General features: G+C 34.5%; 2 protein-coding genes across 2 annotated transcripts; one reads left to right on the forward strand and one right to left on the reverse strand.

Annotated features, from left to right (window-relative positions):
- Positions 1 to 15,035: 15,035 nt before the first annotated feature.
- Positions 15,036 to 23,104, reverse strand: LOC150038408 (magnesium transporter MRS2-4-like). Its single transcript, XM_090307382.1, has 5 exons — positions 22,824 to 23,104; positions 22,004 to 22,586; positions 20,999 to 21,420; positions 16,588 to 16,869; positions 15,036 to 15,506 (listed from the first exon to the last, which is right to left on the reverse strand). The coding sequence occupies exons 2-5, from the start codon at positions 22,347 to 22,349 to the stop codon at positions 15,228 to 15,230; spliced, it is 1,329 nt and encodes a 442-aa protein (XP_090163508.1). The 5' UTR covers positions 22,350 to 22,586; positions 22,824 to 23,104; the 3' UTR covers positions 15,036 to 15,227.
- A 20,695-nt stretch (positions 23,105 to 43,799) lies between these two features.
- Positions 43,800 to 46,997, forward strand: LOC150038409 (uncharacterized). The gene is made up of 2 exons (XM_090316470.1): positions 43,800 to 43,970; positions 44,622 to 46,997. The coding sequence occupies exon 2, from the start codon at positions 44,700 to 44,702 to the stop codon at positions 46,656 to 46,658; it is 1,959 nt and encodes a 652-aa protein (XP_090172596.1). The 5' UTR covers positions 43,800 to 43,970; positions 44,622 to 44,699; the 3' UTR covers positions 46,659 to 46,997.
- Positions 46,998 to 72,089: the final 25,092 nt, after the last annotated feature.

Below are 72,089 nucleotides of genomic sequence, written 5' to 3' on the forward strand. Positions count from 1 at the left end.
ATGATCCCACACAGATGAAGTTGGTTTATTTGGTCTCTTTCGATTGGACTTCGGAGGTAAGGGTGGTATATTTTTAAGAGTTTGGCTAACATTAGGAGGGGGAGGAGGAGGAGGAGGAGGCATTTCATTATTACCGGTTCCTCTTGCATTACCACTACTACTGTCTATTTATAAAATAAATGAAACTAGTAAACAACTAATTACACCTACCTATACAATTAAAAAAAAAACAATAGCTTCTAAATTAACTCAGAATAACTCATGTATAAAGATCAATCACACATAAATAGTATATGTACACAATAAAAATTAAATTATTTTACTCACGGTGAAGTTTGAAAATGGTGATTCGGTCGTGTCTGATTCCGTGTACGTTGTGACGACTTTGAAGAATCTAACTATTCTCGAGACATTGCGAGGTTGAATAAAAATTAATTTATTAATCAGTCTACGTTTGAATGGAATAACGATTTGTTCGATTAAGGCAAACTGCTAAAAGGCTAACACGTGCGAAATGTTAGTTCCTTAGCAAAAGCATGTTTAAACAAATTTCATAACACCTCAATAAAAAAAACTTGGACAACAAAACAAATATGTACAAACGTCGGTACAACACAATAATTTGGACAGCACAATAACACCTTAATAAAAAAACTTGGACAACAAAACAAACTTAGACAGCACAATAATATGTACAAATGTCTAAGAAAACAAAAGTTTTAACTTCCTTTTTCCAGAATTACCATTTTCTTTACAAAGCAAAGGAATATAAAGACACAAGATCTAACAAAGCAGAAGATTGTTGGACAAAATAAATTTCTGGCCCCTCAGATTATAGAGAAGCAAAAGTACCCAAAAAATGGCAGATTACAGAGGGAAAAAGGGGACTAAGGGGCCAGAAATTTTTTATTATGTAACGGAAGCGACGAGGGTTTAGGCGAAGAAAGAACTAAGTCGGAGACCGTTTCAACGAGGGATCAACGAGGGGACTAAGGTGGAGACAAGACTGGCGATGGTTTAGGCATCACCGGCAACTATGAGGGTTGGAAGGAACCGGAACGAGCGCGATGGAGGGGAGGGTTCGGCGATGGAGGCGAGGGTGAGCAACTGATTGCGAGGGTTTCGTTTTGCTACTTTGTTTTTTTTAATATATATATATATATATATATATACACATACATATATGTATATATATACACATACATATATGTATATATATACACATATGTATGTATATATATACACATATGTATGTATATATATATACACATATGTATGTATATATATATACACATATGTATATATATATATGTGTGTATGTATATATGGGTCGTGTCGAGTCGGGTCAGGTCAATTCGACCCTAAACGTGAGTAACCTGAGACCCGACCCAAAATTTAAAATTTTCAAATTTTTGAACCCAACCCAACCCAACCCTTACGATTTGGGTTGGGTAGTCTGGGTTGGTCAGATTATCGAATTTTTTGAACACCCCTACATTATCCAACCTAATGAGAGAGACCGTGGGATATGTTGTCATACGTCCCGCTCCCATTTACTATGAACATTCTCTCCATTCACCTTGGTATTGACCTACCCAAACACCATCCTTTAAGGGGACACTCCCAGGGTACCTTGAGGCCAATGATAGATCTCACGGTGTGAACATAACGTGAGAAACGTGAAAAGGATTAAATGAAGTATCATATACCCCAAATACCTCCCATTGAATGTTCTACCTAGGGGTTCATTAACTTGGACCATCCAGCTACTGATTTTATCTAAGTGTGTTTAATTTTCTCAAAACAACTCTTGTCTTCGAAATTAAATAAGTTCAAGTCAAGTCCCATTAAACTCTTTAGCGGACTATCCTCAAATTTGCATGCATGAATCAAATCTATCTAATTTACCTTTCTAGGTAAGTTCCCAGGTAGGGGTGTTCTATTTTTGTCACTTAAGTACCCCAGCCTAGATAGAACCCGTCTTAGACAAAAGGTCTTTTATAGATAGATTTGCTACATATTTAATCTTTTATTAGTCAATTTAATTCTATTAAATTGATTAAAAGATTAAACCTTAGGTTTCTAACCTCATTAGAACCATGATCTTAGGTCTATCTCCATCAAGTTTTAAAAATCTTTTAAAACCATGATTCAAACCTAAGTTCGCATGCATGTCTTTCTTATTGATTTTAGTTCTAATTTTCCTTATAACACTTATAAAATAAACAACCAAAATCGCTCACATTGCTATGCATAACTAGGTATTTATAACTCTTATAAATTTAACCTATGTGTCATGCTTCATGCAATGTCTATTCATTACTATATATAACTCTTAGATACTTGGTAATGAATTAAGCATACATGCTTCTATATACCCTTATATTATAACACTTATAATATAAAGATGATGCATGAATATAACTCTTATATTATATGATGCATGAGCATGCTCTTGAAGTAATTTAAATCATGCAAGCTACTATATCATATCTCTTACAATATAGAGATGATGTATGACCAATGCATAACCTAAGGTGGGATTTCAGCTATATGGCATGCCATATGATATATAATAAAACATACATCTTATGTACATTCACCAAAGACTAATGGACCAGGATTATTAGCCTAAAAAAAGGATTAAATTCTATCCATTACATAAAACCATCGAGCAAACCGGTTCACAAGCGAACCGGGTTTTTGAATTGCCCAGACGAAGTCTTCCCTAATCATTTAGTAAATTGGGCGAGTAACCACGATCACTTAGCTACAAGCGAGTACCATTTACAATGCGATGAAGCATGAGGCCACTCAATCGTTTAGCGCACTAATTTAAAACAACGCATGTCTAAATGATCGTATAGACGACAATGATGTTGTGAAGCATGATCATTTAGACGATCGAAGAGCAAGCGATAAGCAACTTTTACTACACGATCGTGTAGTCAGTGACTAAACGATGAAGCTTGCTGAGCTACATGATCGTTTAGTGCACGCATGTCAACATAGCTGCCAAGTATCCCATACTCAACGATCGCTTACCCCCATCATTTACACAATTTGACCAATGTTTGGTCTTCCTCGAACTAATGTGCAACTCCTTTCTTTGAAGCTTCATCACGAGCGACTCACACTGACTCAAACACTTTGAATTACATACTCGATAGCAAGTTAATATGCCCAAAAACACAGGGGCCTTTAAAATTAAATTTCAAATGTAAAAGAATTCAAGAACCAGAGGCAACCATCCCAGAAACTCCATTAATCCGCATCCACGAACATATTTAACACTTAAACAGAATACAGACATGCTTACACCTACCAAGAATGTAAATGCTATTCTATACATCAATGGATTTTGAATATCAGAACCTAGCTTTGATACAATTTGAAGGAACTCTTATAAAAAACAATCCATGAGCGGAAACACGATCGATCCAAATTCATTGTGATAGAAATACAGGCATTCACAAACATACAAACAAGTTATGCATCTTCTAACAAATTACGGCATGCTTTATAAATTAAATACAAAAGGAGTGAGAGACTTACCTTTGAAAAACTCTTCTTTCACAAGTCTCTCGCTCTCGTGAAGACTCGAACCAGCAACTTCTCGCTGTCTCTACGATCATCTATCCAATCGTCTAGTCAATCACAAACAATCAACCTCTCGGACACCACCACTCAGTAACCTTGGTATTCTCGGAGTAAGATCCCAGGAGGTGTGAGCTTTGTTATGAATTTGGTAGAGGGTTGGAGAAAACAACAATCGAACTCAACGACCAAGCAAGTGGGAGAATATAATGTCTATCGTATAGAATTTGTTCTTGATCATTTAGTAATACTTAGCAGGTACACGATCGTTTAGGAAAAACAGGCTTGACATTTACACGATCGTTTAGAGAAACTCGCTTGCCACGCGATCGTTAAGTAAAAAGCTATACGGCTGTTTAGAGAATGACACATGTACACGATCGTTTAGACAAACACTTGAAGACTGTCGTGTAGTCTCTCATGAACTAAACGATTGGCAGTGTACTTAATGAAGTGATCCTTACCAAAATGAAAATATTTTTTATTTTATCCTTCAGCTATGAAAACTGAATACAACCTCCCACTTTCATGCACAGTTAAAGAAGAAACCACCCACAATTATCTCATAATTGTTTTAATTATAAATAAATATAATAATTAACTTATCATATTATATTTATAACCTATAGTTTTAAAATCACATCATATGTAACATTTAAACCATAGTCTTTTTCTCCTTTACTTGATATAGATCATATTTATATCAATTTCCTCCAATTCTTGTATCTCATACATAATCATATCATATATAACTGAACCAGTTTAATCATATCATATATAATCAAACTCCCTCTTGTCAATTTGAACACTTGAAACTGACCCAAAAACTGATTTTCAACTTGAATCCATTGAGCTACCAAGGGGACCTTATGGACCTGTAGCTTGAAGATCCAATGGTATGTGAATAGCTGACTAAACTCTTTAGTCATGAGATCTACCATTTGTTAACTGTCGGACACTCCACTAAAGACCGACAGCTGCACTCTTCTCACTACGAATATATTTCTGTGTCCATCGGATATAACCAGTCAACAGTACGATAATCCTTCACAGATACTTGTAAGTATAATTGGGCCAATTTACCATTTTACCCCTGTAGTTACATCTAACTCCTTAAGTACCACTGATCCCTCTAATGAACATTACATCATAGTCCCACTATAAGTGGACATCTCTCGGGCCATGAGAAGGTGTGTGATGCCACATCGTTCAAGTCTCGGAATCAGCCCTTAAGAGAGCAATCTATCTACTTACCCCTGCTTCGGGGAATGAGTGAATTCCATCTTGTATACCTGAGTTCCTAGCTCCCCAATCAAACGAATCCCCAAAGTGGTAGGTTTGAGTCGGCAATCTAGCCACTCCTACCCATGCAAATCAAAGGACCGCCCTCAAAGGTAGGAGTTCCTGACTCACTCAGGATTAAGGTCATGTTACCTATTGTCATCCTAGTGAAGTGAAGTCTCTATCATGAACGACATTATATAACGATCCTAAACACTTCGTGGTCTGGTCTTATACAAACTCCTTTGTATAGGACACCCCCATTCGCATGCCTCTACATGAATGATCAAGATCAGACCATCTGTAGCACATCACAACATTTGTAACTATCTACAAAGCGCTGTATTCGTAGTGCCACCAGGATAAGGTTTCCCTCCTATATTCATATACTACAGACCATTTAGGTTATCACTTAAGACATGATCCACTTGTATGTCTCCACATACATGCTTAAGTTGCACGACAACCAGGGATCTTAGTTTATTGGTTTGTGGTTAATGCAACTAAAATATCACAATTTGAAAGACAATGAATAAAATATCAAATATTTTATTAAATACAAAATGAGTTTTTTCATACAATTTTATATATAACTAAGAGATTTAGGGTATCAACCCCAAGAATATCAATAGACAACTTCCTTTTCATACGTGAAGGAACATGACTATGAAACCTCTTGTTGTTGTTTTCTTCATGAAGTGGTCTTTCCCTCAAGGTTTTCATCTTTCTTTTATGTTGATCGCTTGTCATTTTGAGACGATCAAAAGCAGATGTTGAAGGCCAATCTTTCTTTGACATGGAGATACTTAACCTTTTGAATGATGAAGTTCGAGTGGAAGTAGACATTGCATTGATTTTCTTCTTCTACCATAGTCATACTCAATCTTTGGAAGACCGAGGATCGAGTAGTTGAAAGCTTGATATGATCAAAGACAGAAACTCTTTTCTCCATTTCTTTTGAGTTGTCAACTTCTTTAGCAGTTATATGATTATTGCTTATTTTCGCTATGCTGACAGCGTGACATGCAATAACTTCTGATACTTCCTCTAGATGATTATCGAGGAAGCTTCTTAGGAGAAATTCTGCCAAAGTTATTGACCGTCAAAGTTGAGGGAAGTCCTTGTCTTCTTCCTTAGAAGGCTTAGGCTTCCATGCCATCTTTTTGCCTTTCTTTTTATGAATCATGTTCCTTCTTTTATAGCTTCAATAAGAGCGTAACTCTTTTTGGGTGGAATTTGGCTATCTTCTCTTTTCGACGAGTCACGAGGATCCGCCCTTTGTCATTATTTACAACAGACTCATCTTTCTTTTGGGAGTCTGTCATTTGAATATCTTGTTGGAACCGAACAATTATAGGCTCAAAGGTTCCAAATTGGATCATGCTTTCTCTTTGATCATAAGACGCAAATGGTGTTAGAACACTTGAAATCGTACACTACTGTGGCATGATTTGTTTGAGGTACTTCAGAAGATCCAGCTCAATCTTCTTTTCACGAGCTAACTTTAGAATCAATTCCTTTAGCATGAAGCACTTTTACACTGGGTGGCTAACGACCCGGTGATACCTATAGTAGTTAGGATCGTCTATTTTTCATGCTTGTTCCAGCTGCTTGCATTCCGAAAGTTTAATAAGTTGTCTTTCTAATAATTGTTCCAACATGTCGACAACATCAGAGTCAAGGAATGGATAAACTTTTTTCTGCCTTTCTTTAAAAGTTGGGGTACACTTTTCACCACCATCATGCTTTTTTTCAAATCTTGTTTCTTTTTCTTTGGAGGAAAAATTTAGCGAGGTCGTATTGACGATCATAGATTTTGTTATGGCACTATTCCCAATCTTTTCGGTACCTTTGATTTCTTTTTATCCTTTCTCCCTTCAGGGACTAGGAAATATTTAATTTTCCTATTGGCGATGCTCAACTCCATGTCATGATTGCATGTTGCCAACTCCTCAAACGTTTGAGGTTTAATTCCTTGTAGGATGTAGAGAAGCTCTCAGTGCATGCTTTGAGTGCACATCTCCACTATAGACAACTCTGTGAGCCTATCTTTGCAATCCAGACTTAGAGCTCTCCATCGATTGATGTAGTCGATGACTGGCTCTTCCTTTCGTTGTTTGGTACTTGTCAACTCCATCATGCTGGCGATACATCTTGTGCTATAAAAGCGGTTGGGGAACTCTCTTTCCAACTATTCCCAACTATCAATTGCTTTCGACTCTAGATTGGTATACCAATCAGAAGCATTTCCTTTTAAGATACGGACAAACTACTTGACTAGCCAGTCTTCTCTAGTTCTTGCATTTTCGGAAGTTTCGATAAAGTGAGCAACAAGTTATTTTGGATTGCCCTTTCCATCAAACTATTGAAACTTTGGAGGTTGGTATCCAACAGGCATTCTCAGATTGTTAATTCTCTTGGTGTGTGGCTTAGAATACATAAAAGAAGATTGTGACGACCCTCCATACTGAACCCTTATTGAGTTTGTAATCATATCTTGTAGTTGTTGAACTGATAGGGAGGCGACAAAGGTAGACTGTTGCGGTTAGTTTTCCTACAAGATAGTCTTTCCTTTGTCATTAGCTTTTATAGTTGGAGCTTGACTTGACTAAAAAAATTCTCGAGCTTACATTTGATCTTTTAAAGCAGCGATTACATGATCTCGTTCCTCAACGACTTTCATTAAGAGATCTTTCTTTCTTTCCATCTTTGTCAGGCCGACTTAGCCATCATGACAGATACTACACCAAGGTATGATTCTTCGTTTGATTGGTTCAGAAGCAAAGGTAGAGTTTTCAAACAAGGGATTTTCTCTAATGAAAATCTAGCTTTTAGGAGATTTCATCAGCTATCCCCAGATTTTCTCTGCGATGAAAGAACCTTCTTCTTGCTTTTGCATGATCTCCTTTGAACGACTATAGGTGACAAATCCTGTGTAGGTGTTGCTTGCAACAATTGCTTTGAATGCAGCTTTTTTTGGTGCCAATAGTTTGCTTGAATGTTGAGAGAGAAATGAGAGGTAAAAAGGTCCAACCAAGCATGCCAATTTTTTGTCACGAGGTTTCCAGAGAAACTTGCTTCGTGAAGTTGAACTTGAGTTGATGTTGGTGTTGATGTTGATTTGATGTGATGTTCTAATTCTCTCTCAGTTGAATGCGTACGATTGTCTTGAAGAAGTGGAGCGCGTGATGTTCTTGAAATTAAAGTCTTGGAAGAGTCTTTGTATCTTCAGGAGACTTGTGTCTTCAAGGAATGTACAACTTCAGGAGTCTATGAGTCTTTTGATTGTTGGAAGAATTTTCTCTAGGCTCTCTGGAATATAGAATCAGTTGACCCCCACAAATGAACAGAGCTCCTCTATTTATAGAGTTCTCTGGTGGGCCTCGTGGGCTTAAGCTTGGTTGGTCTATGGGCTTGGCCCTTGGGCCCAATTAGCTGGACTTGGGCCTACTTTGGCATTTGCGCCAAAATAAGCCCATTTTTGTACTTAACTGGACTATAGCCCAAATTATAATATCAAATCAAGCCAAATTAATTTTACTCAATCCGACGCTTGTGATGAGAACATGTGGCGTCATGGGAATTTGTCTTCAACTTCAATTTGGGACATATGTCAACTTCTAATTGATCCTAAATTTGATGATTTGGATTTTCATCATTAATTTAGTAAATGATGTAGTAATTTATGATTGGCCCAAAATTTCTTATTCAATAGACACTATTTCCTAAAGTGAATATTGTTAATAATAATCGTTGTTGAGGTCGTGGTGATGGTCGAGATCATGATCGTGGGAAAGGAAGAAATAATTCTTATTTTTGTAGTGGTCGTTATAATCATTCAAATTTCAAAAGAACCATACAAAATGATGATCACAAAGAAAATGCTCCACAAGATAATAGTTTAAAAAGTGTTGAAAATAAATGCGTTCGATACGGAATGACAAGACATTAGTCACGTACCTGTCGTACGTCAAAACACTTAGTTGATCTTTATCAAGCATCCTTAAAGGAAAAAGAGAAAAATGTGGAAGAAAATTTTGCATACTAGGATAATGACATATTTAACCCATCCCATATGAAAAATTTGGATGTAGCGGACTTCTTTGAATCTCCTGAAGAGAAAATCGACAGAATTGATGTAACATCAAGTGTTTTCTTTGACTTTAAAAATATCTAGATTTAATGTTGTTTTTTTTTCATCTTTTATTTCCTCTTAGTAAATATTAACCTATGTATATTCCAAATGTTATTTTTCTTATTGTAATTATTTTCTTTTAATGAAGAAATCTGGATAATTTTCATATGTTGGGTGACTGAAAAATAAGTAAAGAAGATATATGTCTAGCAGACAACGCAACTACACATACAATACTTACAAGTAAAAAATATTTTTCTAAACTGACAACACTAGAAGCAAAAGTCAATACAAACCTAATTGAAGGGTTTGGAAAAGCAAATATTATTTTGCCTAAAGGAACAAAATTCACAATTGACAGTGCATTGTTCTCTAGTCAATCAAAGAGAAATCTACTTAGTTTTAAAGATATACATTGCAATAGTTATCATATTGTGACTGATAAAAAGAATAATATGGTGTATCTTTATATCATATCTACTATCTTATATGAAAAACGTATACTTGATGAGTTGCCTACTTTACCTTCTAGATTATATTATACTCATATACGAGTAATTGAAACGTATGCAACAATGAACCTGAAGTTCATGAATCCAGACATATTTACAATTTGGCATGACCGATTGGGTCATCCAGGGTCTATAATGATGAGAAGAATTATTGAGAATTAAAACGAACACATTGAAGAGCCAGGAGATTCTTCAATCTAATGAATTATCATGTGATGCTTGTTCTCAAGGCAAAATAATTATTAAACCAACACCAGTCAAAGTGGAGACTGAATCACCTGCATTTTTAGAATGAATTCATGGTGATATATGTGGACTTATTAACCCACCAAGTGGAAAGGACCATCTAGAAATTTTATGGTATTAACAGACGCATCCAGTAGATGGTCACACATGTGCTTATTATCAAGTTGAAATCTTACATTTGCAAGATTACTTGCTCAAATAATTATGTTAAGAGCACAATTTCCTGATTGTACAATTAAGGCCATTTGTTTTGATAATGCTGGTGAATTTATATCCCAAACTTTTGGTAATTATTATATGTCAATTATGATAAGTGTTGAACATCTTGTAGCTCATGTTCATACTCAAAATGGTTTAGCAAAATCATTCATAAAATGTTTGCAGTTAATTGCTAGACCATTACTTATGAGAGCTAAGCTTCCTACATCTGGGGGACATGCTATTTTGCATGCAGTGTCACTTGTATGCATTAGGCCAGTATCTTATCATAAGTACTCGCCATTACAATTAGCTTATGACCATGAGCCAAATATTTCCCATTTGAGAATTTTTTTTATGTGCAATATATGTTCCAATTGCTCCACCACAACGTACTAGATGGGTCCTCAAAAGAGGTTAGGAACATATATTGGATATGATTCCCCATCAATTATCAAATATCTTGAACCCTTGACAGGTGATGTGTTTACTGCATGATTTGCTGATTGTCATTTTAATGAGATAAATTTTCCAACATTAGGGAGAGGAATTAAGAAGTTGAAAAAAGAAATTACATGGAATTCATCGTTATTGTCTCATTTAAATCCACATGCAGATCCATATGAACTTGAAGTTCAGAAGATAATTCATTTACAAAATATAGCAAATCAGTTACCAGATGCATTTATAGATGCAAAGTAAATAACTAAGTCACATATACCAACTGCAAATGTCCCATTGAAAATTAATATCACAACACAGCAAGTTGTCACTAATGAGTCTGGAACACGTCAGAAACGTGGTAGATCAATGGATTCCAAAGATAAAAATCCTCGAAAAAGAAAATTAATTAATAGTCAAGAAGACTTGGTTGAGGATGTAAATACCCATGAAGAAATTCATGACATGACTAATGACGAAGGTGGAATATATAAAGATAATAATGAGATTTCAATAACCTATGTCATGACAGGAAAAAGATGAAACCAAACTCATGTAATTATTGACAACATTTTTGTGTATAATTTGCTCTTGATATTATACCTAAAAATGAGGATCCTGAACCAAAATCTATTGAAGAATATCGACATAGAAAATATTGGCTTCAGTGAAAAGAAGCAATCGAGGCATAACTAAACTCACTTTCAAAACTTCAGGTTTTTAGATCAATAGTTCAAACACCATAAGATGTCAAACCTGTGGGATACAAATGTGTATCTGTGAGGAAAGAAAATGAAAATAATGAGGTCACAAGATATAAAGAAAGTTCACAAAGACTTGGTATTGATTATGAGGAGACGTATTCTCCGTGGTAAATCCAATTACACTAAGATATTTAATTGGTCTGACTGTGGATGAAAGTTTGGATATGAATATTATGGATGTAAGCACAACATATTTATATGGATCTCTTGATAATGATATTTATATGAGAATCACAAAAGGATTTAAGGTACTTGAAACACATAAATCAAATTCCCGGGAATTGTATTCAATAAAATTACAGAGATGGCTATGTGGATTGAAACAATTAGGATGAATGTGGTACCATCGCCTGAGTGGATATTTGTTGAAAGAAGGATATCAAATTAATCCAATATGTCCATGTGTTTTTATAAAGAAATCACAGTCAAGATTTGTTATTATAACTGTATATGTTGATGATTTAAATATAAATGGAACTCCTGAAGAGTTTTCAAAGGTAATAGAATATTTTAAGAAAGAATTTGAGATGAAAGATCTCAAAAAAATAAAATTTTGCCTTGGTTTACAAATTGAGCATTTAACAGATGGGATATTTGTTCATTAGTCAACTTATACAAGAAAAAATTTGAGAATTTTCTATATGGACAAAGCACATCCATCGAACATTCCAATGGAAGTTCGTTCATTAGATGTGAAGAAAGATGTATTTTGATCTTGAGATGATAATGACGAACCTCTTGGTTTTGAAGTACCATACCATAGTGCAATTGGTGCACTTATGTATCTTGCTAATAATACAAGACCAGACATTGCATTTTCAATCAATTTATTAGCAAGATATAGTTCTTCTCCAAAAAAAAAGACATTGGAACGGAATTAAGCATATACTTCGTTATCTCCGAGGAACGGTCCACATGGGTTTGTTTTATTCAAATAAATCAAATTTTGATCTAGTTGGTTATGTAAATTTTGGATATTAATCTGATCCACACAAAGTTAGATCTCAATCAGGTTATATATTCACATGTGGAGGAACTGTTGTATCGTGGCGGTTAGTGAAACATACCATAACAACTACTTCCTTAAATCATGCTAAATTTTTGCAATTCACAAGGCTAGTTGAGAATGTATATGGCTAAGATCAATGACTCAACACATTTGTGAAACATGTAGTTTGTCATCTAATAAAAATCTTCCAACAATATTATACAAAGACAACACAACATGAATATCCCAAATCAACGGGGATATATTAAAGGATATAGAATAAAACATATTTCATCAGAACTTTTCTACACTCATGATCTTAAAGAAAATGGTAACATCACTGTACAACAAATTTGTTTGAAAGATAACCTGGTAGACTTATTTACAAAGGCATTACCTACTGTAAACTTTGAAAAACTGGTGCACAACATTAGAATGCGACGACTCAGAGAAATTTTTTTCCTAGTAAGGTTTTAACGAGATATATTTCATATATATAATGAGCATCTAAGGGGGAGTATTATAAATATTATGATAATAGATGTCCATTAGATGCTCATACTTAGTGTCCATTGACCATGTGTTATGCCCTCATTTCTCAAATGTTGTCCATGTGTCTCGACATTACCTATTATTAGTGTCTATGTAGTCCAACTCCTACTTGCCAAAGCTTATAAATAGTGGCATTTGGTAAGTTTTGGAAGATACACATTGGGCAAATTCCATAAAAATTGGGGAAAATGGAGAATTATTTCTTATTTTATATTTTGTTAATTTATTTTATTTTTATTTATATATTAGGTTTAATTTATTTTAATATCTATTTATTTTATTATTATGTTATATTATATTTATTTTAATATTATATTTTATCGGTATCTCTCCTTTAGGGTATAAATTTACATATTTATTAAATTAAAATATGTATTATAGAATATTGGGTCATTTTCAATATAGAAAAATGAATCAAAATATTTACAAATATTGCAAAATTTCACTGTCAATCTGCAATAGACGGCAAACCGCGATAGACTACTATTTGTGTCTATTTGCTAGACATAGATAGTAGTCTATCGCGGCCTATCTTGATCTATTCGAAATAGACTGTGATATTTTGTTATTATTTATAACTATTTTCAGCAGTTTTATTATTTAAAATAATTTTCCTATAATAAATTATAAATTTTATGATATTACAAAATAATAGTTATACATATTTTTTAATATTAAAAAATTCAGAAACTAATTAATAATAATATATATCCAATCAAATATTTATTAGATAACTTCAACTAGTTTTATGATTTGTAAATATATTATCAACACGGTTTGAACAACTATTTAAATTGTTTTTTTAAAAAAAAATTGTTTAAATTGGAATCCAAGATATACTAATAAGCACATGTCTAAAAACATAGAATACTGCTATTTTTTTATTTATTATTTTTTTTTTCCAAAGGGTATAATTTCGTTTCTATTGAATCTCTTATTTCTAAATTTTTTTTTTCAGATTGTCTTCGAAACAAGGTATTTTCTTTCCACATCTCAAAATCACTAGACTATGTCATTATCGTGTTTGTCCACGTACTCTTCCTTTAACATGGAGGGAAAAAAACATCAAAATGATCAATAAAATCATTGAATGAATTTAATTTAGCTGTTTCAATTCATTTCACACAATACCACATGAAGTTATTATTACTATTTTTTTTATACTAGTACTAATTAGAAAAATGCGACTAAAGATTCATATCAAATAGTACAACACAAAAGGATGAAAGGAAAGTTTTTTAGAGTTAAAAGAAAGCTAAGTGACTAAAATTTAAGGACAAATATGCAATATGGAAGTGAGTGTCCTTTAAAGATTGTCTCATAAGTCTCCTTCCTTTCATGAAAGTACATTAGATGAAAAAAAAAAATATTACAATAAAAATTACGGAGACGAGAGACCAAATTTCTGACTTTTTTTTCAAAAAAAGAAAAAAAAGAGTACATGTCGTCTACCATTGAGTTAAGCTCGCTTTAACAAAAGAAGGAAACTTTTCTTCTTTCCCAAAAGATGGTGGCTTTGAAATATGAGACTAATGCCAACCCTCGTTATGAGAGGTTCTAGTTTTAGGGTTTTCCAAGACTTTAGTTGTGTTCTCTTTTTAGTTGGAAAGTCTTAAATCACCGATTGACTCAAAAAGTTAAGTCGATGGATCTGAAAAATTTAATATCATATCATTTAACATAAAGTTTTGGATGAATTCTCATGTTTTTTTCCCTTCTTTCAAGTTTTGTGCTATTATCTTCTGTAGTTGAGTAGGTGTTCTTTTGATTCCTTGTTTGATTGTTTTTAGCTCCTTTCAAGTTTTGTGCTATTATCTTTTGTAGTTGAGTAGGTGTTCTTTTGATTCCTTATTTGATTGTTTTTAGCTCCTTTCAAGTTTTGTGTTATTATCTTTTGTAGTTGAGTAGGTGTTCTTTTGATTCCTTGTTAGATTGTTTTTAGCTTGTGTATTCTTTGATGTCTTATTGTTTTTCTATTTTTCTTTTCCTTCAATACTTCATTGGATAAAACATCATTTTGATCATATAATTTAAAATTTATTTAATTTTAATCTCTGAATTTTCAGTTATCCATTTTAATCTTATACTTTCAATAAATCTTAAATTCAATCCTCACTATTGATTTATTGTTGATTAAACTTTTTGCAATAAATTTTGAAAACAAATTCACACATCGTATTTTCTTACATGAAAATTATTGTTGTTTAACCAATTTCGGTAAAAAATAACTCTGATCGACTAAATTTAGGACTACGAAGTATGGAAACCAAAATGGTATTGTAACCTACACTTCAAATATATTGTACTGCAGAAGTAGAGCATTAAATAGAAACCAAATGGTGTAATATTTCCATATCATTGCAGTTATGTTAATATAACTTTTACATGGGACATTTGTAACTTAAAACCTATCAGAACTTGAAAATATCACCTTCTGGCATTCTGTGATGACAGGTATTTATTTTCTTTATATAAAATAAAGTAAGAACTCAAACATGCTGAATGAGGTGAAATCATGAACCAAGAAGCTTCTTCCATTTTGCATACCCGAAAATAAGCAGGAAAAGTAACAAACATCCTGCTGAAGTACCTCCGACAAAGTACCCGAACACCCCGTCCGTCTCGTACAATGTACAATGGATGTTCATACCAAACAACCCGGCAATTAAGGTTTCAACAGCTATGGCAAATGAAGCAATGGTCAGTGTTAACTGAAACTGAATGAGTTCGTTTCTTTGGTTGTCAAGTTGAATATTGACATAGTCCTCGGTGTCATCGATGTATTCCCTAACCTGCACGTGCAAAAATGAGATTAATTTAAGCCTTAAACTCGACCCTGATCTGCCTGTGGCGGCTTTTGCTCAAACAAGTGCTTTTAATAAAAACTAATTACAGTCAGTTATTTTTAAAGCTCAAAACGCAATAAAGCAGAATAGTCTTCTGGGTCTTGAGCGCAAGACAAAAAAAACTGCAAGGTCTTCTTTTTTTTTAGCACACCATATATAAAAGAAACATAGTTAAAATGAAGGGAAAAAATTTGCATTTAGACTTGAATTTGATTTTTTTTTTTATTTAATAAAGAAGAAAAAATCCTAATTATTACGGTTTTTAAAAGTAATTAAAAAAATCTAAGGATCAGGACTTTAAGCTTTGGAGCTTCACATAAGACAACATGCACCTAAGCAAGACGCTAGACCTATACCAAGGACCTACGCATGCGCCTGAGAGGATTTTTTAAAACACTGGTAAATAGTGTTTTATTGATAAATTACTTTGACACTTAACTTTACAATCTTGAAAGTGTTTCTGAACTGCTTCCCAGTTTCAAACACTAGGGACAGAAGTATTCTATTAATGCTTTCTACAAAGCACTTCAAATACTGTTGACTTTTATTAAAAGCATCTTTATATTCTTCTCAAACATTATAATTTTGGATGAGAATACTTTTGACCCAGCCAAAATCACTCCCAAAATACATATTAATATAACCTAGAAAATGACCAAAAGGCTGGAGGAACTAGTTACTTCCTTGACCTTATGTTTATCTTTAGCCACGAGGCCCACAACTACAAACAGTGTAATTTGCATTTAGATTTATGTTCACATCAGCCATTAGCTTATAAGGGAACAAATTAATTATCAAGGCCATCTGAAGCTTCATTCACTCGAATGGGGGCCCTGATCGGGATTTAGATTATGACTAAACTATAAAGATAAAGAATGGGTAGTTAGTGATTTATATTCTGATCACGAGAACCTACCCCACCCCTGTACTCGAACAAAATATAATCAAAGAGAGAAAGAGACTGTTCCTGTTGTTGCCTGATTATGGAATTTAATCAACGATATGATAAAAGAAACTTAGTTCTCACCGATAATATCCTGTTACGAGTCCCATCCAACTGCATAAAGTATGCCTCAAGCAGCATCTCCAGGTCCTCTACATCATTATCATCCAAAAGATTGCTGGTCACCAAACTGCCGCTCCTGGTGGAACTAAGTCGACGAAGATGAGGAACAATAGCAGTTGTGCTGTTGGAAGCCACACCTCCCATCAAAGCATCGAATTGTTGATTCTGCATCCATTTCCTTGTCAAATATAGTTGTGCCATATCTTCATTATCGTCTAATAGATGTTCTATCTCGTCCCGCACCTGCCATCATAAAAGCTGAGTCTTTTTTTTCCGTCGGTTTTCTTTTTGGATAAGATTTACTACATTTAGTTAAATCAACAAAATATGCAAAAGAGTGATATTTTGATGATATATGCTAACTGGAATCCCTTTTTTTCCCCTCTAAATCTCATTTGTCTTCTAGGGGATTCCTCATATTACAACTTGTTCAATTTGCTTGATGGATAAAAGTTCCATCTTCTCATAATAAGAAGAATAAATAAGAGGGAGAAAAGCCTAAATGCTGGGATAAAAGAAGTAGAAAATTCTTCCAATAAGCTCATATATCAAAATTATACAACTACAAAAAGAACTGCCCATTTTGCACCCAGAGAAAACCAAAAAATAAAAAGAAAATAAAGGAAGACCTTAAAAAAACGAGAGTACTTCCTTTTCTAAATTGAAAAAAGTACATAGGTTCCTTCAATTCCAAGCGATTAAAAAACACACACACACAAACACACAAACAAACAAACACAAAAGGGTCTGATAGGACTGGGCATGTTTAGCCTTTTGCTTAAAAGGGCAGTAAGCCACGAGAGAATCGAGGGTCGACTTTATATCTCTGCTTAATGTGTAAACCATTAATCGACCTAAAAACTTGAGCTAATGAATTGCGGTAAATTTAAATATATCGATAGTTTAACATTGTCCTTCACTTGCAGACTATAGAATTTGTAGAAAGCCCAACAAATAAAAATCAAAATTAATTAAGGAGCAAATAATATTAAAAACTTCAAACAAAATACCTCATACTATAATTCCATATTAAATCACCAATCAATCCAAATATTGAAGCTAAAGGGTTACGTTAATTGTAATTGTATCACTACTTTGGTTTTAACCTAACGGACTAAGGCCACCTGAAAATGTAATCTCCACACTCCTGGTCAGAGTTACCAAGCGTGGACCAGCACCAGCTTGAGGGTACAGCGACAACAGGGTTTTTACTTCAAAGTTTATTTTCAGTGTAGATACTTCATGATAGCTTCCCAACTAAAAACTTAATGTCTTTCCCATCTGCATATGACAAAATCCAATAATGCAAAGCAGAAAAACCAAAATGTACGCATGACAATATAACATCCACCAAAAGATTTCACAAAGTAGATGACCCACCAAAGAAAAGGAGTGGGCGTGTGGGTTATACGAAGACCTTTTTTTCTTGGGATAAAAAATTGTGCTTGTATTGAGGACAAATGAATACAAATGAAAGAATACAGAAGAAAAAAAAACATCCCCTCACTTGTAGGATTAGAAATTTGTAGAAGATCCAACAAGTAAAAATTAATACTAATTGGAAAGAACATGACGTTAAAAAGGTTTGACCTTCTGCTATGATACCTTGTGAAATCACTATTTAACCTAAATGGGTTACCGTAAACTTAACCTTTTGTTAAATTACAAGTTTAGCCCCTAAACTTACAATTTTGTATATATTTGGTCCAAATGTGTCCGCTAGGTCTCTATACTTCAAATTTTGTGTTCAATAGGCTCTCAAATTTTCAGAAGTGTGTAATAAGTCATCAAACATTCAATTTTGTGCCCAATGGATCCCTAGATTTTCAATTTTGTGTCTAGCAAGTCCTATTCAACATTTTTCTAAAATTCAGACCTAGTGACACAAAATTAAAAGTTTATGGTTACATTACATATAAACTTCATCAGTTAATTAAAAAAATTGAATGTGTTCCATAGATTCGGAATTCTCCCAAGTAGAGTCAATGTAGTATAAAGATACAAAATCAGGTTCTCTCCCTCCCAAGCAAACCCTTGCCTCGACACTAACTCCAATGTAACGTAACACAACAGAATCACAAGTAAAGAACCACAAGGCCCTAGCCCCATGTTACTTATATTGCCAGAACAAATCCAAACCTGCTCCCTTTTCAATCCATCTGGCCCCACTAGCTATCTTTCACCTACCACAAGTAATGTGAACAGGTAGCAGTTTCAAAATCCTATCATCTTCAACCTACTGCTCCTCTCACTGGATTAGCTCTTCAAGTCTCCGTTTCCCTGAATCTGCTATCAAATATGCTCCCCAAACTGCCAGAGGATGCAACTGCAGTTCTTAACCCCAGCGTAAGTTGAGAGGATAATGACAGACTTTAGAATTGTTCCTTTGGTAGGGCGTAATTGGGAGACATGGAATCCCGGATCAAAAATTGTTGAATGGGTACTCAATAGGTTGTATGCTATCTACCCACCCTCTACATTACTTAATAAAAGCCATTATATCATGAATCAAAATTCTCGTTCCTCTTAGTGGCCAAGGTCCTTTGTCAATATAGTTGCAACTCAATAAACAATTTGTCCCATTTATTTGTTTAAATGTATATATACACAGTGAAGCCAAGATTGTCGTGAATGTGTGCTAAGTGAATGGAAATAAGGACGTGAGCATCCTTTGTGAGGCGATCCACCAACATCACTAACGCTTACACAACCTTCATCCCCTTTCACTTTAGTAATTCCTCAATAATTATCAAAAAGTTTGTCCCATAACATTACGAGAATGGAGAAAGGTTATAACAGCCTAGTAGGTGACATCCACTCGTCTTTTACTGAGAAATGGAGGGCGGTCCACTTTCCTTGATAGTCTACTTAAGTTGTACTCCAAAGAGGTGGTCCACATGATTACATCCACCTACTTGTTAATGTTTAAAACATGGTATTCCCGAATAATACAAAAATAGAAGGCAAGTTTGCCTCTAATGAATAACATAAAAGATCGTGTATTGCCTTATTTACCTTATCAATCTAGCCTGGCCAATATTGGATCTCAAGGTCATACCTCAAAAGTTTGGTTAGCCAAAATGTTCCATACACACAAGTCTCTAATATTAGAGAGAAACTTCAAACTTTTCTAATCAATTCAGGTGAAAAATCCCTTACAGCCCTATCCAACTGATAAAAGCGTGGTCTACAACCACTATGGTCATTTTCTCTTTCTCATAAATGAATTTTTGTCAAAATTAATTTTAGAAAGCAATAGGGCTTCGATCTTGCATTAATACTCCCAGTACCCAACACCCTGAAGTGTCTGTGCACGCTACAAGCTCTTTATTGAAATCAAGGTGAGCGAACATCAATGCTAAAGTCATGGCAATCTCTATATCTTTCACAGGCTGCCTCAACATGCATATTCCATCCAAACTGGCCCTTTGGCTGTTCAGTCAGGCCACACTTTACAGCTGACACAAATTTTAGGTAGTTCAGTTCAAGAAACCCTCACTCTCAGATATTCTTAGAGACAGACCAGGACCACATGTCTTGAATCTTGCGAGGGTCTGCTTCTCCATAGTCAAGACACTGCATGTCCTAGAACAATTTTTATCCATTAATACATAGCCAGTGTTGTTGCAGGACCTCCAATCCAACACATTTATGTCGAGATGGTTTAGGGCATCGCTTGGATCTCATAGTGTGTAAGACAATCCTGGGAACTTCCTCAAGACAATCTTGTGTACATCCTAAGGGAATAACCAAATTGGATGATGGATGATAACCCAACTTGTGATCCAGCTTACTAAGCACTGTTGCCCCAAAGCTCGTCTAATAGCTCATTAATCACTAGAATTGGAAATTTATCCGAGGATTTAAAGCTCTATGTTATACACGTAGGTATCAGAATTTTACACAATGAGGTTCCTTTAATTTCACCAGACATTGAAATGCTAATATGCATGGGATTTAGGAATGCTACCAATTGCACCTATGAGTTTTGAAGATATAAAGTATCAACGTATGATCCTAAGTAGCATATTTTACAACTTGCATATAAATTGGCAAGCACAAGTCCTCAAACATTTGTACATATAAACATTTCACCAGGTGTAAATGCATCTACATTTAGGATCATGATCAAGAACTTTAGAGGGGAAAAAAACATTTTTCAATATGCTACTGTAAATTAACGATCAGTCATCACAATTCTTAACATGGCTAGATAACATTTCTGCCCCCCACCCCCACACACAGTGCAAAGAAACATCTCAAGCTGAATATATCTATTAATTAAAAAGGAGGAAAATATCACAATGGAAAACAAAAACATCTAACATTTTAAGGAGTTTGTAGAACTAGAAAGAATAGGAATTGAGCACACCTTCTGAACACGTGCAAGAATCCTGGTAAGATTACTTTTCAAACTCCTCACACGTTCTAGATTCTTGGTGCTGACATTCCTAGCCAGTTCATCCAAAACCGGATAAGCATCTCTCTCAAGGTCTGCCACGCTGGAATCTAAGTACATGCACACAACCTCCAAAGCATTTTCCAGAACCTGAAACTCAAAGGGGAGCTCATACTGCTCACCTTCAGCAGCTTCTGAAACTGGCAACCATTTTTCTCCTCTCGAAACATTCCCATCATTTTCTAGTTGAGATGAAACCGTCTTAGAGAGTAGCTTCCTTAGCTGATCTACAAATGGAATAACCTCTTGTCGAAGAGGGTCAAGTAATAGGACTTCTTCAGCAGTAACTATAGCTTTTATGAACTCTAAATTAACAACCATGGCCTTTTCCCTGGCTGCAAGAATACCAAAGAGAACTCAGTAGAGAATTCTAGACTTCACCTGACGATGAACACATGAATTGTCAAATCAAAACTGACTTTGTGGTTCCCAAATTTAGACTCGGAAAAAAAAAAAGCCAAAAAGAGGTGGAAAACAAGAGCAATCAAATCAAGAAAATATGTGCACGCATGATAAAGAAACAAATTAGAAAATTATTCGTCGTTGATGGTTTTAAACAATGAATGAAGAACATGAACAGACTACTTAAAGATGGAATGCCAAAACAATGACACACGACCTTACCTCTTCAAATTCTAGCTTTTCTCCCCAGGTTTCTCTCTCAATTGAAGAAGACAAAACCAACTAAAAATTCTTCACTTTCGTTTTTCATAGAAAAAAACGAGCTACTTAGCATCCTACAACTCTCCCTCTCTATAATTTCCAGAATCGGTTACAAGAGACAAAGGTAGGCAACAAAAAGCACTTCTAAAAAGTAAATATATATCATACACTTGTAACATGAAGTTTCTTGTTCAAAAAAAAAAAAAAAGTAAATATATAGTTCAAAACTTGTTGCAGCGTAAAATCAAAATTTACCGAGTATGTTAGAGGAGTGTGAGAAAACAGGACCAAGAATCCTCAAATCCCTAGCCGGAATTGCAGCACGTCGGATTATAGCGTTCTTGTCCCACTCTGACAGCTCCGATTGCCCCCACCTGTCGAGACGCATCCACAGCCTAGCACCTCCAGCCTTCTTCTTCACTTTTCCCACAGCCCCACCACCCCCACCACCAACCAAGCCATTCCCATTATTGTTAATGGGAGGAGAATTGGTGCTAATCTGCGGAGGTGGCTGTGGCGACGAGGACGGTGACGACTGGACCGCCTTCTTAGGGCGGCGACGACTACTACTCCGGCGAAAAGAAAATGGTCCTTTGCCCATTTTCTCTCGCTCACCACCCTTTCCTTTTGTCTTTGCTAAACACCCTTAGAATTCCAAGTTTCTCTGATTCCACTTGTTCGAACTTTGAGGAAACGATCGCCAAATTTGTCAACTCTGTGACCTTAAAAGTCTTATTGCCGCGATGACCTCCACCGCTTCCACCAATTGGCAAATTCCATCTCTCTGTCAGTTCCTTCTATTTTCAAAATACGTTTTCCACTACATTAAATCATCAACCTGTACTTCATAATTTTTTTGCAAAGAATGAGAACGCCATTGAATACGAATAAGACGGAGAAAGTCCATCAAACAAATATTGAAATCTGACGTAGACCAACATACGATGATTGAAACCAACGACCAGTTTCAGAGACGATTGAAAATCAGAAAACAACTCATAGCAAATTTCATAGAACACAAAAGGAACGTAGTAATTGATCAGTACAATATGAAAAGAAAAGGAAATAGGCAAACCTTAACAGGAGAATGAAAAACGCACAGAGAGCGAGTGAGAGAAACCTTGGGGGCGATCGAAAATTTAAAGAATCAAATCTTTGAAGCGTAAATCGAATTGAGAATACGATCAAAACGAAAAACTTTTCGTTAGTTTCAGCCCAATCGTTCCAGACGAGTGGCTCCTCTCTCTTCCCCACTGAAATTCTTGTGAAGATGATTAGACTGAAAATTAAATTGCAAATTACAAATAACGATTTTATTTATAATTAGGGGTCTTTTCAAATCTAATAAAAATGCCCAAATTATTCAAAATTGAAAAAGAAACCAAAATAGATGGAACAATGTCCAGCCCAACACGTGAAATACCAAAAATATCCCAACCCACATAAAAAATCGTGATCTGCCCAACGATTAATCGGATTATTCAAAACCCATGCTCACGCCCGATACCCGTGTCTTCCACGTCTTCTTCTTCCAACGGTAACGAATCCTTAAATACTACACAATAACCAATAACCATCTAACTTTCTATCTCGTCAGCTTTTCCTTCTTTCGCTACTTCATTATCTTCTCCCGCCGTTGTTACTTCATTTTTTGTCTCTCCTTCTTCTTCTTTTGTCCTGCTACTTCATCTTCTTCTCCCGTTGCTACTTTTGATTCTTCAAGGCTACAGTCTATCATCAAATCCTTCAAGATTATAATCATTCTCTTTTCTTTCATTTCATTTATTCTTCTATTTAATCATACTCATTAAACATTATTGAACCTAATTTTGTTTAACTAGATGATAAGCAAAAAAAATGATCAAAGTTGAATCATCAACCAGTAAAGGAAGCAAAGGAAAAGGTTTTTTCATTTTTCTGATTTTTACGATTAGATGGATTATACCGATTTGCACAAATACCTCGGCGATTCCCGCTCGTTAATACATAGAGTCCAATAAGCATATCTTGAAAGCTAAATCATCAATAAGCATAGCACAAACAAATCTGAAGAGGAGAAGAAGGTAAAACTAAAGTAGTTGATAACTTCAAATTCTCTATATATCAATAGAACTTTAACATCAAGACATACTTGTTGTGCATCATGCTTATTTAGTAATGTACTTGTATGTAAACTATCTATCTTAGGAACTTCAGCAAAAGCTTTTACTTCAATCCATCTATTAATGATATAGACAGTGATAGAGTTCTATATTTGTCTATCTGATATAGACAATGATAGAGTTCTATCTCTGTCTATCTCAAATAAACAGTGATATACTTCAATGATAAACACTAATATCCATTTCTATAGTTCTTATATGGTTTGCACTCTATATTTATTTAGTTGAATAGATTTATTATATGATAACTTTGAATTGAGATAAATAGTACTATCTCTGTCTATTTAAGATTGACAGTGATAGAGTTCAATGGTAAACACTAATATATGTTTCTATAATTTCTATATCATTAGCACTCTATATTTGTTTAGTTGAGTGGATTTATTATCAATAACTTTGAATTGAGATAGATAGCATTATCTCTGTTTGTCAAAGATAGATAGTGATAAAGTTTTATCTCATAGATATTGTTAAATATTATTGATAGTTATCTTAATAATTGTTGGTATTATTCAAATTTTACTTTCTACATATTATTAAATATATTTTTTCAACAGGTGGAACATGAATTGATCATAGAAAATGAGAACAAAAACTTAAGCATTACAGTCTACTTTAGTGTAAAGGTCTTAAATTTGATTAGAACAGAGTTAGATGAAACAATTTTTTCAATAGTTTAAATGGCTCATTTGGATACTTTCTTAACATTAAAATAGCCAAAATACCTAACCAATTCTTCAACTACTTAGTAAGAAGACAATGCTATACAAAGAAACTAAATGTTCTTGCATTTAACTTAATTATCCACAAATTCCACAAACTTGAATTTTGTTTAGTAACTGGATTGAAATGCCACAAATTCCTTCAATTAGATTTAAGACAAAGAAAAGTGTTTGAACTTAGGAATATTTTTTTTTCTTCATGACGATCATATAACTAAGAGAGATATAGAGAGAACTTTCAAAGCACTACGTAATGAAGAGGAAAGGTCATTGAAAGTTAAATTAGTCAATCTCTACATCCTAGAAGCTCTTTTAATCCCCAAGCAACATGATAACCATGTCAATTTCAAATATCTAGACATTTTGGATGATGAATAAGTCTTCAAACATTATCCTTGGGGAAATTTGTCTTACAACCTAACCTATCAGTTCTTTAAGAGAGCATCATATACTGAGAAGAATGTTGTCTACCTTCAAAGATTCCTATTAGCATTGGTTTATTGGGCTTTTGAAACAATCCCAAAACTTTCCAATTAGAAGTTGGATTTGGAAGGAAACTTGGAATCAAAGGTCCAAGAATCATCACATGAGAATGCTTGAAGTCAGATGAATGGATGACTATAAATGAGAACAATTTCGAAACAGAAGATGTAAATAATTTCTTAATTGAGGACATTTTCATTGTCTATAACTTTAAAGATAGACAGTGATAGACTATTATCACTGTCTTAACTAATAGTGCTAGTTTTTTTTCTCATATAATTTAACATTTGTTCAGTTGTAGTTTTGTATGACACCACTGCATCCAATAGAAGAAGAATCTCAATCAACTTTCAAATATTTCATAGAAGTTGAGGCAAAGGAGGAGAAAGAGAGGGAAAAAGAGAAGGAGAAAGATAGGCAAAGGAACAAAGAAAAGAATGAACAAATTCAAGAAGAATGAGCAAATAGAAGTAATGAAAGAAATTAGTGAATTAAATAAAGGCCAACAAAAAATATTAGACCAAAATCTTTTGAAGCAAGACCAAGAAGGAATCAAAACAATCTTGAGATCAATTATAGAAAGTCTGAATTATAGACTTTCATTAGAAAATCTTCCACAACAATAAGAGCACGAAGAAGACGTAGAAAAAAATAAACCACCTTCTCTTAACCTTCGTATTTTAGAAGAAAACCATGATTTTGATACAATCGTTGACTATGCAACAACATATTTATCTGGGGTAAGTATTTGGTTTGTCATATACTATTTTTTTTTCATATTTATTTATACTAAAATTGCTTTTCCTTGTAGATCCAAGTTGAAAATAAGAGTCAAAGGGAAATGGAGGTTTGTATGTATGATAGACAGTGATAGTCCTCTATCACTGTCTATCTTAATATCATGTTTTTTTAAGTTTCTTACTTTCTTAGATAGAAAACAATAACAAACTGTTTTATTGTAGGAAACTGAGATGCAAACACAATAACTAAAAACAAAAGATTATTTGGATCTGATTCCAACTACAGATTTGGAAATACCCAAAACACAATTGTTGCCGAGGTTTGATTCTTTTCTTAATCTACTTTTTGTTCAAACACAAAAGATAGATAGTGATAGTCATTTATCATTTTGTAACTCAGATAGACAGTGATAGACTACTATTAGTGTAAATCTCACATAGACTCTAATAGAGGTCTATCATTGTCTATCTAAGATAGACATGATAGTCCACTATCACTCTCTATCTAATATAGACAGTGATTCTTACTTTCTATCATATGCTTGTAGGTAGATGAAGTTGAAGAAGACAATGAAACTTAAACATAAACATAAAAGGAAGAAGATGAGGTTGAAGAAGAAGCTAAAACAGATAAAGAAGAACAAGAAACTGAAGTAGAAAAAGTTGAAACAGAAGAAAATCAAAAAAGAGAAAAAAGATCTAAACATAGAAATGAGAAAAAGGTAAATATCGTTGTTTATATACATGATGATAGACAATGATAATATTCTATCATTGTAGTCTATCAATGATAGTAGTCTATCATTGTCTATCATTCAGTGTTCTTCTTATAAACTCCAATATCTTCTTGTAGAAATCAATGAAAAAGAAAAAATTGAGAAAGAAAAAGAATATGAAGAGCAAGTAGAAGAAGGACAAATTGAGAAAGAGAAAGAAGATGAAAAGCAAGTAGAAGAAGAGCAAGAGAAAGTAGATGAAGAGCAACTAGAAGAATACCAAGAGAAAGTAAATGCAGATCAAGTAGAATAGGAGTAAAATGAGAAGGAACAAGTTCAAAAAGAGCGCAATGAAGAGGAAGATACTAATACGGAAGAGAGTGCAGAGATTCTCTTTCAGAAGAAGAAATCAAAGAGAAACCATAAATGGAATAAAATTGTTGATGAGGAAGATGAAATAGAACAAGAAACTAATAGTGAAGATGATACACCTGTAGGGATTAGTGCGTGAAACTGCGATCCATAAAAGCAAAAAAAGATAAAGTAGAAAGGAAAGCAGCAAGAGCGGGGCAAGTATAAAAGGTTTAGACTAAAGATGCTAGAAGACACACACTTTCAAAAGGAGAGACCAAAGAGACAGCGAAAACCAACCAAAAAAACATATGCAAAAAATATCTCCCCAAAGAAAAAACCTGAAAGGAAGAAACTTGAGAAGAAGAACGAAGTACAACCTCGAACTTCAACTCAAGAATATGCAAAATTGATGACAGACACTACTCCAAGCTTTAGCTTAAACATTTCTCAAACTTAATCTCAACCTAAATCCCAATTTCAATCTCAGTTTCAATCTTGATTGTAGAAATACTTTATACAATTTATAAAGCTTCAAATTGATTGTTTTTGTTGTACTTAGATCCACTCAGATAACACAAGTATGTATTGATGTTAAAGTTTTCAATAGTTGCTAAAGTTCCTAAGATAGATAGTGATAGTTAAGACAATGAACAAAACATGTTAATTTTATAAATTTTAGAAGTAGTTGATTGTCAACAAGTAGAAAGAAACTTATAAACTGTATAATGTTGGATCTATTATTGATAACTTTGAATTAAGATAGACAGAGATAGAGCACTATCAGTGGTAAAGTTCTATGATAAACAATAATATCAGTATTTTTGTTGTTTGTAGATAGTGTTATGTTCTGTCATTGTCTTGTTATACTATTACTATCTATCTTAGAAACTTTAGCAACTATAGAAACCTTTAACATAAGTATGTTGATGGAGTTAATTATTAACAAGCGGAAGCAATTTAGATCTTAAGTACTCTAATTAGGTTAATTTCATAGAAATAAGCATGTAATTTAATACAAAATAAAGGGATTAAAAGAATACAACTTTTGTAGCCTAAATTTCTTCTTGGTTTTTGATCAATTCTTCTCACGAACGGTTCGTAAACCACCATGAGAGTCTTCCCGACTATTCTCCGACCTTAGAACGAGATGGTGGGATCCGGTGATGACCAATTTGGAGAGAAATTAAACAAGGGTTTGAGAGAGAATTAGGGTTAGGTTTTTTTTCCTAAAACCTCATGAATTTCTAATTCTGCCAAGAGAACTAAAATTAACAGAACTCTTCTATTTATAGGAAAAAACATGAAAATCATGCAATTTTGAGTTAATGAAAAATTGGCGCTCAAAATTCCATTAACTCTTTAGTGGGAATTAGTGGGATTAGTATCTTCAAGTGGAACCAACACCTAGCAATAACAAATATTAGATTTTTCCACTGTTCGCACAAGAATTCAAGAGAAATTTATTTCGTGGAACTTGGACTTTGTATTTGTATTAATTTAGTGGAAAGTGAGTACAATCTCTAATACATAATATTTTGATGCTTTCAAAATAAACTATAGTCTTTAAGCTGGTTGATCTTCTTGAATGATCGGCCTTCGGACTTGTTAATCTTCTTGGATGATCGGCCTTTAGGCTTGTTGATCTTCATGGATGATCTGCCTTCGGGCTTGTTGATCTTCTTGGACGATTAGTCTTTGGGCTTGTTGATCTTCTTGGATGATCGACCTTTAGGCTTGATGATCTTCTTAGACGATCGGCCTTTGGGCTTGTCCATCTTCTTAGTTGATCGGCCTTTGGACTTGATAATCTTCTTGGATGATTAGTGCTCACATGAGGCTTCCAAAGAAACTTGTTTCATGGAGTTCAACTTGAGTTGGTGTTGACGTTAATGTTGATTTGATGCGATGTGTTCGATCTCTAGTACTTGATCCTCTAATTCTCTCTCGGCTAAATGCGTATGCTTGATGTATAGAAGTAGAGCGTGTGAATATTCTTGAGTGTGGAGTCTTGGAAGAATGCTTATATCTTCAAAGGACTTCATTCATCAAGCATGGTCAAAATGTTTGTATCTTCAAGGCGACTTCAGTATTTAGAATGTTTGTATCTTCAAAGAACTTCAGTCTTTAGAATGCTTGTATCTTCAAAGAACTTCGGTCTTCAAGCTTGGTTAGAATGCTTGTATCTTCAAAGGACTTCAGTCTTCAGGATGCTTGTATCTCCAAAGGACTCCAGTATTCAAGCGTGGTCAGCTTCAGGAGTCAAAGAGTCTTCTGATTGTAGAGAATTCCCTCTAAGCTCCCTGAGTGTAGAATTGTCGATTCCTCCAAATGAAGAGAGCTTCTCTATTTATAGAGTTTACAAGTGGCTTAGGCTTGGCCCTTGGGTTTAAAGAGATTGAATCTTCAGCTTGTAGGTTGTGAAGATACGGCCAGCTTGTTAAAATCTTCTAATCTTTAAAGCTTCAAATAGTTCAGATCTTCAGTTCTTCAGAATTTGAGAACTCCAGTCTTCGAAGCTTGAGAAGCTTTGGTCTTCAGCACTTGAGAGCTTAAGTCTTGGATATTGGGAGCTTAAATCTTCAGAGCTTTAGTGTCTTTTGATCTTCAAAGCTTCAATATATCTTCTGATCTTCAGAGCTTTAGTGTCTTCTGATCTTCAGAACTTTGATATGTCTTCTGATTCTTTAGTGTCTTCTGATCTTCAAAGCATTGAAGCAATTATGTTCTTCAGATCCTTGGAGCTTCAGACTTCAAATCTTCAGAGAGCTTTTGCGTTAAATTCCTCCCACCTTCCCCCAAATGAAGAGATAATGTCTCTATTTATAGAGGTTTCTCATGGGTTTTACATGGGCTTGGGCCTAATTACTTTACTAGGTCAAAATTGGGTTTGGGTTAAAGTTGGGCATGGGCCCATTTGTTGTTAATCCAAAATACTGGGCTTGAGTTTAATCTTTAATTTAGTCCAAAATTTCACCATGGGTTTGAATTGGGTTGGACCTAAACGACTTTAATAACTCGGTCCAATCCAGCTTATAATTTTTCCAATAGGCCCAGGCTTTCATTAATGATGTGGCGACTCGTGATTCGCCAAAATTTATCATTCAAAAGATTTATGCACATCTATACGGTGTGTGAATCTCAAAAAAAATATTTTGGAATCAAAGTATGATTCTGACTCTTTTAGTTTAAAGCATCATCATGATCAAAATATGAAAATTTAACTCAAAATTCTGATTTGAAATTTTGTTTGCTTGACACACTTTCGCCAAGTAAACAAAAGATGAATTTTAGTCCTCGACTTTCTTGCTCCCAAGTAAACTTTAATTTGAACTAAAGTAGAATTTATGTTACATTTTAATTGCAAATTTAATTTAATATCCCAAATTCTAACAATCATTTTTTTTTAGATTTAGAATATACTCAATTCTTCATGTGAATTTGAAGTAGAATTTTTTATTTTATCTTTCTCTTTCCTTCAACTTTGATTTGGTGATGCTTGGAGTGTGCCTATATTTTGATTAGACAACACTTAGATTATACCAAGGTCTTGACATTGGGATGAAATTTTGTTGGTACCCAAATCTTGGCTTGAATTTGGAATAGAATTTGGGGTGAAATTGAATCTCGATCAATTTTGGTTTGAGATAAAAATTTAGGATATGCCCAAATTTTAATGAGAAACCAATTGAGACATTTTTTTTATCTGCAATTTATTTTGATTGAAGATAAAAACTCAAGATTGGATAATTTGAATTTGAAATAAAATTTGGAATATGATCAAATTTCAGTTTGGGATAAATTTTAGATCTTTCCTACAATTTAATTTGAAAATAGGGATGAGAGAACTTAAATTTGCATGAATTTGATATAAAATTTAGAAGATGCCCAAATTTGAGATTTTATCCGCAATTTAATCTCAAAGTTGAACAATTTGATTTTGAATAAAATTTGGAATATGACCAAATTTTTATTTGAGAGAAGTTGTAGATCTTATCACAATTTGATTTGGATCTAAGGATATGAATAGATGAAATTGAAATAAAATTTGGAATATGCCCAAATTTGAATCTTAATCGAAATTGAAATCCAAAATTTGATTTGGATAGAATTACAATCTTAAACTAATTTTGACTTGAAGCTTGGATAATCTAGGACTTTGAACTTGAGATTTGGATAAATATGGATTCGAATCTTATTTCGACCTAAACTATTATTATTATGTTTTAGTGAAGTTGAATATGGGCCTTCAAACTTGTTGACAATAAAACCACATTCTTTTTGTTAAATTGGATAAATCCCTATATATATATATATATATATCAATCTAACCCAAACTTGAACTCAAATCTAAACTTCTTCTCCAAATTTAGCTTTTAAATCTTAACCATCTTTGATTATTCATCTATAAATTGAACTCATAATCTCATAGAATTCACATTGAGTGAATCACCTTCATTGCATCTCTGAAAACTTCTTTAGGAGCTTTTTATTATTTCTTCAGCTTTTTTTTATGCTTCTTGTTTTGCTTCGCCGAGTCGATGGAAACAGAGCACTCTCATGTGATCGATCTTCTCAACAGAGCACTCTCATGTGATCGATCTTCTCTTTTTTTCTTTTTTTTCTACTCTCTCGTGACCAATCTTCTCTTTTTTTTTTCATTTCTAATTTCTTCAGCATGTTTTCAACCTTTCTTTTTCCTCACCTTTTTTTAAGCCTTTTGTGGTTGATCATCTCCTTTAGGACCAATTAGCATTACGTTGCACTTGATGTGTGGTCACCGACGACATTGGCTTTTGTTTCTACTGGATTTTTTTTTACCGTCAATTTCTCATGGTGTTGAGATGATGTGTGAAAGAGGAAGAGAACAGAGTCTTTTTTTTTTTTTAATTTCTTCTTTTTACGAAAACCCTTTTTCTTTTCTTAGTCTTTCTTTCTTCTTCTTTGTTTCCCTTTGCTTTCAACATTTTTTTCCTGCAAATTCTTTTACCACCATTGTCTGCAACATCACTGTTGTCTAGCATTGTGGAGATCGAAGCCACCCGCCGCGGATGGTGATGGTGTGGATTCACTTGAGAAAAGGATAGGGCTTGCTGACATGAGCTTGGGAGGGAGTGACATAGTAGAGAGATATTTAGTGGAAAGTGATAGAAATTTTAGGGGGCAATGGATGTGTAGAAGAAGAAGAAAGATTTAGTTTTTTTTCTTCTTAACTTCCTTTCTTTTTTTATTCATAATTTTCTTTTTACACTTTTTTACTTTCGTTTTTTTTGTTGTTCTTGTTTCGAATTTTTATTTTGTTCATATTACTCTTTTCTTTTCTTTTTCTAGTAAATTCTTTTTCATTTTTTTCCTTTTTTTCTTCTTCTCTTTTACTATTTTTTCTTTTTTTTTTTCATTCTTTTTTCTTTTATTTTCTTATTTTTCTCTTTTCTTTTCTTTTTTTTTTTCACATGCTTTTTCCCCTTTCCCTTTTCTTTTTCTTTTCTTTTTTCTTTTTTCTTTTTGTTTTGTTTCTTTTTTTTCTTCATTTTGTTTCCACCTTTTGTTTCTTCTCCTTTAGAAACAAGTCAAATATAATCAAATTTAGACAATGAATTGAATCTAACTTTTTTTTTTTTTTTTTTGCAATTTTGCCCTTTCCTTTTTTATGCTTAATTTTTTTAACAACTTGCCCTCACTTTTCTTTTTTATGGGAGTTAAGCTATTAGGGTGGTGAAGTGAATGAGGTGGCAACATCGAACAAAGCTTAAAGATGAGCTATTGTGAGGATGAATCAAAACTAAGTACACCAGACTTTAGAGGTGGAGTGCACCGAACTTGAGTGAAACCGCACTTGAATTTTGGAAATGAAGCGAAGTTGCACCTGAATTTTGGAGATGAAGCGAAGTCGCGCCACCATTTTGGAGATGAAGCAAAGCTGCACCATCAATTTGGAAAGAGAAGCTGTACCATCAGTTTGGAGATGAAGCGAAGCTGTACCATCAGTTTGAAGATGAAGCGAAGCTGTACCATCAGTTTGAAGATGAAGCGAAGCCGCGCCATCAGTTTGGAGATGAAGCGAAGCCGCGCCATCAGTTTGGAGATGAAGCGAAGCCGCGCCATCAGTTTGTTGTTAGAATCTCTTATTGGAACTGAACAACTATAGGCCCAAAAGTCCCAAACTGAATGGAGTTTTCTCTTTGATCATGAGATACAAATGGTGTTGGGACACTTGAAGTCATCGCTACTGTTGCGTGATTTGTTTGAGCTATTTCATCAAGCTTCAGCTCAATCTTCTTTTCACGAGCCAACTTTAGAATCAGCTCCTCTAGCACGAAGCACTTTTCAACTGGGTGACTAATGACTCGATGATACTTATAGTAGTTAGGATTATCTACTTTTCTTGCTTGTTCCGGTTGCTTGCATTCTAGCAGTTGAATAAGTTCTTTCTCTAATAAGTGCTTCAACATGTCGGCAACATCAGAGTCCAGGAATGGATAAACCTTATTATGTCTTTTTTTGAGATTTGGGCGACGCTTCTGGCCACCATCATGCTTTCTTTCAGACTTTGTTTCTTTTCCTTTGAAGGAAAGTTTCAGCGGGGTCATCTGTCCATAGATTCTCTTGTGACACTATCCACGATCTTTTCAGTGCCCTTGACTTCATTCTTGTATTTTCTCTCTTCAGGGACTAGGAAATCTTTAGCTCCCCTGTTGGCGATATTCAGCTCCATATCATGAGTGCGTGTTTCCAACTCTTCAATTGTACGAGGCTTTATCCCTTACAGAATGTAGAGAAGTTCCTGAGATAATTCAGTGAGTCTATCTTTGCAATCCATACTCAGAGTTCTCCATCGGTTGATGTAGTCGATGACCGTGAAGGAACTCTTATTCAAGAGTACCTACGAGCGGAAGCGGATCTTTCCAATTCATTATGACAGAATATCCACATATACATTCAAACATACAGATATGCTAAATTACTAGCATGCTAAAGGAACAATAAACTAGAGACCAAGAGATCATACCAGTTGAAGACTTATTCTTCACAGCAAATCTCGCTTTCGCTGGAATGGTAAGTTATCGTTCAGAAAATCCCAATCGTCTACCTCGAACAGTCTCCACACGAATAGAAGGAAACGGGGACGACACCACCACTCAGAGCCCTCAGGATTCTCGGAGTGAGAATCCAAAGGGTGGGCTTTGTTCGGATTTGGTAGAGGGGAAGAGGAAGGGATATCGTATACAACGATCAAGTAAGTAGGAGAAAGGCTTGTCTATCGTATAGACAAACTTGATCATTTAGGTGAAGTATATGATCGTGTAGGAAAAGATAAGCGATCGTCTAAACGATCATGTGGGAAAAGCTAAGTGATCGTCTATATGATCGTTTAGTAAATATCGAGCGTTAAACGATTGCTTAGAAAAAGGTAAACGATCGTTTAGTAAATAGCGCGCGTGGATGTGCGATCGCTCAGTACTATCGTATAGGTAAGTGATCGTTCAGCACTATCATACAGGCACTGATTTTACTAAGTGATGAGACACTTCAACTCTATGTTCGTGCATCCAATGCTTAACACACTGTGAGTTATTTAAGCGTTTCAAAGCGATTCTTCAAGTTACTCATTCGTTATGAAAACAGAAGAGACACCAATCTATTATCCTTTAACCGTCCAATTAATAAACAATGAATATAATCACATTATACTCATAACCTATGGATTAATATCATATATTAACCATACTATTTTTCCTTCACTAGATATAAATCATATTTATATCCAATTTTCTCCAAATTAATGTATCTCATATATAATTAACTAGTTCAATTATATCATATTTAATCGAACTCTCTCTTGTCAATTTGAACATTTCAAACTGACCCAAAAACTAATTCTCAACTTGTATCCAAGCTACCAAGAGGACCTTATGGACCTATGGCTCGAAGCTCCAATGATACGTGAATAACTGACTAAGTTCTTTAGCCACGATATCCACCATATGTTAACTGTCAGGTATTCCACTAAAGACCGACAGTTGAACTCTTCTTACCATAGATATATTTCTCTGTCCATTGGATATAACCAATCATTAATACGATGACTCTTCACAGATGCTCGTAAGTACAGCTGAGCCAATTTACCATTTTCCCCTGTAGTTACATCTTACTTCTTAAGTACCACCAATCCCTCTAATGAACAATACAACATAGTCCCACTATGTGTGAACACCTCTCGAGCCATGAGAAGGTGTATGACGCCACATCGTTCAAGCCCCGGAATCAACCTTTAAGAGAGTAATCTATCTACTTACCCCTGTTTCGGGGAAGGAGTGAACTTCATCTTGTGAAGCTGAGTTCTCAGCTCCCAAATCAGACAAATCCCCAAAATGGTAGATTTGAGTCGGCGCTCTGGCCACTCGCACCCATGCAAATCAAAGAACCACCCTCAATGGCAGAGTTCCTAACTCACTCAGGATTGAGGTCATGTTACCTATGGTCATCCTAGTGAAGTGAAGTCTCTGTCATGAATGGAATTATATGACGAGACGTTAACACTTCGTGGTCAGGTCTTATACAAACTCTTTGTATAGGATGCCCCGCTCGCATGTACCCTACAAGAATGATCAGAATTAGGCCATCTGTGACAAGTCACAACACTTGTAACTATTCCACAAAGCGGGTCGTATCCGTAGTGTTACCAGGATAAGGTTTCCCTCCTATATCCATATACTACAGACCATTATGGTTGTCACTTAAGACATGATCCACTTTATGTGCTTAAATTACATAAAGACAACCAGGGATATTAAGTTTATTGGTTTGTGGTAAAATAAAAACATCTAAATATGCAAAGTCAAGAAGTGAAGTATATATCATATATATTATACATCACAAGCGTTCGTACAAAATTGTTTACAAACTACATGACACGAGACTTTAGGGCACAAACCCCAACAATCTCCCACTTGTTCTAAAGCGAAGTGAGGAGTACGAAAACAAGTACAAAACAATAAACTATGGCATAAAAACCCAGTACAATAAAATCTCCCACTTGTCATAGTCCAGCCGTGGATGGTCCCATAGACCCATGCTCTAAAGATGACCCTCAAACACTATAGCCATGAGAGCCTTCGTAAATAGATCAGCAACGTTTTGCTCCGAGGCGATCTTTGTGACCATCATGTCTTCTCAATGCACTATCTCGCGGATCAAATGATACTTCCGCTCTATGTGTTTGTCGCGCCTAATACTCCTAGGCTCCTTGGAATTTGCCACAACACCACTATTGTCATAATAAAGGGTGATGGGCCTAGACATATCTGGAATAACTTCCAGCTCTGTCAAGAACTTCTTAAGCCAGACGACCTTCTTAACAACTTCACAAGTCGCTACGTACTCGACTTCCATCGTGGAGTCAGCGATGCACCCCTGCTTAGTGCTCCGCCACAGTACAACTCCTTCTATTTGATCTCTTAAAGCAGCGATTTCATGATCTCGCTCTTCTACAAATTTCGTGAGGAGATTTATCTTTCTCTCCATCTTTACCATGGCCGACTTAACCGCTATGTCAGTCACCATGACAGACACTACATCAAAGTGTGATTCTTTATCTGATGGATCAGTAGCAGAAGCATAGTTGTCGAACAAGGAATTTTCTTTGATGACGATCCCGCCTTTAGGAGATTCCATCAGCTGTTCCTAGATTTTCTCTGTGATGACAGAACCTATGTAAGTGTCGCTTGTGATGGTAGCTTTAAATGCAACTTTCTTTAGTGTCATATGTAGATTTGTTGATTTGGATGACGAGAGAGAGATGAGAGGTAGAGAGGTTCCACTGGGCGTGCCAATTTGTTCGCACGAGAATTCAAGAGAAATTTATTTCTTGGAACTTGAACTTTGTATTTTTATTAATTTCGTGGAAAGTGAGTACAATCTTTAATACATGATATTTCGATGCTTTCAAAATAAACTATAGTCTTTAAGCTGGTTGATTTTCTTGAATGATCGGCCTTCGGGCTTGTTGATCTTCTTGGATGATCGCCCTTTGGGCTTGTTGATCTTCGTGGATGGTCGGCCTTTGGGCTTGATGATCTTCTTGGACGATCGGTCTTTGGGCTTGTTGATCTTCTTGGATGACCGACCTTTGGGCTTGTTGATCTTCTTGGACGATTGGCCTTTGGGCTTGATGATCTTCTTAGACAATCGGTCTTTGGGCTTGTTGATCTTCTTGGAGGATCGGTCTTTGGGCTTGTTGATCTTCTTGGATGATTGATGCTTACATGAGGCTTCCAGAGAAACTTGTTTCGTAGAGTTGAACTTGAGTTGGTGTTGATGTTGATGTTGATCTGATGCAATGTGGTTCGATCTCCAGTACTTGATACTTTGTTTCTCTCTCGGTTGAATGCATACGCTTAATGTATAGAAGCAAAGCGTGTAGATGTTCTTGAGCTTGGAGTCTTGGAAGAATGCTTGTATCTTCAAAGGATTTCAGTCATCAAGTGTGGTCAAAATGCTCGTATCTTCAAGGTGACTTCAGTCTTTAGAATGCTTGTATCTTCAAAGGAATTTAGTCTTCAGAATGCTTGTATCTTCAAAAGACTTCGGTCTTCAGAATGCTTGTATCTCCAAAGAACTTCAGTCTTCAAGCATGGTTAGAATGCTTGTATCTTCAAAGGACTCTGGTCTTCAGAATGCTTGTATCTCCAAAGGACTCCAGTCTTCAAGCGTGGTCAACTTCAGGAGTCAAGGAGTCTTCTGATTGTAGAGAATTCCCTCTAAGCTATTTGGAGTGTAGAATTGTTGATCCTTCCAAATGAGGAAAGCTTCTTTATCATACGATATAATAAATCATAATTCCCTCTAAGCTTTCTGGAGTTGAATATGATTAAAATATTAGTTATATGAATGTGATTCGTATTAAAACTATAAAATATGATTCATATTAATTCTATAGGTTATGTGAGAGATTAATAAACTATAAGTTATATCATGCGATATAATAAATTATAGGTTATATATTATATGAGATATAATATGTTATATATTTTAATTATATTAAAGTTGGTGTGATATAATTATATATATATATATATATATATATATATATATATTAAAGTTGGTTATTTTTTATTTAATTTGAGATTTTGAATTTTAAAATTAAATTCAAAATTAGTGAGAGAGAGTTATTTTGATAAACTTCTCCTCTTTCCCCTTTTCATCTTTCTCAATCCACGTGAAATTAGTTTCATGATTTTCTCTAGGGTGGTAACTTTTCATCTTCTACCCTGAGATTTTCCGAGGGTTTTAATACACTATATGTGAATTTCTCTCCAGCAATAAAGCTCTCCCTCACCCAAAAAATTAATATTTAGAAGCTCACTCCTCTCTAGTGATTCTCGTCCTTGAGAATAATGAGAAAGAGCTCGCGGTGGTGTCCGATTTTGGAGATCTCTTGTTGTGTTCGTGAGTTCGAAACAAGAGGAAGGTTGTTCGTGACCTTTGCTGTGATCATAAAGGATTCGCGAAGAATTAGTCTTCAAGGATAAGTTTGTTCTTAATCTCTTATTTTCTCTTTATTTTCAGAGAAATGCATGCTTAATTAGGTTTTATTTATCAAGTTTTTATCCTCTATATTATCATCGTTCTGTAAAATGTAAAAATGGGACAATTGTAAGATTCGCGAACCATCGTAAGATTTTTTTTTGCTATGAGTATTCACATATCCTTCACAATACCCATAAATGATACCCATCCAAAAAGGTAGGTTTTGTTCTTGTCCACTCTCTCATTTTTAATACATTTCTTTATACTTTTATTTTATATATCGTTAAAATTAATTATTGTATGATAATTAAATTTATAGTTTATAAAATTATATTAAAATTTAAATTATAGTGTTTGAAGTTAACTACTTCAATTTAATAAATCAATTAATATATATATATATATATATATATATATACAATTTAATATATACCTAACATTTATTTTAGTTTAATAAATTAGTTTATATATACATAAACATTTTTTTCAATAAACTGTAAAAAACCAATGCAATAAAACTATCAATTAATTAATTAACTATATTTGTAGTTAGTTAATGATCATTATAATTAATATGATATGAATTTATTTTTTAAATAATTATAATTAGTTTATCATTGACTAATTAGAGTTCATTAATTGTTTTATTAATTAATACATCATAATTGTATAAGTTCAAGTCATAATGTTAAGAATACCTATTGAATGGGAAGGAATAAGTTCGACAGTGAAGGAAATCAGATATGAGGATTTCCATGAGCAGGGAATGATCGTTCCAAAATCCATTCGAAATTGAATACTAACAATTACAGTCAAGAAACGGAAACTAACAGGTCATGCACAATATGAAATTACAGCATGCTTTAAGATAAGATCGAGGAATAGAATATACATACCTTTGAAGACTCATTCTTCAAACTCCCTCGATCGAACTCTAAACATCTAAGACAACAATACACGAACGCACGATCGAACTCCGGTTTTATACAAACTCTTTGTATAGGACATTCTTGCTCGTATGTCTCCACATGAATGGTTAGGACCAACCATCTATAGTAGTTCACAACACATGCAAACCTCTACAAAGCAGACCGTGTCCGTAGTATCACCAGGATCAGGTATCCCTCCTTAATTCTTATACTATAGCATTTTTTAGGTTATCACTTAAGGCATGATCCACTTATATATCTCATATACATGCTTAAGTTTGCATACAATAATCATGAAACTTTGTTTATTGGATATGAGTAAATGCAAAATAAAATAACTCTTATTTTATTCATAACAATGTGTACAATATTTACAAACTACGAAACTCCGGGAGAATTAGGACACCAATTCCAACAGACAGTGGATCATGAAGTCTTGGCAATCTTCTCTATCTAATGAATGGGAGTCCGCTTTGAAATCACCCACCTTGCATCCACCCCTCGAGTATATGCTTCAACAGGAATTAAACAAAGGTAGATACAATAGAAACGCCTGGTGAAATGCCCACCTGTAACCCAACAGATATAGTACATTACATAGTCCATTTTAGGGATTGTCGACTTACTCATTCAATTACTTTGGCATTGGGCGTTCCAAAAATTGGATACTACCGGTCAGATGAATTCAATAATAGAGGCCTATTGATATTCTGACCTTCCTTCTCCTTTAAGAGATTACCCAAAAGAGAACCCAATGTTTCTTGGTCGTGGATATCTGAATAGGAAGAAATGCCCCGTGGTTTGCTTTGGAATAAAACAATTAGAATTAGGCTCATTGAATTGGAATGTATATTATCCATACAGGGGATCTTTTAGTGGAGAAGATTCGTCGACCTAAGATGAAGAGATGGGTCTATCTATTTTATTTAGTTATTCAGTTAACCAATGATTCGTTATTGTAACATAACAGATAATAACAACCATTTTCAACCGACATGCATATATTTTTTTTTATTTTCCAATGGATTTACATCTTTCATTAATGGATTTTTTTTTTATGTAGTGAGTAATAACTCTGGTTGTTTGTCGTTTAAGAATTCTTGTTTAGGTTATTCATACCATCCATACATAATGTTTTGATCTAAGGTTTCAATTCTTCCATGTTTCAGTAGTAGTATATTGTTCCATGGAGCTAAGGTACAAAATATGGACAAACCTGGTGTTTTCACGACTCTATCACCCAATCAATTTTGTTCCACTTAATCCCTATTTCATAACCACATACTTTTCCGACTAAGGAATGGGAAACCTTTCTCTTGTTACATAAATCCAATTTTCTTCTCATCTGGGAAAAGCCATCTTTCTCAACAATGTCTTCGTTATGTGATCCAATAGTATTTTATTGGATAGGAGTAGATTTGATATACTAATAACTCTCAGATGGAGTATTAGAACAGAAAAATCTATTAGATAATAAACTTTTGGTTCTAAGTCATCTCTGGCGATGAATCAACAATTTGAAGTGCTTTTCTTGCATATTCATAAAAAAACAACGTTCATATATAGATGTAGGAAGATCTGTTTGGGAAATAAGCAACCATTTTGACATCTCTTCATCTGCAAAGAATTCTCGATGTAAAAACCCATAAACAAAAGATTGATCTTTGAATACGAAAAAGAGTGGATCTGCAGGATCCCAAATGAATTGGTTTATTCGAAAAAAAACCTTGTTCTTTCAAAGATCTATCTCGTGTTAGGTACTGTACGGTTTCAGTATTTTGCAAGTACTCCGAATGAAGTTCATCTTCTTTTATCATAAATGATCTACTTGCCTCAAAATGATCTAGCCCAATAGGGAAATCCCAATTCATTGGGCTTTGCGATACAATCAAATAGAAATCCCCAAGGGCGCTATATTCTATGAGCCCAAACTATGTGAATGAATAAATCCTCCTCTATCTGTTGCGGGTCGAGGACTCCTTCTCCTCCCCTTTTTCAAATTCTTATTCATACTATTCATAGATAAATCTCTTATCAACGATAGAACAAGATCTATTTTGTATCATATCTAAGGGGTTCATGGGTTCAGGCCGAAGATTCAATGTCATTCGATCATTACCAACTCGGCTGCAATCTTTTTTTGGCCGCGAGGATCCTAACAGAGTGCCTTCTACTTCTAATAGGCCATGAACTAGATCAGAATCATTCTCAACGAGTCCATAAGAAGTGATCCCATTTTTTTCTTCGGGTCCGAGAAGACCAAAGGTCTTGAACGACCGTTTTGGCAAAAGAACTCAAAAGATAAAGAAGTATCGTCAATTTCATCATGCTCGTTCCAAGTTCAAAGTACCATTTGTACGAATTAGAACCCCCTTCGTTACATGATTTATTCTTCATATAGATAGATATAAGATCTATGGAATAATTACTTATAAGTACATTTTGTACAACAATCCTTCCTATCTGATAGAAAAGGATCCCATGATCTTGAATTGATCTTACCTGGGATCGAAAATCTCAAGTTTTTCTATGAAGAGCAGATCTAATTCTATTAGTGTCTATAATTGATTTCTTTTGTGTAATACTAATTGATAGGGCCACATTGGTAAGTGCTACAAGATCTCATATATCGAAACCCATATTTATGGAACCAAATCCATTAATATGGACATTTTCTTTTCTAAGTGAAATCCTCTAGTATATAAAAGAGTGAAAAAGTGCTTTCGTCGTTGTGGAATAAGAAACATTCATATTTTAATACATGTATTTAATTTATTTGGAGTTATTAGAGCGGGATCCACTTTTTGGAGAATACGGGTCGAAGCAATAACAAGAATATTTCCAGTGGAACATTTTTCACAATCTTTGGAGAGATAGTTCACTAAAAGACCAAGGGATAAATAATTCTCGACTCATTCACATTCAGATCATGAATGTTTGGAGTCCATATTATGTCAGGAAACATTGCTTTTGCTAATTCGAGTTGAAGGGTGATATAAAAGTGGTCTATTTTTGACATCATATCCATAGTTAGCACATTCATCATACTCTTTATTTAAAAAAAAAAAACTTTAATTATAAATTATTCGTTTTACAAATACTTGCTAATAATTTAATGATATTATTATATGATTGTTAAATAATTAATTATTCTCAAAACTTTGAATTGAATTGATTGTTTATCAACCGGTCTATTAAAATTTTATAGAGTTTTCATGACTAATTTTACAAATTAAATACGAAAATAATTTATTTCTATAAAATTTTGATAACATTCTGCACAATAAAACACAACCATCCTTGATTATCAGCAATCTTATTTCTAGACTTGTTATTCCCAAACATCCTTAATTTCTGGACATCTATTAAACCTTAAACCAAACGACTCATAAATGATTATTAACTCCTCAAACTCTCGATCCAGGGAGAATCTACCATTAAAATGTTTCGAGTCCAATTGGACTAAATTGACTTTGGGAATAAGTCTTAATATATTCAATCCATAGTAAAAGTGCTTACGATTATAATTTGATGAGGAGATTAAGAAAAAAACCAGTTTTTTAATACAACAAATCTGAAAAGTAAGAATTTGAATCCCTCATGCACTTATAAAACATCTAAAACTATGTAAATAAAATGTTCAAACTAATCATGAAAATATTCCAACCTAATCACAAAACTAAATGCTCTAACTTAGCAATAAATGCCAAGAGTAACACCATCAAACATAATTGAAAGACAAACACATCAAAATAAGAAGTTTTGCGAACTATTAAAATGTTAATGACTCATCAGTCTTTTTAATATTGTGAGTTTATTAATGTAACAATTATTTTATTTTATTTTTTGGAACATTTTTACATATAGAAAAAATATCAAACTATTTATAAAAAAAATAACAAAAAAAAGGTTATAGACTTCTATTAACGTCTATCACATAATATAGATTTCTATCAGTTTCATCACTGATAGACACGATGAACTTTTATCAACCTCTATTAAAGAAGATTAAATTTATTATTTTGTGTAAATAGTTTTCCTTATTATTTTATTTTTGAAAAGTTCTATTTTACTTTTTAGAAAGGTAACACTTATCTAATTACAAATTTAAATTACGACATTTAATGTCATGCATAGTTATACATTTGACGATTATATATGGTGTATGTAAATATTAAAAAAAATTATACACATATACATATATACATATATACATATACAGATATACATATATACATATATACATATACAGATATACATATACATATATACATATATATGTATAGATATAAATCATTCCTTTTTTGGAAGAAATATACCCATTTTTTTTAATTTTGAAAAGAACATTTTAGGAAAAAAGCAGCTAAGAGGACTACTTTTATGAATATGGTTTATAGGAGTTATTTTTTCAAAGATAAACGAGGAGAAGGACTTGAGGTCGTCTGCAAGATTTAGCGCCCTATAAATACCTGAAAACCTCAGGGGCTGTAGTTTTAGGCTGAAAAAATTCGGAGCTCAGCGGACGGACAGAGCCTTACCGGAAGTGTATTTCTGCTGCCGGTGCGAGCTCGGAAAGTTCTTCATCTTCCGGTGAATATCTGTTTTCTTGTTTATGTCTCAGTTTTCTCTTTGGTTTCCTGCAAATTTATCTCTTTCTCGTGCTTTTCCTGTGTTTGTTTGTTCGTTCGTTATGATAACTTCATCATCTTCGTTGTTGTCGAATTCGATCCTGTAGTTATTTGAAACAGCGCGTTTGATTGTTAGGAACTGCGAGGAAAGATCGTACTGCAATACGAAAGTGAGAAACGTAGATTTGCTTGTTTATGTTATATACATATTTTTCGAGAGGGGAAATCCAGTTTCTTCTTATATTTTTGGTGTTCCCATCTCTTTTATGTACCGAAAGAAACGATTTTTGTTTAATCAATTGTGGCTGTCGTCATTGTTGCACGTTTTGAGATGATGGCGAGTGGGTTAGGGTTTCCGATGAAAATTGATTTTGTAGGGAACACGTGGATGGTATAGTCTTTTAATGGATTGAACTGGTGAAGCTGTCCAGTGGCTCTACCGAAACGGTTTTGATCTGCATCTTGCCGTCATCTTGAAACTTCATTATTGTTGAGTTTCTATGATATTCCATGAATCCGACCATAGGACTGTTTGTGCCCTATTGCATCTTCCTTATCTTTTGGAGTTTGGTTTTCGTTAGAATCTCTGTTTGATGTTTCCTTGTTTGTGCAGTTTGGAGATTTGCTATTTATTGCATTGAAGAAAAATTACAGAAAATATCATCCTGGTTCAGTGGTTTCTTTTGATGCCATGACTGTCCAGGCCAATTTGCGTCTTCTAACATATTCACAAGAGATTGTAGATGGACAACCGATTTATGTTTCCTCAAATTGTCTTCCAATTAAGGCGTTGAAATTTGAACCTGCTGGCCATTCTTTCCATAATGCTGCCCTTAAACTCCTTGGTTGTGAGGATGATGAAGTGAGCGATGACAATGAGCAGGTGGCTGATGAGGCAGAACAGAAATATGCTCCATCATTTGATTCATACAGCAGCAAAGGTAAAAAGAAATCTGGTGGAAGCACACAACAAGATCATTATGCGTTGTTGGGTTTGAGTCATTTAAGATATCTAGCAACCGAGGAACAGATAAGAAAAAGTTATCGAGAAACTGCTTTGAGGTATCATCCTGACAAACAAGCTGCACTTCTTCTTGCCGAGGAAACTGAAGCTGCAAAACAAGCAGCTGCAAAACAAGCAAAGAAGGATGAAATAGAAAGTCATTTTAAATCTATTCAAGAAGCATATGAAGTGTTAATTGATCCTGTCAAAAGAAGAATTTATGACTCAACAGATGAGTTTGATGATGAGATTCCTACTGATTGTGCTCCACAAGATTTCTTTAAGGTGTTTGGTCCAGCTTTTATGAGGAATGGGCGTTGGTCTGTTAACCAATCTGTTCCCTCACTAGGCGATGATAAAACTCCATTGAAAGATGTTGATGATTTCTACAACTTTTGGTATGCCTTTAAAAGCTGGAGAGAGTTCCCACACGCTGATGAATTTGATCTTGAACAAGCAGAGTCTCGGGACCATAAGAGGTGGATGGAGAGACAGAATGCTAAACTTTCAGAGAAGGCTAGAAGGGAAGAATATGCTAGGATTCGTACCCTCGTAGATAATGCATACAAACGCGACCCCAGAATACAAAGAAGAAAGGAGGAAGAGAAAGCTGAAAAGCAGAGGAAGAAGGAAGCAAAACTTTTGGCAAAGAAGTTACAGGAAGAGGAAGCTATTAGGCTTGCTGAAGAGGAGAAACGTAGAAAGGAGGAGGAGGAGAAACGAGCTGCAGAAGTGGCTCAACAGCAAAAGAAGTTGAAAGAGAAGGAGAAGAAACTCTTACGGAAAGAACGGACTCGTCTTAGAACGCTTTCTGGACCTGCCATATCTCAGTCTTTGCTTGATCTTTCTGTGGAAGATGTAGAAAATCTCTGTTCATCTCTTGACATTGAGCAGATGAGAAATATTTGTGATAAAATGGAAGGGAAAACAGGTATGGAGCTTGCGAAGGTTCTTAGAGATGCACAGGAATGCAGCAATTCAGATAGAAAGCATCAGGAATCCAAGAAAACTGGACAGCAGAATGGTTCTACAACAGCTAATGCCACTGTCCCGCTAAGCAGCAGCCTTCAGAAGAAGGAAAAGCCTTGGAGTAAAGATGAAATTGAGCTCTTAAGGAAAGGAATACAGAAGTATCCTAAAGGAACATCTCGTAGATGGGAGGTTATCTCAGAGTACATTGGTACAGAAAGGTCAGTTGAAGAAATTTTGAAGGCAACCAAAACGATTCTCTTGCAGAAGCCCGACTCTGCCAAAGCTTTCGACTCATTTCTTGAAAAAAGGAAACCGGCACAGTCCATTGCATCTCCGCTCTCAACTAGAGAAGAGTTAGAAGGTGTATCCTCTAAAAAACCCGAAGACAATGTGGCAGTTAATGGTAATCTGGATGTGTCCTCAGTAGTGCAAAATGTAAACAACCAAACTCCCAGTGATTCATCTGCAAATGGAGTATCCTCTAGTTCGGAGCAAGACGACTGGTCAGCTGTACAAGAAAGAGCACTAGTCCAAGCTCTAAAAACATTCCCAAAGGAGACCAACCAGCGATGGGAGCGGGTTGCTGCTGCTGTTCCTGGGAAGACGGTGAACCAATGCAAGAAAAAATTCACATCAATGAAGGAGAACTTTAGAAACAGAAAGAATGCTGCTTAATTACTGAGGCAGGCTTTTCTTTGGTGACAAAAGTGGTCTGTTCTTCAATCTGAACATTGTTTTGCCATTTATTCATATAAAAACAAAAGGGTTTCTCTGGATATCCAACCGATTCTTCACAAAGGTCAGTCTATCATATACCTACGCATAGGTTTTTTATTTTATGAAATTTTATCATGCCTTACAACTTTTAGTTAGTTACCTGAAATTCCCTGAAGAGATAAAGAGTATTGCGTATGCGGAAGAGTTTTGTATTTCCCTTTCTTATGTTGTTTAAAACGATTATTCATGTAGATTCATGTTGAATTATTTATAGCATGTGGGCATTATTTAGAATGATCCTGAGTGTGTTCAGTTTTGGATGATCTGTGATTCATGTAGACGCACTGGATATTTTTTTGGGGTCTAATTTAGTAAATGAAATTGCTGAAAATGTGATGAATTAATATTATTATTTCTTTGAGCATAACTTTGTAGATTATGCATCCACTACCATCTATATTCGAATTAAAAAAAAAATAAATAATACTAAGGCTGTTAATAAGTTTGTGGTTCCATTGCATATTGATATGTTACTTTTGACATACACATAACTTACAGATGTTAAAAACTTTGTTTCTTTTTACTTAAAAGGGAAAATCAAACTTTCATAGAGGAATGTAAAAAAGTGCAGAAAGAACAAATGTAAAAGGTAATAGAAATGCAGCCTCTAAAATTGGCCAACACTAATTATAGGGAAAAAAAATATTCAGTTGAAAATAAGAACATCTCATGGATAATTACAAAATACTTGGAAAGCATTTGCTGAGCCTTTGCAGCACTCTTACAAAGAATGCACCAACGAAGACCAAAAAGAGTACTTCAAAACTTCCCATCTTTACGTATACTGCACTGAAGAGGCAATTTTTTTAAATAACCTTTTATGAACAAAGGCGTAAATATGTGGGTCAAATATAGTAAAATGTCACTGTCTATTAGTGAATATAGCAAAATGTTATCATCTATTATTGATTCTTTGAAAATATTTTTTACATTTTTTTCATTTAACACAGTTAAATTTCAGAACAGAGGAGGAGATGTGCTAGGAATAGTATTTTTTTTTTAACATGTGTTGTTTTCTGTTTATCATAGTTCTTTATATCTTTTTTTAAATGAACATTTGTTAAGAGCCAAATTTTGGAAGCAAAAACATATTTAAAAAGATTATATTCTTTTAGATCCCATTTAGTAATTATTTGATTTCAAAATAATGTAGTTTTTAAAAACATGTTTGATTTTTTAAATTTGGTTAAGAATCTAACTCTTATCTATACTATATTAAAAGGGGCAAAATGTTGAGAATTTTTATCTTCCCATTTTACCCCTAATTTTTAATTATATCCCTAACCTGTCCTTGACTTAATAGTTAGTTATTTAAAACTCACATATCAAAACCTCATGTAGATACCTTTTTAACAAATCTCCTTTAACAAACATCCTTTCATTAGTTATCAATATCCTATATAAAAGTAACCATCATCGACGTATAAGTGTTTCTCCAAATCCTTCTTGTGGTATTGAATTCGACCACTGAAGAGAGAATGAATAGACAATAGGAAAGAAAGCAATAATTTTAATCATTGGCACTTTCACTGACAATATCTTCGAGAAAAAAAGGCACTCAATAAAATAATGTAAGTATTTACTTTTGTTATATACATTTTTTTCTAAATCGATAAATCCTTCATGTATTGAATTCAAGCATTGACGAGAGAATGGGAGACAACAAGGAAGGGGAGATAATTCTAATTACCGGCGGTAACATTTTTAGAAAAAATATTTAAATTTCATGTTTTCAATATTATATGGAAGAAAGCAATATTACATGGAAGAAAGAGATATAGAGGGAGAAATTGAGAAAAATGGGAAGAATGAGGAGTTAGAAAAATAAGGAGATTTTATTCGTTTAAAATTTTCTTAATTTTAATAGCACAAACATTCATCTTCTCTATTTTCCAAAATCTTATTGTTCATTTAAGTTTTATAATCATTATCCTCTCATCTTTCATGTGAGTTTTTTTTTTCTAAATGAATGAATGCATAATCGATTGAAAGAAGAGAAAGTTAGTTGAGGTGAATGAGAAAAATGCGTGAATGAAGAAGATTGAGATGTAGAGAGAAGATTTGAGAAAATTAAGGGAGATGGAGAGAGTTAAAATATAGGATCTTGGAAAATTCTTATAAATAGAAAAATATTTAAAAATATTTAAACTCAATAGCAAAAAGTTCCAAAAGTACAATACTTTTGGAAACTTTTGAAACTTTTTGCTATAAAATGTAGCTATTTTTAAATATTTTTTTATATTTTAAAAGACTCCTAATATGGTTTTTTTTATAGGCAACAGATATTATCATAAATATTTAAAATATTAAACTTTTGAGATTCGTGATTTTTAACCAACAAAACTAACAAAATCTTTGAAATGAAAAAAAAAAATTAACTACAACTATACATAAATATCCACATAATTAGAATATTCATCTCATCCATATGTGTATATATATATATAAAAGACCAGTCCATAATATGTTAAAACCATGGTTTGGTTTTGAAAATTTTAGAAAATCTGTATTTAGTTATGTGGTTTATAAAAATTGTAGTATTCACATAATTTATTAGTTTGCTATATAATTTTAACCATAATTTCTTACCTATTTTGCTCTGGCTATATGTTTAATCAAAGTTAATAGGAGAAAGGTCCACATTTATAACAATCTTTCCTCAATTTCATAGTTAAAACATAATCGTAAAAAATAAATTATTCAATTTTTTTTAAGAAAATTATTCACAACTGTTAGAATGTATTGTGATTATCATATATTTTAATTCAATTAGTAACACTTCATTTTGAGAAAAAGTTCTCGAATGAAATATTTTTAAAAGTTTTAAAGTACAACTAAAATTGGTTTTTAGAAAATAAAAAATAATAGTCATTAAAAAAATAATTAGAATAAGGATAAGTTTTTTTTTTCGAAGTCGCGATATAAATTATAAGGTGATGATTATTTCATATAATGTCTTGTGAAAAAAAAGTTCATCATATTTCTTGGTTGAATAACTAAAATGAAAAATGTATTTTATTATTTTTAACATAAATCACAATATATTTTTATGAAAATAAGGTTAAAATAATGACATAAATAAATTTTAAACAAAAAATAAACATTTTTTGTTTCTATGAATTAAGGCTAGGTTTGTCATTGCGTTAGGGTTAAAATCATGCATTATCCTTTTAGCTTTTAGATTCTCCTAAAATCAGGTAGAATTTTTAATTAATATTTAGTTTTTAATTTTATACTTTAAAAAGAAGACTTATTTTATATATTTATCTATCTCTCACCTAATCAAATCTATGTTCTATTTTTCATGAGTTAAATGAATCTTTTATATATACCATATTCTTTTTTTTTTAAAAAGCTATTTTCTTTAATATTTAAAAATTAATCTATAATAAACAAAATTTATCTTACTAAACATTTATTTAGAATTTTAAATTACAAAAAATTTTAAAAAAATGATTATAAGTCTATTTTAGTTATTATATATAAAATAAGATGTTTTTGTATCTATTTATCAAACATTTTTTAACCTACTTTTTCAAGTTTAAGCTTAAATTTACCAAACACTATATTACTTCTTCTGCCAGAAATTATTTTAAAAGTTATAGCAATCCCAATCAGAGCCTAAAACTATATGATTTCAGGTATATCTCTATAATACAATACTAAAATATTAGCGTATTTATTTTAAATTTTAATTACTAGCACAATTTTTTACTTTGTATGAGATATAATTCTTTTAATGAAATTAAAAAAAAACGATAATATGAAAACACTGAAATAAAATTTGTTACATTACTCACTTTTAAAATAATATAGTAATTATAACAAAACTGTAATATTTATAAAATACTAAAAATCTTTGTATATTTCAAAACTTTTAATTAAAGTTACGAGATTTCACGTACAATGCACGTATTTCTTAACTAGTACTCACAAAAATGTAAAGGAAATAAGCTTAATTTTAAAAAGCGAAAAACAAAAACCAAAATTGTTACTAGAGAATTTTCAAGAAATCAAAGTTACTAATAAGGTAGACATAACGAGTAATTAACATTTAGCTTTCCTAGAGGTTGAAGATTCGATCTCTCATTTTTGCAATGTTGTAAAGAAAAAAACAAGTAATAAACATTTATGAGCTTAATTTGTCAATATTAATAATAATTGTTCACACGAGGTTTCCGGAGAAACGTGTTTCGTGGAGTTGAACTTAAGTTGGTGTTGATGTTGGAGTTGATTTGATGCGATGTAGTTCGATCTCTAATACTTGATCCTCTGATTCTCTCTCAGTTGGGTGAATATGCTTGACTTGGAGAAGAAAAGCACCGAACGTTCTTGAAGTAGAAGTTGGAAGCTTAGAGTAGAAGTCTTGGAAGAGTATTTGTGTTTTCAAAGGTCTTCTGCCTTATAGGAGTGCAGCTTCAGCAGTCTTGGAAGCTTGAAGTAGAAGTTTTGGAAGAGTATTTATGTCTTCAAAGGTCTTCTGCCTTATAGGAGTACAGCTTCATGAGTCTTGGAAGCTTGAAGTAGAAGTCTTGGAAGAGTATTTATGTCTTCAAAGGTCTTCTGCCTTATAGAAGTACAGCTTCAGGAGTCTTGGAAGCTTGAAGTAGAAGTCTTGAAAGAGTATTTGTGTCTTCAAAGGTCTTCTGCCTTATAGGAGTGCAGCTTCAGGAGTCTTGGAAGCTTGAAGTAGAAGTCATGGAAGAGTATTTGTTCTGCCTTATAGGAGTGCAGCTTCAGAAGTCTTGGAAGCTTAAAGTAGAAGTCTTGGAAGAGTATTTGTGTCTTCAAAGGTCTTCTGCCTTATAAAAGTATAGCTTCAGGAGTCTTGGGAGTCCTCTGCTTGTTAGTGAATTCTCTCTGGGTCTTCTGAGTGTAGAAAATGCTACCTTACAAATGAAGAGAACTTCTCTATTTATAGAGTTCTCAAGTAGGCTTCGTAGGCTTCATAGGCTTTGTTGGTCTATGGGCCTGACCCTTGGGCTCAATTAGTTGGTTTTGGGCCTGATCTGGAATTCAGGTCCAATTCAACTTTTTTGTAGTTTGGACTTTAAGCCTAAATAATAATATCAATTTGAATTTGATCTCATCTGATTCATCCACGTAACGTCATCGAAACTTGTCTTCAATTCAATTCGGAACATGTGTCAACTTCTAATTGGACCCAAAGTCAATGATTTAGAAATTCATCGTTAATTTAGCAAACGACGTGGTGACTTGTGATTGGTCCAAAATTTCTCATTCAACAAATGCCCCCTTTTTGAGATTTATGCACGTATATGGGTGGATGAATCTCGAAAAAATGTAATTTGAGATCAAAGTATGATTTTTGACTCTTTTAATTTGGTGCATCATTATGATCAAAATATGAGAATTTAGCTCAAAATTTTGATTTGAAATCTTGTTCGTTTGACACACTTTCGCTAAGTAAACTTTAATTTGAACTAAAGTAGGATTTATGTTCCACTTTAATTGCAAATTTAATTTAACTTAATTCAAATTCAGAATAGAATTTGGGGTGAAATTGAATCTTGATCAATTTTGGTTTGAGATAAAAATTTGGGATATGCTCAATTTTACTTGGAAATGAATATAGAAACTAAGGTTGATTTAAATTTGAGATAAAATTTGGAATATAACCAAATTTTGACTTGGAATTTTATTCATAACTCAATATCAAGGTTAACCATTCGAATATTGATAAAATTTGGGATATAGCCAAATTTTAATTGGGACGGATTTGACATTTACTCACTCGATTTGGCTGGCTTGAATTTAGCATAAAAATTTGGATTAGAAGCATTAGACTGAGATTTGAAATAACAGTTGATTTTAATTCCAATTTGAATGGAATATGAATTTGAACTTAAATGGAAGAGATTTTGGAGAGCCAACGTATTGGAAGACAGCCTTACTAGCGAGATCAGGCCATTAGTAGTGATACCAAGCCATTATCAGCGATACCAAGCCGTTACTAGTGAGATCAGACCATTACCAGCGAGATCTAGCCATTACCAGCGATACCAAGCCATTACTAGCGATACCAGGCCATTACCAGCGATATCAAGCCATCACCAGCGATACCTTACCAACTTAACCAGGAACTTAATTTGAGAATCGAATTCGATTCGTTTAACAACTGAAGAAGGAATGATACTCTGTTGCCAGAGACAAGAAGAAGAAGAGGACGAAGAAGAGTGTAGAAACATAGAATATCTACATCTTCAAGGTGTTGAAGCAAGTTCATCCAGACATCGGTATTTCCAGCAAGGCCATGGGTATCATGAACAGCTTCATCAACTATATCTTCGAGAATTGGCCAAACACGTTGTCTCTGAAGGCACCAAGGCGGTGACTAAGTTCACAAGTTCATCTCCTTTCATAATCTTCTGTTTGCAGTGCTTGCAATTAGCACGTGAAGTTTGTTGGAAAGAGCGAGATTTTGAGCGAGAAAGTAGAAGAGAGCGAGAGTGGAGAAAGCGAGATTTTAGGAGAGAGCGACACTAGTGAGAGCGAGATTGTGAGCGAGAAAGTGGGAGAGAGCGAGATTTTGGAGAGAGCGACACTGGAGAGAGCAAGATTGTGGGAGAGAGTGACACTGGAGAGAGCGAGATCATGGGAGATAACGAGATTGTGAGCGAGAAAGTGAGAGAGAGCGAGAGTGGAGAGAGCGAGATTTTGGAGAGAGCGACATTGGAGAGAGTGAGATCAGTTAGAGCATTTCGAGCGAGATTGTGGGAGAGAGCGACACCAGTGAAGGGATTTCGAGCGAGATTCTCCCTTATTATTATTATTATTATTTTATTAATAATTTTTTTCTCTCTCAGGCAGCTGTTTGCTTTGTGGCTAGCGATACCAGCCTTAGTGAGATTTCCTTTCCCATACTGTAGGCTTATGCCAGATTCTCTCAAATCTTAAGCTCAAAACTCCTCGTCGTTGAATCTGGGGATTCAAAACTTCACCGTGGCCCCTAATTTAGGTAGCCTCCAATCGAGCATGATTTTTTTTTTGTTGACTCTTAACTAATTTCAGCAAGAATCGGAGTTCCACAACAAAATAAATAGTATTTAGTTCGAGTAACCCGTGATTTTATCAGATTTCAACTGATTAGTAGAAAAAATCCCATCAAACTTAGCTATATAAATACTGGCAGGACGGATGCTCTTTTTCATCTTGTAGTATGATCTCCTCCGTTCTTACGTCCTTTGCAGTTTGAATTGTGATTCTCTTTTGATCTTATGTTTTTTACATCTTTTGTCAATCAGACTCGGATTGCAAATCAGCCTTGAATTGCAGTAGGAAGCTGTAAGTGAGGAGAAGGGAGAAAGAAGAAAAGATGGGGAATTAGGGCTTCCCTTCTTTTTTTGTTTTCATATATATTTTTTTTCTTTTTTGACTTTTCTCTCTTTTTTTTTTTCCATAGGTTTCTTTTTTCTTTTTTTTTTTTTGTTGCTCTCTTTTATTATTATTATTATTATTATTATTATTATTTACTAACTTGCCCCCTACTATTTTTTTTGTAGGACTTACGATGCAACCAAAGGAGCACAACAAAACAAGTTTTTTTTTTTTTAATCTCATTGACCCATCTTTGGTGCGCTCGTGTATCCTGATCGTCATGGGAGGGGCCCCGTAAAGGCTTACAACTCTCCCAGATCACCCTAGGTGGATCCCGAAAATGTCTACTTTGTGGCACCGTTTGTACATCCTGATCGTCATGGGAGGGGCCCCGCAAAGGCTTACAACTCTCCCATTCGATCACCCTAGGGAGGATCTCAGAAAGGTCTACCTTGTAGCGCCGCTCGTGTATCCTGATCGTCATGGGTGGGGCCCCGCAAAGGTTTACAACTCTCCCATTCGATCACCCTAGGGAGAATCTCGGAAAGGTCTACCTTGTAGTGTCGCCCGTGTATCCTGATCGTCATGGGAGGGGCCCTGCAAAGTCTTACAACTCTCCCACTCGATCACCCTCGGGAGGATCTTGGAAAGGTCTAACTTGTAGCGCCGCTCGTGTATCTTGATCGTCATGGGAAGGGGCCCTGCAAAGGCATACAACTCTCCCATTCGATCATCCTAGGGAGGATCCTAGAAAGGTTTGCCTTGTTATGTTACTCCTTGATCAAAATTTGAAGATAAGGGAAATATGCCATTGAGTATTTGAAGATGAGGCGGATATGCCATCAAACCTTGAAGATGAAAAGAATGTGCCATCAAGATTTTGAACGGAGTCAGGTTGGCTAGAGTCGATCTCGCGTACAAGGCGGAGCCAGATGGTATGAGGTGGAGGGATGGACTAGAGTCGTCCTCGCATATGAGGTAGAGCTAGACAAACCAAACTTGATCTCGCATATGAGGTGGAACCACACCCACATTTTTGGAGAAGAAGTGAAGCTACACAAATTTTGGAGAAGAGGTGAAGTTGTACCAATATTTTGGAGAGGAAACGAAACCGCACCACGACTTTGAAGATGGAGTGAAGTCGCATCATTAGTTTAGAGATGAAACGAAGCCACGCCATGACTTGGAGATGAAGCGAATCCGCGTCATTAGTTTGGAGATGAAACGAAGCCACGCCATGACTTTGAAGATGAAGTGAAGCTGCGTCATTAGTTTGGAGATGAAGCGAAGCTGCGTCATGATTTTATAGACTGATTCATTGAAGATGGAGCCAAGCCATGCACACTGACCTTGAACTTGAAGATGGAGCGGAGTCATGCACACCGACCTCTAACTTGAAGATGGAAGTGGGGCCATGCATGCCAATCTTGAACTTAAAGATGGAGAGGCATCAACGAAGCCTTTGAAATTAAAGATGGAGAAGCGTCGATGAAGCCTTTGAACTTAAATATAGAGAAGCATCGACGAGACCTTCACACTTGAGTTTGACAAAGCATCGACAAATTCTTTGCATTTGAGTTTAATGAAGCATGAAGATGAAGCATCGATGAAGCCTTTGAACTTAAATATGGAGAAGCATCGATGAGACCTTCGCACTTGAGTTTGACAAAGCATCGACAAATTCTTCGCATTTGAGTTTGATGAAGCATGAAGATGAAACATCGATAAAGCCTCTAAACTTGAAGATGGAAGAGCATCGATGAAGCCTCTGAACTTGAAGATTGAAGAGCGTCGACGAAGCCTCTGAACTTGAAGATGGAGGAGCATCTAAGTTTGATTTTAAAGAGGAAGCGAAGCGCATTCCAAGTGTGTGCCTTTTATTTTCTGTACTGGCTCCCTACGAGGGATGAACATCTTCAACCCATTGTGTTGCCCCCAATAGAGATGAACATCTTCAACCTGAAGTGTCATTCTTTGACGGGAATGATTAACATCAATCTTGTAGTATTATACTTAGGTGGTTGTGGTACCTCTTCTGATGGACTAAACTTAAATTTCTTTAAGTTTCCTTCGTACCTTTAAAGAAAGGGATCAAATCATGACGTAGTTCAAGTTTTTTTTTTTTTAACTGGACTGAACTTGAATTTTATTTCAAGTTGCCTACATACCCGTCTTAATGATAGGGACCAAGTCATAATGTAGTTCGAAGAGTTTTTTTTTTTTTTTTTTGCGCGACTGAACTTAAATTTCTTTAAGTTGCCTACGTACCCTTTATAATGAAAGGGATCAAGTCGTAACGTAGTTCATAGAGAATTTTTTTCTTTTTATGCGTGACTGAACTTAAATTTCTTTAAGTTGCCTACGTACCCTTTATAATGAAAGGGATCAAGTCGTAATGTAGTTCATACAAATTTTTTTGGGCCGTTCACATTTTAAGCTCATGTAGGCTAGAAGCATCATGCAGTTTAGGCTCGTACGATGATGAGCTTTTTCATTTAAACTTCAGAAGCTCTTATTTCATCATGGTTTTGATTATCCTCTTCATTTGTAAGATTCGTCAATATGATGAGTTTTGGTTTCACTATCAAGGAACCTTCTGTACTTATGTCCACAGAAAATTTACTCTTCATGCGTGAAGGGACACGACTGTGAATCTTTTCGTCGTTGTTTTCTTCATGGAATGATGTTGGCTTCAAGATTTTCATCCTTCCTGTACGTTGATCGCTTATTGTCTTGAGATGATCAAAAGTAGATGCTAGAGGTTGATCTTTCTTTGATGTGGATATACTTAGCCTTTTAAAGGCTGAAGTTCGAGCAGAAGTAGTCGTTGGATATTGGTCTTCTTCTCCTACCGTGGCTATACTCAATCTTTGAAAGACTGGAGATCGAGTACTTGAAGGCTTAATACGATCGAAGACAGAAGTTTTTTGCTTCATTTCTTATGAGTCTTTGACGTCTTCAGCAGTCACATGATTGTTGTCGACTTCCACTATGCTGATGTTGTGACATGCAATAACTTCTGATACTTTCTCTGGATGATTATTGAGAAAACTTCTTAGGAGAAATTGTCTTTGTCTTATTTCTTAGCAGGCTTAGGCTTCCATGTCATCTTTTTGCCTTTCTTTTTATGAGTCTTGTTTCTTCTTCTATAGCTTCGATAGGAACGCGACTCTTTTTGGGTGGAGTTTGGTTATCTTCTCTTTCGATGAGTCACTACTATCCACCCTTCGTTGTCATCTTCAACAAGCTCATCTTTCTTTTCGGAATTTTCTGTTTGACTCTCTTGTTGGAACTGAAGAACTATAGGCTCGAATTCTCCAAACTGGATCGGACTTTGTCTTTGAGCATGGGACACAAACAGCATTGGAACATTTGAAGTCACCGCTACTGTAGCGTGATTTGTCTAAGCTACTTCATCCAAATCTAGCTCAATCTTTTTTTCACGAGCCAACTTCATATTTCGTTCCTTCAGTACGAAGCACCTTTCAACTGGGTGACTAATGACTCGATGATACTTGCAGTAGTTAGGATCATCTATTTTTCCTTCTTGTTCCGGTCGCTTGCATTCTGGTAGCTGAATAAGTTGCTTCTCTAGTAGTTGCTCCAACATATCTGCCACATCAGAGTCAGGGAATGGATAAACCTTCTCTTGTCGTTCTTTAAGAGTTGGATGACGCTTCTTGCCCTCATTGTGCCTTCTTTCAAAATTTTTTTTGTTTTCCTTTGGAGGAAAATTTCAGTGGGGTCACATGAACAATCATAGATTCTTTTGTGGCACTACCCACAATCTTTTCAGTGCCCTTAGCATCATTTTTGTATTTTCTCCCTTCAAAGACTAGGAAATCTTTAGTTCCCCTACTGGAAATGCTTAGCTTCATATCATGAGTACGTGTTGCCAGCTCCTCAAACGTACGAGGTTTTATCCCTTGTAGGATGTAGAGAAGCTCCCAGTGCATGCCTTGAGTGCACATCTCCACTGTAGATAATTCAGTAAGTCTATCTTTGCAATCCAGACTTAAAGCTCTCCATCGGTTGACGTAATCGATGACTGTCTCTCCCTTCCACTATTTGGTGTTTTTCAGCTCCATTATGCTAACAATACACCTTGTACTGTAGAAGCGATTCAGGAACTCCCTTTCTAGTTGTTCCCAACTGTCAATCACTTCTGGCTCCAAATCAGTATACTAATCGAAAGCATTTCCTTTCAAGGTACAGACGATCTGCTTGACTAGCTAGTCTCCACTGGTTCCTACATTTTCACAGGTTTCAATAAAGTGTGCAACATGTTGTTTTGGATTTCCCTTTCCATCGAACTGCTGGAACTTTGGAGGTTGATACCCAGTTGGCATTCTGAGGTTGTCGATTCTCTTGGTGTATGGCTTGGAGTACATAAAGGAGCTTTGCAACAGTTCTTTGTACTGAGCTCTTATGAAGTTTGTGATCATATCCTGGAGCTGTTGAACTGATAGGGAGGCAACAGAGGTGGATTGTGGTGGCTGACTTTCCTGCAAGATAGTTCTCCTTTGTCATTGGCTTTTGTAGCTGAGGATTGACTTGATTCAGCAGTATCTCGAGCTTCTATCTGATCTCTTAAAGTAGCGATTTCATGATCTCGCTCCTCTATAGCTTTCATTAGGAGGTTTATCTTTACCTCCATCTCTGCCATGGTCGACTCAGTCATTACGTCAGTCATCATGACAGACACTATATCAAGATGTGATTCTTTCTCTGATAGATCAGTAGCAGAAGCATAGTTGTTGAACAAGGGATTTTTTTTATGACGATCCTGCCTTTAGGAGATTCCATCAGCTGGTCCCAGATTTCCTCCGTGATGACAGAGCTTATGTAAGTGTCGCTTGCGATGGTAGCTATGGATGCAACTTTCTTTGGTGCCATTTGTAGATTTGTTAGACTTGGATGACGAGAGAGAGATGAGAGGTAGAGATGTCCCACTGGGCATGCCAATTTGTTCGCACGAGATTTCTGGAGAAACGTGTTGATGTTGATGTTAGAGTTGATTTGATGCGATATGGTTCGATTTCTAATACTTGATCCTCTGATTCTCTCTCAGTTGGGTGAATATGCTTGACTTGGACAAGGAAAGCATCAAACGTTCTTGAAGTAGAAGTCTTGGAAACTTGGAGTAGAAGTCTTAGAAGAGTATTTGTGTCTTCAAAGGTCTTCTGCCTTATAGGAGTGCAGCTCAGGAGTCTTGGAAACTTGAGGTAGAAGTCTTGGAAGAGTATTTATGTCTTCAAAGGTCTTCTGCCTTATAGGAGTGCAGCTTCAGGAGTCTTGGAAGTTTGAAGTAGAAGTCTTGGAAGAGTATTTATATCTTCAAAGGATTTCTACCTTATAGAAGTGTAGCTTGAGGAGTCTTGGAAGAGTATTTGTATCTTCAAAGGTCTTCTGCCTTATAGGAGTGCAACTTCAGGAGTCTTGGAAGCTTGAAGTAGAAGTCTTGGAAGAGTATTTGTGTCTTCAAAGGTCTTCTGCCTTATAGAAGTGCAACTTCAAGAGTCTTGGGAGTCCTCTGCTTGTTAGTGAATTCTCTCTGGGTCTTCTGAGTGTAGAAAATGCTACCTTACAAATGAAGAGAACTTCTCTATTTATAGAGTTCTTAAGTAGGCTTTGTGGGCTTGGTTGGTCCATGGGCCTGACCCTTGAGCCCAATTAGTTGAGTTTGAGCCTGATCTGGAATTCGGGTCCAATTCAACTTTTTTGTAGTTTGGGCTTTAAGCCTAAATAATAATATCAAATTGAATTTGATCTCATCTGATTCATCCGCATGATGTCATCGAAACTTGTCTTCAATTCAATTCGGGACATGTGTCAACTTCTAATTGGACCCAAAGTCAATGATTTAGAAATTCGTCGTTAATTTAGGAAACGACGTGGTGACTTGTGATTGGTCCAAAATTTCTCATTCAACAAATATCCATTTTCGAGATTTATGCACGTATATGGGTGGATGAATCTTGAAAAAAATGTAATTTGAGATCAAAGTATGATTTTTGACTCTTTTAATTTGGTGTATCATTATGATCAAAATAAGAGAATTTAATTAAAGTGTGGGATGGGGGAATTAAACCTCAAACCTTGAGGTCGATAGCAAGCATTATACCAGTTGAGCTACCCTCTTGTTGGCAACCATTCTACACTTTTTTCTCCCCTTTATTGCTGGAATCAATGAGTGAGAGGAAGAAGCAAGAGCGAGAGGAAGAATCCAAACAAAGGGAAAAAAGATCGAAGAAACAAGTGTCTGATGCCATGTTGATGAGGAACGAGAGGAACGAGAGGAAGAAATGAGGAGTGAGAGGAATGAATGAGAAGTAGTGGTAGCGTTTGCCCTTGTGCATGTTCTAAAGATAAATTGGTACTTTCACACATAGTTGACATCGGGAGAAGACCATTTTTCGAACATTTTTGAACCTCGGGTCATTTTTCATTCGTGTCCCTAAAAATAGGTTGATCGTATGAAAATCCCATAAATGATATTCAAAGTTTTATAGTACAATGAGCCACTCATAAACACAAAAATATGTTGTGTTTGACTGCCAAAACAAGGTTATAAACAAAACGGTATAATTGAACTAAATTATTTTTTTTTTAAAAAAAAACCACTCTTATGACAATTTATATTTTCATGTAATATAATATACAATGTAACCTAATATTTATTTTATTTTTAATGAGATAAAATAATATAAATATATCACCTCACTCATAATACAGGGTTCAAAATTTTTCGTTGTGTAACAATTTTGTCTTTTGTTTTTATTTTAAAAATTTATACTTTTTCATCTCGTTTTCATATTTATTAAAGAAACTCTAAAATTCCCAATCTAAATCTCTAAACAAAAAAAAATATTCAAAACTTTTTTTTATTAGTTTTTAAAATTTGAATTGATTTTTAAAAACATTAGTGAAAAGTAAGTAATAAGATATAGAAACTATGATACAACGTTTATGAAGTTAATTTTCTTTTTAAAAAATAAAATGGCTATTGTGAATTTGAGAAGTACAATAGGAACATGGATATAGAGAAAATATAATATAAAATAAAATAACTAAAAACATAAAATGACTAAAATTATAAAATTGGATGACATAAAAATCAGTGGAAGTGGAATTCTCACCAATGTGTGTGTAATTTTAAGATCCACCAAATGTCACTATTTATAGACAAAGTGGCAAGAAGTATGTGGACTTACATGGACACTAAGCATGAATAATTACAAGACACGTGGACAACATGAAGGGTGACACATGGTTTTTAGGACACTAAGCAATCAACATCTATTTATTATTATAATATTCATAATACTCCCCCTTAGATGCCCATATAGATATATGAAATATTTCTCGTTAAAAACCTTACTAGGAAAAACCCAATGAAAAAAAACCTAGTGAAGGCAAAAGAGTACATATTTCATATAATACATATTCCTAAAAGAATATAGTATATTTACTTGTCCTCATGAAAACATCACTTAAGATCTTCGAATCGCCGCATTCCAATGTTGTGCACCAATTTCTCAAAAGTTGTAGTTGATAATGCCTTTGTAAATAAGTCTGTCAAATTATCCTTCGAACAATTTTTTTGTACATTGATGTCGCCATTTTCTTCAAGAGCATGAGAATAGAAAAACTTCAGTGAAAAATGCTTTGTTCTCTCTCCTTTAATATATCCTCCTTTGATTTGGGCTATGCAAGCTGTGTTGTTTTCTTATAATATTATTGGAAAAATTTTATTAGAAGACAAGTCACACGTTTCGCGAATGTACTGAGTCATTAACCTTAGCCATATACATTCTCGACTAGCTTCGTGAATTGCAAGAATTTCAGCATGATTTGAGAAAGTGGCCGTTATAGTCTGTTTCACCGATCGCCATGATATAGCAGTTCCTCCATATGTGAACAAATAACCTGTTTGAGATCTAGCTTTGTGTGGATCAAATAAATATCTAGAATCTGCATAACCAACTAAATCAAAATTTGATTTATTTGAATAAAACAAAGTCATATCGATTGTTCCTTGGAGATAACGAAGTATATGCTTAATTTCGTTCCAAAGTCTTTTTGTAGGAGAAGAACTATATCTAGCTAATAAATTTACTGAAAATGCAATATCTCATCTTGTATTATTAGCAAGATACATAAGTGCACCAATTACATTAAGATATGGTAATTCAGGACCAAGAATTTCTTCACTATTTTCTCAAGGTTGAAATATATCTTTCTTTATATCCAATTAACGGACTTCTATTGGAATATTTAATTGATGCGCTTTATCCATATAAAATATTTTCAAATTTTTTCCTGCATAAGTTGACTGATGAATAAATATTTTATCTGCTAAATGCTTAATTTAAAACCAAGGTAAATTTTTGTTTTTCCGAGATCTTTCATCTCAAATTCTTTCTTAAGATATTCTATTGCATTTGAAAGCTCTTCAAGAGTTCCAATTATATTCTAGTCATCAACATATATAGTTATAATAACAAATCCCGATTGTGATTTCTTTATAAAAACACATAGGCATATTGGTTAATTTTGATATCCTTCTTTTAATAAATATCCACTCAGGTGATTGTACCACATCCATCGTGATTGTTTCAATCCATATAGTGATCTCTGTAACCTTATTGAATACCATTCCTAGGAATTTGATGTATATGTTTCAGGTACTTTAAATTCTTCTAGGATTCTCATATAAATATCATTATCAAGAGATCCATATAAATATGCTGTGACTACATCCATAAGATATATATCCAAACTTTTATACACAGTCAAGCCAATTAAATATCTTAATATAATTGCATCCACCACCAGAGAATACATCTCCTCAAAATCAATACTAGGTATTTGTGAAAAACCTTGTGCAACTAGTCTTGCTTTATATCTTGTGACCTCATTATTTTCATTTCTTTTCCTTACAAATACCCATTTGTAACCCACAGTTTTAACACATCTGGTGTTCGGATTATTGGTCCAAAAACCTAACGTTTTGAAAGTGAGTTTAATTCTGCCTTGATTGCTTCTTTCCACTGAAGCCAATCTTTTCTATGTCGACATTCTTCAACATATTTTGGTTCAGGATCCTCATTTTCAGATATAATATCAAGAGCAACATTGTACGCAAAAAAATGTTGTCAATAATTACATTAATTTGATTCCATCTTTTTCCTGACATGACATAGTTTATTGAAATCTCATTATTATTTTTAGGTATTTCACCTTCCTCACTTGTCATTTCGAGGATTCTTTATGGGTATTTACATCCTCAACCAAGTCTTTTTCATTATTAATTATTTTTCATTTTCGAGGATTTTTATCTTTGGAACCCATTGGTCTACACGCTTCTGGCGTGTTCCAGACTCATTAGTGACAACTTATTGTGTTGGGGATATCAATTTTTTATGGAATATTTGATGCTGGTATATGTGACTTAGTTACTTTCTTTGCATCTATAAATGCATTTGGTAATTGATTTGCTATACTTTGCAAATGAATTATTTTCTTAACTTGAAGTTCACATTGATCTGTATGGGGATCTAAATGAGACAATAACGATGCATTCCATGTAATTTATTTTCCAACTTTTTAATTCCTCCCCCCATTGTTGGAAAATTTGTCTAATTAAAATGACAATCAACAAATCATGCAGTAAATACATCACCCGTCAAGGGTTCAATATATTTATTAATTGATTGAAAATCATATCCAACATATATTTCTTGTTGGGGTTGATGCCCTAAAGTCTCATGTCCTGTAGTTTGTAAACAGTTTATACGAACGCTTGTGTTGTATAATATATGATATTTACTTCACATCTTGTTTTATGCTCAGTTGCATGTTTTATTTACTTTACCACAATCCAATAAACTTAAAATCCCTGGTTATCTGTATGTAACTCAAGCATGTATATGGTGACATACAAGTGGATCATGTCTTGAGTGATAACCAAAAAGGTTTGTAGTATATGAATATAGGAGAAAAATCTTATCTTGGTAACACTATGGATGCGGCTCGCTTTGTGGAATGGTCATAAGTGTTGTGACTTATCACAGATGGTTTGATCCTGATCATTCGTGTTGAGGACATGCGAGCGGGGACGTCCTATACAAAGAGTTTGTATAAGACCTGACCACAAAGTGTTAACGTCTCGTTATATAATACTGTTCATGACAGAGACTTCACTTAACTGGGATGGCCATAGGTAACATGACCGCAATCCTGAGTGAGTTGAAAACTCCTGCCATTGAGGGCGGTCCTTTGATTTGTATGTGTGCGAGTGGCCAGGTCGCCGATTCAAACCTACCATTTTGGGGATTCGTCAGATTTGGGAGCTGAGAACTCAGCTACACAAGATGGAATTCACTCCTTCCCCAAGGCAGGGGTAAGTAGATAGATAGCTCCTTTAAGGGTTGATTCCGGGGCTTGAACGATGTGGTCACTTTCTCTTGGCCCGAGAGGTGTTCACACATAGTTGGACTATGTTGTATTGTTCATTAGAGGAATCAGTGGTACTTAAAGAGTGAGATGTAACTACAGAGGCAAAAAGGTAATTTGACCCAGCTGTACTTACGAGCATCTGTGAAGGGTCATCCTACTCATGATTAGTTATATCCGATGGACATAGAAATATATCTGTGGTAAGAAGAGTTCAGCTGTTGGTCTTTAATGGAATGTCTGACAGTTAACGGATGGTGGATCTCATGGTTAAAGAGTTTAGTCAACTATTTACAGATCGTTGGAGCTTCGAGCTACAGGTCCATTAGGTCCCTTGGGTAGCTTGGATAAAGTCGAGAATCAATATTTGGGTTAATTTAAAATGTTCAAATTGACAAGAGGAAGGTTGATTATATATGATATAATTGGACTGGTTAATTATATATGATATAATTGGCTAAACGTATAAGATACATTATTTTGGAGGAAATTAGATATAAATATGAGATACATTATTTTGGAGGAAATTAGATATAAATATGATTTATATCAAGTAGAGGAGAAATTACTATAGTAGATATGTGATATCAAACTATAGGGTAAAAATATAATATGATTATATTTATTAATTATTTAATTGGTTAATTATGTGATAATTGGCCTAAAATTTCTCTTGGACGCACGTTAGTGGGAAAAACCGCGTCGGTTATTGGAACCAAGAATAAAATGAAATTTTGTTTCATTTTGCAAAGTTCGAAAAAGTTCGAAAAAATTTGGCGTTGGTGTGGAAACATAAACAATCGCATAAGACGAAAGCCTATACGATAGTCGCTCAGTGCCTAAACGATTGCACACCTCGCACTTAAACGATCGCACGCTAGTTCCTAAACAATCGGATAGCTTTCCTAAATGATCGGATAACTTTCCTAAATGTTCGTATAGTGTGTTGTGTTTGCTAAGTGATCGTCTACCTTTTCCTAAACGATCGTTCAGTAAAACCTACATGATCGTGTAGCTTCTTCTAAACGATAAGCACTTAGTTATACGATAGCTTCCTTTTCTCTCTCACTTGCTTATCGTCTACACCATTAGTTCTTCCTCCTACCTTTACCAAACTCACCAAAGACCACACTTTGGATTCTCACTCCGAGAATACCAGGGCTCCATTGTGGTGTCGTCCTCGCTGTGTTCATTTATTCGTGATTGATCGTGCTGCTGCAGCTGATGCATTTGCTGGACGATAGTAGATCGGGTAGAGGTCTTTCGTTGCGTTGAGTTTCAAAGATTGAAGAGCGTCTTCAACTAGTATGAGAACTCTTTCCCTTATTCTTTAGTGTTTAAAGCATGCCGTTAATTACTGTATATTTGCATAACTATATGTTCGAATGTATATGGTGTATTTCGATCATGGTGAAATTGGAAAGATACAAATGTGCTCATGGATGCTCTTCGTTAAGAGATCCTTCAATTGGTATCAGAGCCAAGTTCTGATATTCCAATCTCATTGTTGTAACGAATTACATATACGATCTTGGTGGGTGCATTTGTACTCTGTTTAATCATTAAATTGTTGTGGATGTGCGGATTAATGGATGTTTTTGTGGATGGTAACCTCGGTTTGATTTATTTCTTTTACATTTGCGGTTGTTTGTAAATGCCCCTACGTTTTTGGGCATTAATAATCGTTATCGAGTCTGTAATTCAAAATCTGTTTGAGTTTTGAATCGTTCGTGATGAAGATCGGAGCAAGTGTTGCAGTTCATTGAGGAAGGAGAATATCAAGGGTTGATCGCATCGTGTAGACGATGAAGTACGCGATAAAGGGTTGATCGCATCATTTAGACGATGGGGTACGCGATCAAGCATCGTGTAGACGATGAAGTACGCGATAAAGGGTTGATCGCATCATTTAGACGATGGGGTACGCGATCAAGGCTTGATCGCATCGTGCAGACGATGGGGTACGTGATCGTTGATGATCGCATTGTGTAGACATGAGGTACGCGATCAAGGGTTGATCACATCGTGTCGACGATCGGTTACGTGATCGCTGAGTATCGGGTCATGTAGACAATGTGTAACGACCCAACCCCCTAGGATTTAAGTTAGGCCGTTACTAAATACATGCATGCATGGAACTTAAAATGACACTCTTTTATGGTGAAATAAATTCTAAATAAATAAGATAAGTGCAAAAGGCTTTCATTAAATTCAAATATTAAAAATAACAATAGGGTGCCCATAAATCATAAATGATAATAAATAAGTCTGAAAACGATTTTTAATAGTAAGTTTCAAACATCAAAACTGAAAGTTAAGAAAAACTTGAAAAGAAATCTAAATCTCATTAGCGAAAGCATAAAACTAGTCCCAGTGGCTCGATCACGAATTTCGCTTGTCCATCGCCAGTGCATCTCTACCCTTACCTGAAACAACAACATGAGAAAGAATGAGTATAAAATACTGAGTAAGTAACCCCACTATTGGGGTCAGGTTAGATATCTATGTCTTCTAGATGCCTACCTCTGGTGGAACATATAAATTGTCCTAGTCCTCATGGGACACATACATACATGAAAAACTGTGTTCTATCCTACTGTAGCTAAATATGCCCACTACCTTTGGTGAATCCCGAAGGAAACACAATCTAGTAAATCCTGAATGAAACACAAACTGGTGAATCCCGAAAGAAACACAAACTAATGAATCCCGAAGGAAACACAAACTGATGAATCTCGAAGGAAACACAATATCTGGTGAATCCCGAAGGAAACACAAACTAGTGAATCCCGAAGGAAACACAATATCTGGTGAATCCCAAAGGAAACACAATATCTGGTGAATCCCAAAGGAAACACAGACTGGTGAATCCCGAAGGAGACACAAACTGGTGGGCATTTTAACTAATCAGTAAAATCACTATCACAATCTCGACATCACAATCTCAACATGGTTCTATAACATACATATACATATCATCATCATGATTCTACAATATACATATAAATTTCTTCAACATAGCTTTACAACATATGTATGCATCCTATCCTCCTAAGGGATCTCCAATAAAAATAATATACTCAAATAATACCAGTATTCAAACATCTCTATGCGCAACTAGCCTTTTAAACTCTCATATCAACAAGGCATACATAAACATCAAACTATCAATATATCCTCAATAAATCATATTTGTCAATTCCTGACTCCAGTCATTTCAAACCTCAGTCAATAAAGGTAGAAATAAATACCATGCTAACTAATAATCCTCAATAAATCATAATTATCATTGTCGGGTACTAGGTCAGTTCCAGTAGTAAGATTACTTACCTCAACTAGGTAAAAAACGCAAAACAAAATCTCCTTAGAACTTCTTTAGCACACTTGAATCAACCTAAAGTTGTGGCTTGGTCCAAGAAAAATTCCAATACTCGATTTAATTAGTCAATCTGATCATGAATTAAATCCAAAATCAATAACTTAATTTTCCCACTATTACTCTTAATCCAAAAGAATAACCAACCAACAACTTACAAAACTTACCGATCTTCACCAATTTTCTGCAAAACAAAATGGTATCTAGCTTGATGGTCAATGCCTCAAAATTTTCAAACCTTGAATCTAAGTTTCAAACCAAAGAGAGGTTACTAATTTAACCCAAAATCAAAGGGGTGAACTTCACCTCCTAAATTATAAGGAAAAAATAAGTCTTACCCAAGTTTTTCCTCAAAATTCCGGAAAAGATCGGGGCAATGGCGACCGACGGCGCGTTGACTTGTGGCTGCCATAGATAGGCAGTCTGTGTTACTATCGGACGACATAAATTGTTTAGGCTAGCTATTGGTAGTGAGGGTCTTGCATGAGGAGGGTTTCAAGAGTAGGAGAGAAGTGGAATTTTTAGTTTACAGATTTTATTCAGCAGCGATTACGAAAAAATCAGAGCTTCAAACAACGATCCAACCGTTCTAAATGAAACCCTATATGTCTCGAACAGACTGATCAAATTTGAGCACAAACCAATGGTTCAAACTTTGGCAATCGACAATTTTGTGGAAGTTGTTGTTGAAAAATCGAATTGTTTTCTCCCCAATTTTTGACCTCTTTTCACTCTCATTTAATTTCGAAAAAATCTCAATTCTTTTATTTTTTCTAAATTTTGAAAAGATAAATAAAATATTTTATCACAATATCTCCAAAATCTCCAAAGATTCTATTAAATTTAGAAATCATTTAACTTTTCAAATTATCTTAATTTAGGCTTCAAAAACCAAAATTAAAGGGCATAAAATCCATCAATTTGATACAAATTAAATCATTCCAAATATTTAAATCAATTTAAAAATACATGAAATTAATTATCTTTTTTTTTTTTAAGTTGGCCCTAAAATCCAAAATCAAAGGGAAGAAAAATTCAATATTTTCAAGATAATCCGTTCGAATATCTAATCAATTAAATCCAATTTAACCAGTAAAAGTTTTTCAATTATTTTAATTTATTCGCAATTTTCCAATTGAAAGGGAAATTTAAACTCAATAATTTTAGATAATTAACTTAAATTTTCCTGAAATTCGAGATGTTACATTCTTCCCTCCTTAAGAAACTTTTGTCCTCGAAAGTTCAAGTCCTTAAAGGCTCGTGATACTTAGTTCTTATCTCATCCTCATGTTTCCAAATTGCTTCTTCAAACCGATAATTCTACCAAAGAACTTTTAATTAGCACTAACTCCACGTTTCAAAAAGTCTTCACCTCCTACCATGAATTGTATAACTTATCTGAGATAATATCATGTTACTCTTTAATCTTAAAATAAACACATAACACCATTTAGACCCTCCTATGCATGAGTCTGAAAATCTCACTTAAATGAGGCTCTTGAAGTCCCCATAAAAATACATCACCATAACCTCATAACAGTTGTAACCATTACCTAATGTCAGTTTCTAAGATTAAGACCTTCATGATTACATACATCTATATTGAGAATGTTCACACTCCATAGAGTGGGCCACCTCACTGTCCATGCAACAGAAAATATATCTCTCGTGGCATCTGAAGTCCAAGATTCAGAATTCAGATTCGGCACCTAATTACCCTAACAATTCCTTGCAACCGAGATATGCTATCATATTCAATTCGTAATAGTTGATACAAAGTCGTGTGAATCATCTTTCTTTCCTAATAAACAAAGTTGGTGTGCTCTAAGGCAAAACATTAAGACACATATGAAACACTTTGCTAAATGGTTCTTGTATAAGTGACTTAGGCTATTCCAACTCTGCTAGAGTCCTTCTATGAGGAGCCTTAAGGATAGGAGTTGCTCTCAACTCAAGTTCATCTCTAGTGTTAAGGGTCATTCTGGGAGATCAAATTTACTCAACCTTAATACTCATATAGCTTGTTTCTTACTTGGAGCTAGATTACTTTCACCTTCAAATAAAATCGATGGCTTCATTAATTTCTTGTTCTAGATATTCGTGTCCACAATCAAAACCTCTAGACCTTGCTAATACCGTTCAACGTCTTCCCCCTCTTTAACAAGGCCTTACCCCTTCCATTTCCATAGTTTCTAGCAACTATTGCTATTAAACATCTTTCATAAAACGTTATTTCCTCCGATGCCACTATAATTTGAAGAAGATTGCTAAGCACTCTTCCAATGCGTGATAATCTAGCTTAATCAAATTCTCATGCTAAAATTGAGTTCCATGACCAATAACTTAGGAAGGATATCCATTCAACCAACAAATACTAAGATCCATAGTTCCAAATAGTAATGAGATTGTTCATACCAACTCTAAAGGTTCATAAACACATATTTCCTATCTTGGATACCAAACCAAACCTTTGTTCTTAATCTCAAAACATTAATTCCCCTTACCTTCCCAAAACAACAAAATATTTCTCAAATCCTTTCATCTTCCCTTATCTTTTCCAAGACCAATAAATCCAAGATGCTCTATTTCACTTTCCTAGTGAAATATATTTGTACCAAAACATGTGACTATTCGAATCCCTTTTCACAGTCTACAATCTAACAACCTAAGCAAGCTATATATTTATATATATATATATATATTTGAATAATGCCTACTGCAGTCCAAAGTTCCAAATAGTAATAAGAGATTCCTCATTTACACTAAAACCAACGCCTCTTTTACACTAAAACCAACCCTTATATCCACCCATATCATGTTTTAAAATCCAAACCATACTTAACTATTTGGGAGTCTTGAACACATTAATTTCTATTTATCTCCCCAAATAAATAAAACTTTTCCTTAAATACTTTTATTTTTCTTCAATTTATCCTTGCTTAACCCAACAACTTGAAGGTGCACTTTTCACTTTCAGAGTGAAACATAATCCCTAAACCAATGCATATGACCCTTTATACCCTTTTCCATAAATCTAAAATTCCATTCCAAACTTGGAACCATAGTAGAGTATCCCTACAAGATCACATTGCTTTTAAACTTCAAAACGTTTATCCTTCCTCTTGGTATGGTTAATTAAACTTGAACCTTTTCATTGTAACAAACACATAGTTCAAACCTAAGCACCTTAAGAATTTTCAATCTAATAACTCGTTTTCTCCCATCTAAAGGCAACTATAAATTCAACCATCTTGGCATTCTTTGACCAATTCATCTTACCTAGGTCTTGTAAAGAGTTCCTCATACTATTGCTTTATGCTCCATCTAGTAATTCTTCTTCCTTTTAGGCACGTTACATAAAGAACCAAAAAACCATACATTATTCGCTCCACCAACTTCGATACCATGAAAGTGATCATGACCTATTAATCCTTTCAAATTTTTTCTTGGAATATTTTGACTTTAATATTTAGTAATCCTTAATAAAATTTATAGTCTCTTCTTCACCACTTTCTTATCTTATAAAAAAACTTTAATTTTGTAACTAAGAACATGTGCCTTGTGATAAAGTTCCTTGTAGCACCACTAGTTTAATTCTCGTAATGCAAAACTTAATATTATTCCCCAGTAAATTTTCAATTCACCTACCTTATTTTATAGCTTAACCAAATACATCCATTTTTTCTTTCATGTCATAAGTGCATAACAGTTCATAGTTCTATCAAGTTTCAATATCCCTGAACAAAAATATATGTCCATTTCTAACAGTTCTTCCATGAATTGAACTAACGTCAAATGGCCTTATTATGATTCTTCTTTCTTTCTATAATACCAAAACAAAATAACCATCTCATACTAACTTCTTTCAGGTCATGAAACTAGCAATAACAATTAGTCAATACATAAAGTTTAGACATGAAGGCTTTTAAACACATCTTCCATAAGACATTTAATGAAAGAACATACCTGGCGAGGACGAAGGATCCGTGAATAGCCATAAGGGACACAAAACCAAGACTTACATTGTAAGCCAGTCTACAGAACCAAAAACTTAGGCTCTGATACCAACTGTAACGACCCGACCCCCTAGGACTTAAGTTAGGCCGTTACTAAATACATGCATGCATGGAACTTAAAACGACACTCTTTTATGGTGA

This window comes from Benincasa hispida, chromosome 1, assembly GCF_027475165.1.
Source record: "Benincasa hispida cultivar pf3 chromosome 1, pf3_genome.v1.1, whole genome shotgun sequence".
Taxonomy (NCBI): Eukaryota; Viridiplantae; Streptophyta; class Magnoliopsida; order Cucurbitales; family Cucurbitaceae; genus Benincasa; species Benincasa hispida.

Bases quoted from the DNA above. Each gene is read 5' to 3' on its own strand.
- LOC150038408 (XM_090307382.1), bottom strand. From the start codon at position 22,349: ATGGGCAAAGGACCATTTTCTTTTCGCCGGAGTAGTAGTCGTCGCCGC. The intron at 21,421-22,003 runs GTAAATTTTGAT...GTATTCTTGCAG, and splicing joins ACACTCCTCTAACATACTCG to CCAGGGAAAAGGCCATGGTT. The intron at 15,507-16,587 runs GTGAGAACTAAG...TTGCACGTGCAG, and splicing joins CTCGTAACAGGATATTATCG to GTTAGGGAATACATCGATGA.
- LOC150038409 (XM_090316470.1), top strand. From the start codon at position 44,700: ATGACTGTCCAGGCCAATTTGCGTCTTCTAACATATTCACAAGAGATT.